The sequence below is a fragment of the Homo sapiens genome, chromosome 10 (genome assembly GCF_000001405.40).
Source record: "Homo sapiens chromosome 10, GRCh38.p14 Primary Assembly".
In the NCBI taxonomy this organism is placed as follows: domain Eukaryota; kingdom Metazoa; phylum Chordata; class Mammalia; order Primates; family Hominidae; genus Homo; species Homo sapiens.
In genome coordinates this window covers 39,960,789-40,032,877 of record NC_000010.11, presented here as the reverse complement: position 1 = coordinate 40,032,877, position 72,089 = coordinate 39,960,789, and the positions used below count along the sequence as shown (strand labels likewise).

The following is a 72,089-nucleotide window of genomic DNA, read 5'->3' as shown; positions in this document are numbered from 1 at the left end:
AAGTCCTCAAAGGGGTCCAAGTAATCACTTGCAGACTTTACAGACAGAGTCTTTCCAAACTGCTCTATGAAAAGAAAGGTGGAACTCTGTGAGCTGAACGCACACATAACAAAGCAGTTTCTGAGAATGATTCTGTGTAGTTTTTACACGAAGATATTTCCATTTCAAAGATTAGCCTCAAATCGCTTGAAATCTCCACTTGCAAATTCCACAGAAAGAGTTTTTCAAAACTGCTCTGTGTAAAGGAAGGTTCAACTCTGTGACTTGAATACACACAACACAAGGAAGTGACTGAGAATTCTTCTGTCTAGCATTATATGAAGAAATCCCGTTTCCAACGAAGGCCTCAAAGAAGTCCAAATAAGCACCTGCAGACTTTACAAACAGAGTGTTTCCAAACTGCTCTATGAAAAGAAAGGTTAAACTCTGTGAGTTGAACGCACACATCACAAAGTAGTTGTCGAGAATGATTCTGTGTAGTTTTTATACGAAGATATTTCCTTTTCTGCCATAGGCCTAGAAGCGCTTGTAATCTGCACTTGCAAATTCCAAAAACAGAGTGTTTCAAATCTGCTCTCTCTAAAGGAAGGTTCAAATCTGTGAGTTGAATACAAACAACACAAAGAAGTTACTGAGAATTCTTCTGTCTAGCATTATAAGAGGAAATCCCGTTTCCAACGAAGGGCTCCTAGAGGGACAATTTTCCAGCTGCAGACTTACAAAGAGTGTATTTCCAAACTGCTCGATTAAAGAAAGGTTAAACTCTGTGAGTTGAACACACACATCACAAAGTGTTTTCTGAGAATGATTTTGTCTAGTTTTAATACGAAGATATATCCTTTTCTATCACTGTCTTCGAAGCGTTTGAAATCTGCACTAGCAAATTCCACAGAAAGAGTGTTTCAACTCTGCTCTCTCTCAAGAAAGGTTCAACTCTGTGAGTGGAATACACACAACACAAAGAAGTTACTGAGAATTCTTCTGTCTAGCGTTATATGAAGAAATCCCGTTTCCAACGAAGGCCTCAAAGAGGTCCAAATATCCACTTGCAGACTTTACAAATAGAGTGTTTCCAAACTGCTCTATGAAAAGAAAGTTTAAACTCTGTGAGTTGAAGGCACACATCACAAACTAGTTTCTGCGAATGACTCTGTGTACTTTTAATACGAAGATGTTTCCATGTCTAAGATTGGCGTGAATTCGCTTGAAATCTCCACTTGCAAATTCCACAAAAAGAGTGTTTCAAAAGTGCTCTGAATAAAGGAAGGTTCCACTCTGTGAGTTGAATACACACAACACAAAGGATTTACTGAGAATTCTTCTGTCTAGCAGTAAATGAAAAAATCCCGCTTCCAACGAAGTCCTCAAAGGGGTCCAAGTAATCACTTGCAGACTTTACAGACAGAGTCTTTCCAAACTGCTCTATGAAAAGAAAGGTGGAACTCTGTGAGCTGAACGCACACATAACAAAGCAGTTTCTGAGAATGATTCTGTGTAGTTTATACACGAAGATATTTCCATTTCAAAGATTAGCCTCAAATCGCTTGAAATCTCCACTTGCAAATTCCACAGAAAGAGTTTTTCAAAACTGCTCTGTGTAAAGGAAGGTTCAACTCTGTGACTTGAATACACACAACACAAAGAAGTGACTGAGAATTCTTCTGTCTAGCATTATATGAAGAAATCCCGTTTCCAACGAAGGCCTCAAAGAAGTCCAAATAAGCACCTGCAGACTTTACAAACAGAGTGTTTCCAAACTGCTCTATGAAAAGAAAGGTTAAACTCTGTGAGTTGAACGCACACATCACAAAGTAGTTGTTGAGAATGATTCTGTGTAGTTTTTATACGAAGATATTTCCTTTTCTGCCATAGGCCTAGAAGCGCTTGCAATCTGCACTTGCAAATTCCAAAAACAGAGTGTTTCAAATCTGCTCTCTCCAAAGGAAGGTTCAAATCTGTGAGTTGAATACAAACAACACAAAGAAGTTACTGAGAATTCTTCTGTCTAGCATTATAAGAGGAAATCCCGTTTCCAACGAAGGGCTCCTAGAGGGACAATTATCCAGCTGCAGACTTACAAAGAGTGTATTTCCAAACTGCTCGATTAAAGAAAGGTTAAACTCTGTGAGTTGAACACACACATCACAAAGTGTTTTCTGAGAATGATTCTGTGTAGTTTTTATACGAAGATATTTCCTTTTCTGCCATAGGCCTAGAAGCGCTTAAAATCTGCACTTGCAAATTCCAAAAACAGAGTGTTTCAAATCTGCTCTCTCTAAAGAAATGTTCAACTCTGTGAGTTGAATACACACAACACAAAGAAGTAACTGAGAATTCTTCTGTCTAGCGTTATATGAAGAAATCCCGTTTCCAACGAAGGCCTCAAAGAGGTCCAAATATCCACTTGCAGACTTTACAAATAGAGTGTTTCCAAACTGCTCTATGAAAAGAAAGGTTAAACTCCGTGAGTTGAAGGCACACATCACAAACTAGTTTCTGCGAATGACTCTGTGTACTTTTAATACGAAGATGTTTCCATGTCTAAGATTGGCGTGAATTCGCTTGAAATCTCCACTTGCAAATTCCACCAAAAGAGTGTTTCAAAACTGCTCTGAATAAAGGAAGGTTCCACTCTGTGAGTTGAATACACACAACACAAAGGATTTACTGAGAATTCTTCTGTCTAGCAGTAAATGAAAAAATCCCGCTTCCAACGAAGTCCTCAAAGGGGTCCAAGTAATCACTTGCAGACTTTACAGACGGAGTCTTTCCAAACTGCTCTATGAAAAGAAAGGTGGAACTCTGTGAGCTGAACGCACACATAACAAAGCAGTTTCTGAGAATGATTCTGTGTAGTTTTTGCACGAAGCTATTTCCATTTCAAAGATTAGCCTCAAATCGCTTGAAATCTCCACTTGCAAATTCCACAGAAAGAGTTTCTCAAAACTGCTCTGTGTAAAGGAAGGTTCAACTCTGTGACTTGAATACACACAACACAAAGAAGTGACTGAGAATTACTCTGTCTAGCATTATATGAAGAAATCCCGTTTCCAACGAAGGCCTCAAAGAAGTCCAAATAAGCAACTGCAGACTTTACAAACAGGGTGTTTCCAAACTGCTCTATGAAAAGAAAGGTTAAACTCTGTGAGTTGAACGCACACATCACAAAGTAGTTGTTGAGAATGATTCTGTGTAGTTTTTATACGAAGATATTTCCTTTTCTGCCATAGGCCTAGAAGCGCTTGAAATCTGCACTTGCAAATTCCAAAAACAGAGTGTTTCAAATCTGCTCTCTCTAAAGGAAGGTTCAAATCTGTGAGTTGAATACAAACAACACAAAGAAGTTACTGAGAATTCTTCTGTCTAGCATTATAAGAGGAAATCCTGTTTCCAACGAAGGGCTCATAGAGGGACAATTATCCAGCTGCAGACTTACAAAGAGTGTATTTCCAAACTGCTCGATTAAAGAAAGGTTAAACTCTGTGAGTTGAACACACACATCACAAAGTGTTTTCTGAGAATGATTTTGTCTAGTTTTAATACGAAGATATATCCTTTTCTATCACTGTCTTCGAAGCGTTTGAAATCTGCACTAGCAAACTCCACAGAAAGAGTGTTTCAACTCTGCTCTCTCTCAAGAAAGGTTCAACTCTGTGAGTGGAATACACACAACACAAAGAAGTTACTGAGAATTCTTCTGTCTAGCGTTATATGAAGAAATCCCGTTTCCAACGAAGGCCTCAAAGAGGTCCAAATATCCACTTGCAGACTTTACAAATAGAGTGTTTCCAAACTGCTCTATGAAAAGAAAGGTTAAACTCCGTGAGTTGAAGGCACACATCACAAACTAGTTTCTGCGAATGACTCTGTGTACTTTTAATACGAAGATGTTTCCATGTCTAAGATTGGCGTGAATTCGCTTGAAATCTCCACTTGCAAATTCCACAAAAAGTGTGTTTCAAAAGTGCTCTGAATAAAGGAAGGTTCCACTCTGTGAGTTGAATACACACAACACAAAGGATTTACTGAGAATTCTTCTGTCTAGCAGTAAATGAAAAAATCCCGCTTCCAACGAAGTCCTCAAAGGTGTCCAAGTAATCACTTGCAGACTTTACAGACAGAGTCTTTCCAAACTGCTCTATGAAAAGAAAGGTGGAACTCTGTGAGCTGAACGCACACATAACAAAGCAGTTTCTGAGAATGATTCTGTGTAGTTTTTACACGAAGATATTTCCATTTCAAAGATTAGCCTCAAATCGCTTGAAATCTCCACTTGCAAATTCCACAGAAAGAGTTTTTCAAAACTGCTCTGTGTAAAGGAAGGTTCAACTCTGTGACTTGAATACACACAACACAAAGAAGTGACTGAGAATTCTTCTGTCTAGCATTACATGAAGAAATCCCGTTTCCAACGAAGGCCTCAAAGAAGTCCAAATAAGCACCTGCAGACTTTACAAACAGAGTGTTTCCAAACTGCTCTATGAAAAGAAAGGTTAAACTCTGTGAGTTGAACGCACACATCACAAAGTAGTTGTTGAGAATGATTCTGTGTAGTTTTTATACGAAGATATTTCCTTTTCTGCCATAGGCCTAGAAGCGCTTGTAATCTGCACTTGCAAATTCCAAAAACAGAGTGTTTCAAATCTGCTCTCTCTAAAGGAAGGTTCAAATCTGTGAGTTGAATACAAACAACACAAAGAAGTTACTGAGAATTCTTCTGTCTAGCATTATAAGAGGAAATCCTGTTTCCAACGAAGGGCTCATAGAGGGACAATTATCCAGCTGCAGACTTACAAAGAGTGTATTTCCAAACTGCTCGATTAAAGAAAGGTTAAACTCTGTGAGTTGAACACACACATCACAAAGTGTTTTCTGAGAATGATTTTGTCTAGTTTCAATACGAAGATATATCCTTTTCTATCACTGTCTTCGAAGCGTTTGAAATCTGCACTAGCAAATTCCACAGAAAGAGTGTTTCAACTCTGCTCTCTCTCAAGAAAGGTTCAACTCTGTGAGTTGAATACACACAACACAAAGAAGTTACTGAGAATTCTTCTGTCTAGCGTTATATGAAGAAATCCCGTTTCCAACGAAGGCCTCAAAGAGGTCCAAATATCCACTTGCAGACTTTACAGATAGAGTGTTTCCAAACTGCTCTATGAAAAGAAAGGTTAAACTCCGTGAGTTGAAGGCACACATCACAAACTAGTTTCTGCGAATGACTCTGTGTACTTTTAATACGAAGATGTTTCCATGTCTAAGATTGGCGTGAATTCGCTTGAAATCTCCACCTGCAAATTCCACAAAAAGAATGTTTCAAAACAGCTCTGAATAGAGGAAGGTTCCACTCTGTGAGTTGAATACACACAACACAAAGGATTTACTGAGAATTCTTCTGTCTAGCAGTAAATGAAAAAATCCCGCTTCCAACGAAGTCCTCAAAGGGGTCCAAGTAATCACTTGCAGACTTTACAGACAGAGTCTTTCCAAACTGCTCTATGAAAAGAAAGGTGGAACTCTGTGAGCTGAACGCACACATAACAAAGCAGTTTCTGAGAATGATTCTGTGTGGTTTTTACACGAAGCTATTTCCATTTCAAAGATTAGCCTCAAATCGCTTGAAATCTCCACTTGCAAATTCCACAGAAAGAGTTTTTCAAAACTGCTCTGTGTAAAGGAAGGTTCAACTCTGTGACTTGAATACACACAACACAAAGAAGTGACTGAGAATTCTTCTGTCTAGCATTACATGAAGAAATCCCGTTTCCAACGAAGGCCTCAAAGAAGTCCAAATAAGCACCTGCAGACTTTACAAACAGAGTGTTTCCAAACTGCTCTATGAAAAGAAAGGTTAAACTCTGTGAGTTGAACGCACACATCACAAAGTAGTTGTTGAGAATGATTCTGTGTAGTTTTTATACGAAGATATTTCCTTTTCTGCCATAGGCCTAGAATCGCTTGTAATCTGCACTTGCAAATTCCAAAAACAGAGTGTTTCAAATCTGCTCTCTCTAAAGGAAGGTTCAAATCTGTGAGTTGAATACAAACAACACAAAGAAGTTACTGTGAATTCTTCTGTCTAGCATTATAAGAGGAAATCCCGTTTCCAACGAAGGGCTCATAGAGGGACAATTATCCAGCTGCAGACTTACAAAGAGTGTATTTCCAAACTGCTCGATTAAAGAAAGGTTAAACTCTGTGAGTTGAACACACACATCACAAAGTGTTTTCTGAGAATGATTTTGTCTAGTTTTAATACGAAGATATATCCTTTTCTATCACTGTCTTCGAAGCGTTTGAAATCTGCACTAGCAAATTCCACAAACGGAGTGTTTCAACTCTGCTCTCTCTCAAGAAAGGTTCAACTCTGTGAGTGGAATACACACAACACAAAGAAGTTACTGAGAATTCTTCTGTCTAGCGTTATATGAAGAAATCCCGTTTCCAACGAAGGCCTCAAAGAGGTCCAAATATCCACTTGCAGACTTTACAAATAGAGTGTTTCCAAACTGCTCTATGAAAAGAAAGGTTAAACTCTGTGAGTTGAAGGCACACATCACAAACTAGTTTCTGCAAATGACTCTGTGTACTTTTAATACGAAGATGTTTCCATGTCTAAGTATTGGCGTGAATTCGCTTGAAATCTCCACTTGCAAATTCCACAAAAAGAGTGTTTCAAAACTGCTCTGAATAAAGGAAGGTTCCACTCTGTGAGTTGAGTACACACAACACAAAGGATTTACTGAGAATTCTTCTGTCTGGCAGTAAATGAAAAAATCCCGCTTCCAACGAAGTCCTCAAAGGGGTCCAAGTAATCACTTGCAGACTTTACAGACAGAGTCTTTCCAAACTGCTCTATGAAAAGAAAGGTGGAACTCTGTGAGCTGAACGCACACATAACAAAGCAGTTTCTGAGAATGATTCTGTGTAGTTTTTACACGAAGATATTTCCATTTCAAAGATTAGCCTCAAATCGCTTGAAATCTCCACTTGCAAATTCCACAGAAAGAGTTTTTCAAAACTGCTCTGTGTAAAGGAAGGTTCAACTCTGTGACTTGAATACACACAACACAAAGAAGTGACTGAGAATTCTTCTGTCTAGCATTATATGAAGAAATCCCGTTTCCAACGAAGGCCTCAAAGAAGTCCAAATAAGCACCTGCAGACTTTACAAACAGAGTGTTTCCAAACTGCTCTATGAAAAGAAAGGTTAAACTCTGTGAGCTGAACGCACACATCCCAAAGTAGTTGTTGAGAATGATTCTGTGTAGTTTTTATACGAAGATATTTCCTTTTCTGCCATAGGCCTAGAAGCGCTTGTAATCTGCACTTGCAAATTCCAAAAACAGAGTGTTTCAAATCTGCTCTCTCTAAAGATAAGGTTCAAATCTGTGAGTTGAATACAAACAACACAAAGAAGTTACTGAGAATTCTTCTGTCTAGCATTATATGAGGAAATCCCGTTTCCAACGAAGGGCTCATAGAGGGACAATTATCCAGCTGCAGACTTACAAAGAGTGTATTTCCAAACTGCTCGATTAAAGAAAGGTTAAACTCTGTGAGTTGAACACACACATCACAAAGTGTTTTCTGAGAATGATTCTGTGTAGTTTTTATACGAAGATATTTCTTTTCTGCCATAGGGCTAGAATCGCTTGAAATCTGCACTTGCAAATTCCAAAAACAGAGTGTTTCAACTCTGTTCTCTCTAAAGTAAGGTTCAACTCTGTGAGTTGAATACACACAACACAAAGAAGTTACTGAGAATTCTTCTGTCTAGCGTTGTATGAAGAAATCCCGTTTCCAACGAAGGCCTCAAAGAGGTCCAAATATCCACTTGCAGACTTTACAAATAGAGTGTTTCCAAACTGCTCTATGAAAAGAAAGGTTAAACTCTGTGAATTGAAGGCACACATCACAAACTAGTTTCTACGAATGACTCTGTGTACTTTTAATATGAAGATATTTCCATGTCTAAGATTGGCGTCAAATCGCTTGAAATCTCCACTTGCAAATTCCACAAAAAGTGTTTTTCAAAACTGCTCTGAATAAAGGAAGGTTCCACTCTGTGAGTTGAATACACACAACACAAAGGATTTACTGAGAATTCTTCTGTCTAGCAGTAAATGAGAAATCCCGCTTCCAACGAAGGCCTCAAAGGGGTCTAACTAATCACTTGCAGACTTTACAGACAGAGTCTTTCCAAACTGCTCTATGAAGAGAAAGGTGAAACTCTGTGAACTGAACGCACAGATGACAAAGCAGTTTCTGAGAATGATTCTGTGTAGTTTTTACACGAAGATATTTCCATTTCAAAGATTAGCCTCAAATCGCTTGAAATCTCCACTTGCAAACTCCACAGAAAGAATTTTTCAAAACTGCTCTGTCTAAAGGAAGGTTCAACTCTGTGACTTGAATACACACAACACAAAGAAGTGACTGAGAATTCCTTCTGTCTAGCATTATATGAAGAAATCCCGTTTCCAACGAAGGCCTCAAAGAAGTCCAAATATGCACTTGCAGACTTTACAACCAGAGTGTTTCCAAACTGCTCTATGAAAAGAAAGGTTAAATCCTGTGAGTTGAACGCACACATCACAAAGTAGTTTCTGAGAATGATTCTGTGTAGTTTTTATACGAAGATATTTCCTTTTCTGCCATAGGCCTAGAAGCGCTTGTAATCTGCACTTGCAAATTCCAAAAACAGAGTGTTTCAAATCTGCTCTCTCTAAAGGAAGGTTCAAATCTGTGAGTTGAATACAAACAACACAAAGAAGTTATGAGAATTCTCTGTCTAGCGTTATATGAAGAAATCCCGTTTCCAACGAAGGCCTCAAAGAGGTCCAAATATCCACTTGCAGACTTTACAAATAGAGTGTTTCCAAACTGCTCTATGAAAAGAAAGGTTAAACTCCGTGAGTTGAAGGCACACATCACAAACTAGTTTCTGCGAATGACTCTGTGTACTTTTAATACGAAGATGTTTCCATGTCTAAGATTGGCGTGAATTCGCTTGAAATCTCCACTTGCAAATTCCACAAAAAGAGTGTTTCAAAAGTGCTCTGAATAAAGGAAGGTTCCACTCTGTGAGTTGAATACACACAACACAAAGGATTTACTGAGAATTCTTCTGTCTAGCAGTAAATGAAAAAATCCCGCTTCCAACGAAGTCCTCAAAGGGGTCCAAGTAATCATTTGCAGACTTTACAGACGGAGTCCTTCCAAACTGCTCTATGAAAAGAAAGGTGGAACTCTGTGAGCTGAACGCACACATAACAAAGCAGTTTCTGAGAATGATTCTGTGTAGTTTTTGCACGAAGCTATTTCCATTTCAAAGGATTAGCCTCAAATCGCTTGAAATCTCCACTTGCAAATTCCACAGAAAGAGTTTCTCAAAACTGCTCTGTGTAAAGGAAGGTTCAACTCTGTGACTTGAATACACACAACACAAAGAAGTGACTGAGAATTCTTCTGTCTAGCATTATATGAAGAAATCCCGTTTCCAACGAAGGCCTCAAAGAAGTCCAAATAAGCACCTGCAGACTTTACAAACAGAGTGTTTCCAAACTGCTCTATGAAAAGAAAGGTTAAACTCTGTGAGTTGAACGCACACATCACAAAGTAGTTGTTGAGAATGATTCTGTGTAGTTTTTATACGAAGATATTTCCTTTTCTGCCATAGGCCTAGAAGCGCTTGTAATCTGCACTTGCAAATTCCAAAAACAGAGTGTTTCAAATCTGCTCTCTCTAAAGGAAGGTTCAAATCTGTGAGTTGAATACAAACAACACAAAGAAGTTACTGAGAATTCTTCTGTCTAGCATTATAAGAGGAAATCCCGTTTCCAAAGAAGGGCTCATAGAGGGACAATTATCCAGCTGCAGACTTACAAAGAGTGTATTTCCAAACTGCTCGATTAAAGAAAGGTTAAACTCTGTGAGTTGAACACACACATCACAAAGTGTTTTCTGAGAATGATTTTGTCTAGTTTTAATACGAAGATATATCCTTTTCTATCACTGTCTTCGAAGCGTTTGAAATCTGCACTAGCAAATTCCACAAACAGAGTGTTTCCACTCTGCTCTCTCTCAAGAAAGGTTCAACTCTGTGAGTGGAATACACACAACACAAAGAAGTTACTGAGAATTCTTCTGTCTAGCGTTATATGAAGAAATCCCATTTCCAACGAAGGCCTCAAAGAGGTCCAAATATCCACTTGCAGACTTTACAAATAGAGTGTTTCCAAACTGCTCTATGAAAAGAAAGGTTAAACTCCGTGAGTTGAAGGCACACATCACAAACTAGTTTCTGCGAATGACTCTGTGTACTTTTAATACGAAGATGTTTCCATGTCTAAGATTGGCGTGAATTCGCTTGAAATCTCCACTTGCAAATTCCACAAAAAGAGTGTTTCAAAACTGCTCTGAATAAAGGAAGGTTCCACTCTGTGAGTTGAATACACACAATACAAAGGATTTACTGAGAATTCTTCTGTCTAGCAGTAAATGAAAAAATCCCGCTTCCAACGAAGTCCTCAAAGGGGTCCAAGTAATCACTTGCAGACTTTACAGACAGAGTCTTTCCAAACTGCTCTATGAAAAGAAAGGTGGAACTCTGTGAGCTGAACGCACACATAACAAAGCAGTTTCTGAGAATGATTCTGTGTAGTTTTTACACGAAGCTATTTCCATTTCAAAGATTAGCCTCAAATCGCTTGAAATCTCCACTTGCAAATTCCACAGAAAGAGTTTTTCAAAACTGCTCTGTGTAAAGGAAGGTTCAACTCTGTGACTTGAATACACACAACACAAAGAAGTGACTGAGAATTCTTCTGTCTAGCATTACATGAAGAAATCCCGTTTCCAACGAAGGCCTCAAAGAAGTCCAAATAAGCACCTGCAGACTTTACAAACAGAGTGTTTCCAAACTGCTCTATGAAAAGAAAGGTTAAACTCTGTGAGTTGAACGCACACATCAAAAAGTAGTTGTTGAGAATGATTCTGTGTAGTTTTTATACGAAGATATTTCCTTTTCTGCCATAGGCCTAGAAGCGCTTGTAATCTGCACTTGCAAATTCCGAAAACAGAGTGTTTCAAATCTGCTCTCTCTAAAGGAAGGTTCAAATCTGTGAGTTGAATACAAACAACACAAAGAAGTTACTGAGAATTCTTCTGTCTAGCATTATAAGAGGAAATCCCGTTTCCAACGAAGGGCTCATAGAGGGACAATTATCCAGCTGCAGACTTACAAAGAGTGTATTTCCAAACTGCTCGATTAAAGAAAGGTTAAACTCTGTGAGTTGAACACACACATCACAAAGTGTTTTCTGAGAATGATTCTGTGTAGTTTTTATACGAAGATATTTCCTTTTCTGCCATAGGCCTAGAAGTGCTTGAAATCTGCACTTGCAAATTCCAAAAACAGAGTGTTTCAAATCTGCTCTCTCTAAAGGAAGGTTCAAATCTGTGTGTTGCATACAAACAACACAGAGAAGTTACTGAGAATTCTTCTGTCTAGCATTATAAGAGGAAATCCCGTTTCCAAAGAAGGGCTCAAAGAGGGCCAAATATCCACCTGCAGACTTACAAAGAGTGTATTTCCAAACTGCTCGATTAAAGAAAGGTTAAACTCTGTGAGTTGAACACACACATCACAAAGAGTTTTCTGAGAATGAATTTGTCTACTTTTAATACGAAGATATATCCTTTTCTATCACTGACTTCGAAGCGTTTGAAATCTACACTGGCAAATTCCACAAAAAGACTGTTTCACCTCTGCTCCCTCTAAAGAAAGGTTCAACTCTGTGAGTTGAATACACACAACACAAAGAAGTTACTGAGAATTCTTCTGTCTAGCGTTATATGAAGAAAACCCTTTTCCAACGAAGGCCTTAAAGAGGTCCAAATATCCACTTGCAGACTTTACAAATAGAGTGTTTCCGAACTGCTCTATGAAAAGAAAGGTTAAACTCTGTGAGTTGAAGGCACACATCACAAACTAGTTTCTACGAATGATTCTGTGTACTTTTAATATGAAGATATTTCCATGTCTAAGATTGGCGTCAAATCGCTTGAAATCTCCACTTGCAAATTCCACAAAAAGAGTGTTTCAAAACTGCTCTGAATAAAGGAAGGTTCCACTCTGTGAGTTGAATACACACAACACAAAGGATTTACTGAGAATTCTTCTGTCTAGCAGTAAATGAGAAATCCCGCTTCCAACGAAGGCCTCAAAGGGGTCTAACTAATCACTTGCAGACTTTACAGACAGAGTCTTTCCAAACTGCTCTATGAAGAGAAAGGTGAAACTCTGTGAACTGAACGCACAGATGACAAAGCAGTTTCTGAGAATGATTCTGTGTAGTTTTTACACGAAGATATTTCCATTTCAAAGATTAGCCTCAAATCGCTTGAAATCTCCACTTGCAAACTCCACAGAAAGAATTTTTCAAAACTGCTCTGTCTAAAGGAAGGTTCAACTCTGTGACTTGAATACACACAACACAAAGAAGTGACTGAGAATTCTTCTGTCTAGCATTATATGAAGAAATCCCGTTTCCAACGAAGGCCTCAATGAAGTCCAAAAAAGCACTTGCAGGCTTTACAAACAGAGTGTTTCCAAACTGCTCTATGAAAAGAAAGGTTAAACTCTGTGAGTTGAACGCACACATCACAAAGTAGTTGTTGAGAATGATTCTGTGTAGTTTTTATACGAAGATAATTCCTTTTCTGCCATAGGCCTAGAATCGCTTGAAATCTGCAGTTGCAAATTCCAAAAACAGAGTGTTTCAACTCTGCTCTCTCTAAAGAAAGGTTCAACTCTGTGAGTTGAATACACACAACACAAAGAAGTTACTGAGAATTCTTCTGTCTAGCGTTGTATGAAGAAATCCCGTTTCCAACGAAGGCCTCAAAGAGGTCCAAATATCCACTTGCAGACTTTACAAATAGAGTGTTTCCAAACTGCTCTATGAAAAGAAAGGTTAAACTCTGTGAGTTGAAGGCACACATCACAAACTAGTTTCTACGAATGACTCTGTGTACTTTTAATATGAAGATATTTCCATGTCTAAGATTGGCGTCAAATCGCTTGAAATCTCCACTTGCAAATTCCACAAAAAGTGTTTTTCAAAACTTCTCTGAATAAAGGAAGGTTCCACTCTGTGAGTTGAATACACACAACACAAAGGATTTACTGAGAATTCTTCTGTCTAGCAGTAAATGAGAAATCCCGCTTCCAACGAAGGCCTCAAAGGGGTCTAACTAATCACTTGCAGACTTTACAGACAGAGTCTTTCCAAACTGCTCTATGAAGAGAAAGGTGAAACTCTGTGAACTGAACGCACAGATGACAAAGCAGTTTCTGAGAATGATTCTGTGTAGTTTTTATACCGAAGATATTTCCTTTTCTGCCATAGGCCTAGAAGCGCTTGCAATCTGCACTTGCAAATTCCAAAAACAGAGTCTTTCAAATCTGCTCTCTCTAAAGGAAGGTTCAAATCTGTGAGTTGAATACAAACAACACAAAGAAGTTACTGAGAATTCTTCTGTCTAGCATTATAAGAGGAAATCCAGTTTCCAACGAAGGGCTCATAGAGGGACAATTATCCAGCTGCAGACTTACAAAGAGTGTATTTCCAAACTGCTCGATTAAAGAAAGGTTAAACTCTGTGAGTTGAACACACACATCACAAAGTGTTTTCTGAGAATGATTTTGTCTAGTTTTAATACGAAGATATATCCTTTTCTATCACTGTCTTCGAAGCGTTTGAAATCTGCACTAGCAAATTCCACAAACAGAGTGTTTCAACTCTGCTCTCTCTCAAGAAAGGTTCAACTCTGTGAGTTGAATACACACAACACAAAGAAGTTACTGAGAATTCTTCTGTCTAGCGTTATATGAAGAAATCCCGTTTCCAACGAAGGCCTCAAAGAGGTCCAAATATCCACTTGCAGACTTTACAAATAGAGTGTTTCCAAACTGCTCTATGAAAAGAAAGGTTAAACTCCGTGAGTTGAAGGCACACATCACAAACTAGTTTCTGCGAATGACTCTGTGTACTTTTAATACGAAGATGTTTCCATGTCTAAGATTGGCGTGAATTCGCTTGAAATCTCCACTTGCAAATTCCACAAAAAGAGTGTTTCAAAACTGCTCTGAATAAAGGAAGGTTCCACTCTGTGAGTTGAATACACACAACACAAAGGATTTACTGAGAATTCTTCTGTCTAGCAGTAAATGAAAAAATCCCGCTTCCAACGAAGTCCTCAAAGGGGTCCAAGTAATCACTTGCAGACTTTACAGACAGAGTCTTTCCAAACTGCTCTATGAAAAGAAAGGTGGAACTCTGTGAGCTGAACGCACACATAACAAAGCAGTTTCTGAGAATGATTCTGTGTAGTTTTTACACGAAGCTATTTCCATTTCAAAGATTAGCCTCAAATCGCTTGAAATCTCCACTTGCAAATTCCACAGAAAGAGTTTTTCAAAACTGCTCTGTGTAAAGGAAGGTTCAACTCTGTGACTTGAATACACACAACACAAAGAAGTGACTGAGAATTCTTCTGTCTAGCATTATATGAAGAAATCCCGTATCCAACGAAGGCCTCAAAGAAGTCCAAATAAGCACCTGCAGACTTTACAAACAGAGTGTTTCCAAACTGCTCTATGAAAAGAAAGGTTAAACTCTGTGAGTTGAACGCACACATCACAAACTAGTTTCTGCGAATGACTTCTGTGTACTTTTAATACGAAGATGTTTCCATGTCTAAGATTGGCGTGAATTCGCTTGAAATCTCCACTTGCAAATTCCACAAAAAGAGTGTTTCAAAACTGCTCTGAATAAAGGAAGGTTCCACTCTGTGAGTTGAATACACACAACACAAAGGATTTACTGAGAATTCTTCTGTCTAGCAGTAAATGAAAAAATCCCGCTTCCAACGAAGTCCTCAAAGGGGTCCAAGTAATCACTTGCAGACTTTACAGACAGAGTCTTTCCAAACTGCTCTATGAAAAGAAAGGTGGAACTCTGTGAGCTGAACGCACACATAACAAAGCAGTTTCTGAGAATGATTCTGTGTAGTTTTTACACGAAGATATTTCCATTTCAAAGATTAGCCTCAAATCGCTTGACATCTCCACTTGCAAATTCCACAGAAAGAGTTTTTCAAAACTGCTCTGTGTAAAGGAAGGTTCAACTCTGTGACTTGAATACACACAACACAAAGAAGTGACTGAGAATTCTTGTGTCTAGCATTATATGAAGAAATCCCGTTTCCAACGAAGGCCTCAAAGAAGTCCAAATAAGCACCTGCAGACTTTACAAACAGAGTGTTTCCAAACTGCTCTATGAAAAGAAAGGTTAAACTCTGTGAGCTGAACGCACACATCACAAAGTAGTTTTTGAGAATGATTCTGTGTAGTTTTTATACGAAGATATTTCCTTTTCTGCCATAGGCCTAGAAGCGCTTGCAATCTGCACTTGCAAATTCCAAAAACAGAGTGTTTCAAATCTGCTCTCTCCAAAGGAAGGTTCAAATCTGTGAGTTGAATACAAACAACACAAAGAAGTTACTGAGAATTCTTCTGTCTAGCATTATATGAGGAAATCCCGTTTCCAACGAAGGGCTCATAGAGGGACAATTATCCAGCTGCAGACTTACAAAGAGTGTATTTCCAAACTGCTCGATTAAAGAAAGGTTAAACTCTGTGAGTTGAACACACACATCACAAAGTGTTTTCTGAGAATGATTTTGTCTAGTTTTAATACGAAGATATATCCTTTTCTATCACTGTCTTCGAAGCGTTTGAAATCTGCACTAGCAAATTCCACAAACAGAGTGTTTCAACTCTGCTCTCTCTCAAGAAAGGTTCAACTCTGTGAGTGGAATACACACAACACTAAGAAGTTACTGAGAATTCTTCTGTCTAGCGTTATATGAAGATATCCCGTTTCCAACGAAGGCCTCAAAGAGGTCCAAATATCCACTTGCAGACTTTACAAATAGAGTGTTTCCAAACTGCTCTATGAAAAGAAAGGTTAAACTCCGTGAGTTGAAGGCACACATCACAAACTAGTTTCTGCGAATGACTCTGTGTACTTTTAATACGAAGATGTTTCCATGTCTAAGATTGGCGTGAATTCGCTTGAAATCTCCACTTGCAAATTCCACAAAAAGAGTGTTTCAAAACTGCTCTGAATAAAGGAAGGTTCCACTCTGTGAGTTGAGTACACACAACACAAAGGATTTACTGAGAATTCTTCTGTCTGGCAGTAAATGAAAAAATCCCGCTTCCAACGAAGTCCTCAAAGGGGTCCAAGTAATCACTTGCAGACTTTACAGACAGAGTCTTTCCAAACTGCTCTATGAAAACAAAGGTGGAACTCTGTGAGCTGAACGCACACATAACAAAGCAGTTTCTGACAATGATTCTGTGTAGTTTTTACACGAAGATATTTCCATTTCAAAGATTAGCCTCAAATCGCTTGAAATCTCCACTTGCAAATTCCACAGAAAGAGTTTTTCAAAACTGCTCTGTGTAAAGGAAGGTTCAACTCTGTGACTTGAATACACACAACACAAAGAAGTGACTGAGAATTCTTCTGTCTAGCATTATATGAAGAAATCCCGTTTCCAACGAAGGCCTCAAAGAAGTCCAAATAAGCACCTGCAGACTTTACAAACAGAGTGTTTCCAAACTGCTCTATGAAAAGAAAGGTTAAACTCTGTGAGTTGAACGCACACATCACACAGTAGTTGTTGAGAATGATTCTGTGTAGTTTTTATACGAAGATATTTCCTTTTCTGCCATAGGCCTAGAAGCGCTTGTAATCTGCACTTGCAAATTCCAAAACCAGAGTGTTTCAAATCTGCTCTCTCTAAAGGAAGGTTCAAATCTGTGAGTTGAATACAAACAACACAAAGAAGTTACTGAGAATTCTTCTGTCTAGCATTATATGAGGAAATCCCGTTTCCAACGAAGGGCTCATAGAGGGACAATTATCCAGCTGCAGACTTACAAAGAGTGTATTTCCAAACTGCTCGATTAAAGAAAGGTTAAACTCTGTGAGTTGAACACACACATCACAAAGTGTTTTCTGAGAATGATTTTGTCTAGTTTTAATACGAAGATATATCCTTTTCTATCACTGTCTTCGAAGCGTTTGAAATCGGCACTAGCAAATTCCACAAACAGAGTGTTTCAACTCTGCTCTCTCTCAAGAAAGGTTCAACTCTGTGAGTGGAATACACACAACACAAAGAAGTTACTGAGAATTCTTCTGTCTAGCGTTATATGAAGAAATCCCGTTTCCAACGAAGGCCTCAAAGACGTCCAAATATCCACTTGCAGACTTTACAAATAGAGTGTTTCCAAACTGCTCTATGAAAAGAAAGGTTAAACTCCGTGAGTTGAAGGCACACATCACAAACTAGTTTCTGCGAATGACTCTGTGTACTTTTAATACGAAGATGTTTCCATGTCTAAGATTGGCGTGAATTCGCTTGAAATCTCCACTTGCAAATTCCACAAAAAGAGTGTTTCAAAACTGCTCTGAATAAAGGAAGGTTCCACTCTGTGAGTTGAATACACACAACACAAAGGATTTACTGAGAATTCTTCTGTCTAGCAGTAAATGAAAAAATCCCGCTTCCAACGAAGTCCTCAAAGGGGTCCAAGTAATCACTTGCAGACTTTACAGACAGAGTCTTTCCAAACTGCTCTATGAAAAGAAAGGTGGAACTCTGTGAGCTGAACGCACACATAACAAAGCAGTTTCTGACAATGATTCTGTGTAGTTTTTACACGAAGATATTTCCATTTCAAAGATTAGCCTCAAATCGCTTGAAATCTCCACTTGCAAATTCCACAGAAAGAGTTTTTCAAAACTGCTCTGTGTAAAGGAAGGTTCAACTCTGTGACTTGAATACACACAACACAAAGAAGTGACTGAGAATTCTTCTGTCTAGCATTATATGAAGAAATCCCGTTTCCAACGAAGGCCTCAAAGAAGTCCAAATAAGCACCTGCAGACTTTACAAACAGAGTGTTTCCAAACTGCTCTATGAAAAGAAAGGTTAAACTCTGTGAGTTGAACGCACACATCACAAAGTAGTTGTTGAGAATGATTCTGTGTAGTTTTTATACGAAGATATTTCCTTTTCTGCCATAGGCCTAGAAGCGCTTGTAATCTGCACTTGCAAATTCCAAAAACAGAGTGTTTCAAATCTGCTCTCTCTAAAGGAAGGTTCAAATCTGTGAGTTGAATACAAACAACACAAAGAAGTTACTGAGAATTCTTCTGTCTAGCATTATAAGAGGAAATCCCGTTTCCAACGAAGGGCTCATAGAGGGACAATTATCCAGCTGCAGACTTACAAAGAGTGTATTTCCAAACTGCTCGATTAAAGAAAGGTTAAACTCTGTGAGTTGAACACACACATCACAAAGTGTTTTCTGAGAATGATTTTGTCTAGTTTTAATACGAAGATATATCCTTTTCTATCACTGTCTTCGAAGCGTTTGAAATCTGCACTAGCAAATTCCACAAACAGAGTGTTTCAACTCTGCTCTCTCTCAAGAAAGGTTCAACTCTGTGAGTTGAATACACACAACACAAAGAAGTTACTGAGAATTCTTCTGTCTAGCGTTATATGAAGAAATCCCGTTTCCAACGAAGGCCTCAAAGAGGTCCAAATATCCACTTGCAGACTTTACAAATAGAGTGTTTCCAAACTGCTCTATGAAAAGAAAGGTTAAACTCCGTGAGTTGAAGGCACACATCACAAACTAGTTTCTGCGAATGACTCTGTGTACTTTTAATACGAAGATGTTTCCATGTCTAAGATTGGCGTGAATTCGCTTGAAATCTCCACTTGCAAATTCCACAAAAAGAGTGTTTCAAAAGTGCTCTGAATAAAGGAAGGTTCCACTCTGTGAGTTGAATACACACAACACAAAGGATTTACTGAGAATTCTTCTGTCTAGCAGTAAATGAGAAATCCCGCTTCCAACGAAGGCCTCAAAGGGGTCTAACTAATCACTTGCAGACTTTACAGACAGAGTCTTTCCAAACTGCTCTATGAAGAGAAAAGTGAAACTCTGTGAACTGAACGCACTCATAACAAAGCAGTTTCTGAGAATGATTCTGTGCAGTTTTTACACGAAGATATTTCCATTTCAAAGATTAGCCTCAAATCGCTTGAAATCTCCACTTGCAAATTCCACAAAAAGAGTGTTTCAAAACTGCTCTGAATAAAGGAAGGTTCAACTCTGTGAGTTGAATACACCCAACACAAAGGATTTAATGAGAATTCTTCTGTCTAGCAGTAAATGAAAAAATCCCGCTTCCAACGAAGTCCTCAAAGGGGTCCAAGTTATCACTTGCAGACTTCACAGACAGAGTCTTTCCAAACTGCCCTATGAAAAGAAAGGTGGAACTCTGCGAGCTGAACGCACACATAACAAAGCAGTTTCTGAGAATGATTCTGTGTAGTTTTCACACGAAGATATTTCCATTTCAAAGATTAGCCTGAAATCCCTTGAAATCTCCACTTGCAAATTCCACAGAAAGAGTTCTTCAAAACTGCTCTGTGTAAAGGAAGGTTCAACTGTGTGACTTGAATACACACAACACAAAGAAGTGACTGAGAATTCTTCTGTCTAGCATTATATGAAGAAATCCCGTTTCCAACGAAGGCCTCAAAGAAGTCCAAATAAGCACCTGCAGACTTTACAAACAGAGTGTTTCCAAACTGCTCTATGAAAAGAAAGGTTAAACTCTGTGAGTTGAACGCACACATCACAAAGTAGTTGTTGAGAATGATTCTGTGTAGTTTTTATACGAAGATATTTCCTTTTCTGCCATAGGCCTAGAAGCGCTTGCAATCTGCACTTGAAAATTCCAAAAACAGAGTGTTTCAAATCTGCTCTCTCCAAAGGAAGGTTCACATCTGTGAGTTGAATACAAACAACACAAAGAAGTTACTGAGAATTCTTCTGTCTAGCATTATAAGAGGAAATCCCGTTTCCAACGAAGGGCTCATAGAGGGACAATTATCCAGCTGCAGACTTACAAAGAGTGTATTTCCAAACTGCTCGATTAAAGAAAGGTTAAACTCTGTGAGTTGAACACACACATCACAAAGTGTTTTCTGAGAATGATTCTGTGTAGTTTTTATACGACGATATTCCCTTTTCTGCCATAGGCCTAGAAGCGCTTGAAATGTGCACTTGCAAATTCCAAAAAAAGAGTGTTTGAAATCTGCTCTCTCTAAAGGAAGGTTCAAATCTGTGAGTTGAATACAACCAACACAAAGAAATTACTGAGAATTCTTCTGTCTAGCGTTACATGAAGAAATCCCGTTTCCAAAGAAGGCCTCAAAGAGGTCCAAATATCCACTTGCAGACTTTACAAATAGAGTGTTTCCAAACTGCTCTATGAAAAGAAAGGTTAAACTCTGTGAGTTGAAGGCACACATCACAAAGTAGTTTCTGCGAATGACTCTGTGTACTTTTAATACGAAGATGTTTCCATGTCTAAGATTGGCGTGAATTCGCTTGAAATCTCCACTTGCAAATTCCACAAAAAGAGTGTTTCAAAACTGCTCTGAATAAAGGAAGGTTCCACTCTGTGAGTTGAATACACACAACACAAAGGATTTACTGAGAATTCTTCTGTCTAGCAGTAAATGAAAAAATCCCGCTTCCAACGAAGTCCTCAAAGGGGTCCAAGTAATCACTTGCAGACTTTACAGACAGAGTCTTTCCAAACTGCTCTATGAAAAGAAAGGTGGAACTCTGTGAGCTGAACGCACACATAACAAAGCAGTTTCTGACAATGATTCTGTGTAGTTTTTACACGAAGATATTTCCATTTCAAAGATTAGCCTCAAATCGCTTGAAATCTCCACTTGCAAATTCCACAGAAAGAGTTTTTCAAAACTGCTCTGTGTAAAGGAAGGTTCAACTCTGTGACTTGAATACACACAACACAAAGAAGTGACTGAGAATTCTTCTGTCTAGCATTATATGAAGAAATCCCGTTTCCAACGAAGGCCTCAAAGAAGTCCAAATAAGCACCTGCAGACTTTACAAACAGAGTGTTTCCAAACTGCTCTATGAAAAGAAAGGTTAAACTCTGTGAGTTGAACGCACACATCACAAAGTAGTTGTTGAGAATGATTCTGTGTAGTTTTTATACGAAGATATTTAATTTTCTGCCATAGGCCTAGAAGTGCTAGCAATCTGCACTTGCAAATTCCAAAAACAGAGTGTTTCAAATCTGCTCTCTCCAAAGGAAGGTTCAAATCTGTGAGTTGAATACAAACAACACAAAGAAGTTACTGAGAATTCTTCTGTCTAGCATTATAAGAGGAAATCCCGTTTCCAACGAAGGGCTCATAGAGGGACAATTATCCAGCTGCAGACTTACAAAGAGTGTATTTCCAAACTGCTCGATTAAAGAAAGGTTAAACTCTGTGAGTTGAACACACACATCACAAAGTGTTTTCTGAGAATGATTCTGTGTAGTTTTTATACGAAGATATTTCCTTTTCTGCCATAGGCCTAGAATCGCTTGAAATCTGCACTTGCAAATTCCAAAAACAGAGTGTTTCAACTCTGCTCTCTCTAAAGAAAGGTTCAACTCTGTGAGTTGAATACACACAACACAAAGAAGTTACTGAGAAATCTTCTGTCTAGCGTTGTATGAACAAATCCCGTTTCCAACGAAGGCCTCAATGAAGTCCAAAAAAGCACTTGCAGGCTTTACAAACAGAGTGTTTCCAAACTGCTCTATGAAAAGAAAGGTTAAACTCTGTGAGTTGAACGCACACATCACAAAGTAGTTGTTGAGAATGATTCTGTGTACTTTTAATACGAAGATGTTTCCATGTCTAAGATTGGCGTGAATTCGCTTGAAATCTCCACTTGCAAATTCCACAAAAAGAGTGTTTCAAAACTGCTCTGAATAAAGGAAGGTTCCACTCTGTGAGTTGAATACACACAACACAAAGGATTTACTGAGAATTCTTCTGTCTAGCAGTAAATGAAAAAATCCCGCTTCCAACGAAGTCCTCAAAGAGGTCCAAGTAATCACTTGCAGACTTTACAGACAGAGTCTTTCCAAACTGCTCTATGAAAAGAAAGGTGGAACTCTGTGAGCTGAACGCACACATAACAAAGCAGTTTCTGAGAATGATTCTGTGTAGTTTTTACACGAAGATATTTCCATTTCAAAGATTAGCCTCAAATCGCTTGAAATCTCCAGTTGCAAATTCCACAGAAAGAGTTTTTCAAAACTGCTCTGTGTAAAGGAAGGTTCAACTCTGTGACTTGAATACACACAACACAAAGAAGTGACTGAGAATTCTTCTGTCTAGCATTATATGAAGAAATCCCGTTTCCAACGAAGGCCTCAAAGAAATCCAAATAAGCACCTGCAGACTTTACAAACAGAGTGTTTCCAAACTGCTCTATGAAAAGAAAGGTTAAACTCTGTGAGTTGAACGCACACATCACAAAGTAGTTGTTGAGAATGATTCTGTGTAGTTTTTATACGAAGATATTTCCTTTTCTGCCATAGGCCTAGAAGCGCTTGCAATCTGCACTTGCAAATTCCAAAAACAGAGTGTTTCAAATCTGCTCTCTCCAAAGGAAGGTTCAAATCTGTGAGTTGAATACAAACAACACAAAGAAGTTACTGAGAATTCTTCTGTCTAGCATTATAAGAGGAAATCCCGTTTCCAACGAAGGGCTCATAGAGGGACAATTATCCAGCTGCAGACTTACAAAGAGTGTATTTCCAAACTGCTCGATTAAAGAAAGGTTAAACTCTGTGAGTTGAACACACACATCACAAAGTGTTTTCTGAGAATGATTTTGTCTAGTTTTAATACGAAGATATATCCTTTTCTATCACTGTCTTCGAAGCGTTTGAAATCTGCACTAGCAAATTCCACAAAAAGAGTGTCTCAACTCTGCTCTCTCTAAAGAAGGGTTCAACTCTGTGAGTTGAATACACACAACACAAAGAAGTTACTGAGAATTCTTCTGCCTAGCGTTATATGAAGAAATCCCGTTTCCAACGAAGGCCTCAAAGAGGTCCAAATATCCACTTGCAGACTTTACAAATAGAGTGTTTCCGAACTGCTCTATGAAAAGAAAGGTCAAACTCTGTGAGTTGAAGGCACACATCACAAACTAGTTTCTACGAATGACTCTGTGTACTTTTAATACGAAGATGTTTCCATGTCTAAGATTGGCATGAATTCGCTTGAAATCTCCACTTGCAAATTCCACAAAAAGAGTGTTTCAAAACTGCTCTGAATAAAGGAAGGTTGAATACACACAACACAAAGGATTTACTGAGAATTCTTCTGTCTAGCAGTAAATGAAAAAATCCCGCTTCCAACGAAGTCCTCAAAGGGGTCCAAGTAATCACTTGCAGACTTTACAGACAGAGTCTTTCCAAACTGCTCTATGAAAAGAAAGGTGGAACTCTGTGAGCTGAACGCACACATAACAAAGCAGTTTCTGAGAATGATTCTGTGTAGTTTTTACACGAAGATATTTCCATTTCAAAGATTAGCCTCAAATAGCTTGAAATCTCCACTTGCAAATTCCACAGAAAGAGTTTTTCAAAACTGCTCTGTGTAAAGGAAGGTTCAACTCTGTGACTTGAATACACACAACACAAAGAAGTGACTGAGAATTCTTCTGTCTAGCATTATACGAAGAAATCCCGTTTCCAACGAAGGCCTCAAAGAAGTCCAAATAAGCACCTGCAGACTTTACAAACAGAGTGTTTCCAAACTGCTCTATGAAAAGAAAGGTAAAACTCTGTGAGTTGAACGCACACATCACAAAGTAGTTGTTGAGAATGATTCTGTGTAGTTTTTATACGAAGATATTTCCTTTTCTGCCATAGGCCTAGAAGCGCTTGCAATCTGCACTTGCAAATTCCAAAAACAGAGTGTTTCAAATCTGCTCTCTCCAAAGGAAGGTTCAAATCTGTGAGTTGAATACAAACAACACAAAGAAGTTACTGAGAATTCTTCTGTCTAGCATTATAAGAGGAAATCCCGTTTCCAACGAAGGGCTCATAGAGGGACAATTATCCAGCTGCAGACTTACAAAGAGTGTATTTCCAAACTGCTCGATTAAAGAAAGGTTAAACTCTGTGAGTTGAACACACACATCACAAAGTGTTTTCTGAGAATGATTTTGTCTAGTTTTAATACGAAGATATATCCTTTTCTATCATTGTCTTCGAAGCGTTTGAAATCTGCACTAGCAAATTCCACAAAAAGAGTGTTTCAAATCTGCTCTCTCTAGAGAAAGGTTCAACTCTGTGAGTTGAATACACACAACACAAAGAAGTTACTGAGAATTCTTCTGTCTAGCGTTATACGAAGAAATCCCGTTTCCAAAGAAGGCGTCAAAGAGGTCCAAATATCCACTTGCAGACTTTACAAATAGAGTGTTTCCAAACTGCTCTATGAAAAGAAAGATTAAACTCTGTGAATTGAACTCACACATCACAAACTAGTTTCTGCGAATGACTCTGTGTACTTTTAATACGAAGATGTTTCCATGTCTAAGATTGGCGTGAATTCGCTTGAAATCTCCACTTGCAAATTCCACAAAAAGAGTGTTTCAAAACTGCTCTAAATAAAGGAAGGTTCCACTCTGTGAGTTGAATACACACAACACAAAGGATTTACTGAGAATTCTTCTGTCTAGCAGTAAATGAAAAAATCCCGCTTCCAACGAAGTCCTCAAAGGGGTCCAAGTAATCACTTGCAGACTTTACAGACAGAGTCTTTCCAAACTGCTCTATGAAAAGAAAGGTGGAACTCTGTGAGCTGAACGCACACATAACAAAGCAGTTTCTGAGAATGATTCTGTGTAGTTTTTACACGAAGATATTTCCATTTCAAAGATTAGCCTCAAATCGCTTGAAATCTCCACTTGCAAATTCCACAGAAAGAGTTTTTCAAAACTGCTCTGTGTAAAGGAAGGTTCAACTCTGTGACTTGAATACACACAACACAAAGAAGTGACTGAGAATTCTTCTGTCTAGCATTATACGAAGAAATCCCGTTTCCAACGAAGGCCTCAAAGAAGTCCAAATAAGCACCTGCAGACTTTACAAACAGAGTGTTTCCAAACTGCTCTATGAAAAGAAAGGTAAAACTCTGTGAGTTGAACGCACACATTCACAAAGTAGTTGTTGAGAATGATTCTGTGTAGTTTTTATACGAAGATATTTCCTTTTCTGCCATAGGCCTAGAAGCGCTTGCAATCTGCACTTGCAAATTCCAAAAACAGAGTGTTTCAAATCTGCTCTCTCCAAAGGAAGGTTCAAATCTGTGAGTTGAATACAAACAACACAAAGAAGTTACTGAGAATTCTTCTGTCTAGCATTATAAGAGGAAATCCCGTTTCCAACGAAGGGCTCATAGAGGGACAATTATCCAGCTGCAGACTTACAAAGAGTGTATTTCCAAACTGCTCGATTAAAGAAAGGTTAAACTCTGTGAGTTGAACACACACATCACAAAGTGTTTTCTGAGAATGATTCTGTGCAGTTTTTATACGAAGATATTTCCTTTTCTGCCATAGGCCTAGAAGCACTTGAAATCTGTACTTGCAAATTCCAAAAACAGAGTGTTTCAAATCTGCTCTCTCTAAAGGAAGGTTCAAATCTGTGTGTTGAATACAAACAACACAAAGAAGTTACTGAGAATTCTTCTGTCTAGCGTTATATGAAGAAATCCCGTTTCCAACGAAGGCCTCAAAGAGGTCCAAATATCCACTTGCAGACTTTACAAATAGAGTGTTTCCAAACTGCTCTATGAAAAGAAAGGTTAAACTCTGTGAGTTGAAGGCACACATCACAAACTAGTTTCTGCGAATGACTCTGTGTACTTTTAATACGAAGATGTTTCCATGTCTAAGATTGGCCTGAATTCGCTTGAAATCTCCACTTCCTAATTCCACAAAAAGAGTGTTTCAAAACTGCTCTGAATAAAGGAAGGTTCCACTCTGTGAGTTGAATACACACAACACAAAGGATTTACTGAGAATTCTTCTGTCTAGCAGTAAATGAAAAAATCCCGCTTCCAACGAAGTCCTCAAAGGGGTCCAAGTAATCACTTGCAGACTTTACAGACAGAGTCTTTCCAAACTGCTCTATGAAAAGAAAGGTGGAACTCTGTGAGCTGAACGCACACATAACAAAGCAGTTTCTGACAATGATTCTGTGTAGATTTTACACGAAGATATTTCCATTTCAAAGATTAGCCTCAAATCGCTTGAAATCTCCACTTGCAAATTCCACAGGAAGAGTTTTTCAAAACTGCTCTGTGTAAAGGAAGGTTCAACTCTGTGACTTGAATACACACAACACAAAGAAGTGACTGAGAATTCTTCTGTCTAGCATTATATGAAGAAATCCCGTTTCCAACGAAGGCCTCAAAGAAGTCCAAATAAGCACCTGCAGACTTTACAAACAGAGTGTTTCCAAACTGCTCTATGAAAAGAAAGGTTAAACTCTGTGAGTTGAACGCACACATCACAAAGTAGTTGTTGAGAATGATTCTGTGTAGTTTTTATACGAAGATATTTCCTTTTCTGCCATAGGCCTAGAAGCGCTTGCAATCTGCACTTGCAAATTCCAAAAACAGAGTGTTTCAAATCTGCTCTCTCTAAAGGAAGGTTCAAATCTGTGAGTTCAATACAAACAACACAAAGAAGTTACTGAGAATTCTTCTGTCTAGCATTATATGAGGAAATCCCGTTTCCAACGAAGGGCTCATAGAGGGACAATTATCCACCTGCAGACTTACAAAGAGTGTATTTCCAAACTGCTCGATTAAAGAAAGGTTAAACTCTGTGAGTTGAACACACACATCACAAAGTGTTTTCTGAGAATGATTCTGTGTAGTTTTTATACGAAGATATTTCCTTTTCTGCCATAGGCCTAGAAGCGCTTGAAATCTGCACTTGCAAATTCCAAAAACAGAGTGTTTCAAATCTGCTCTCTCTAAAGGAAGGTTCAAATCTGTGTGGTGAATACAAACAACACAAAGAAGTTACTGAGAATTCTTCTGTCTAGCATTATATGAGGAAATCCCGTTTCCAACGAAGGGCTCAAAGAGGGCCAAATATCCACCTGCAGACTTACAAAGAGTGTATTTCCAAACTGCTCGATTAAAGAAAGGTTAAACTCTGTGAGTTGAACACACACATCACAAAGAGTTTTCTGAGAATGATTTTGTCTACTTTTAATACGAAGATATATCCTTTTCTATCACTGTCTTCGAAGCGTTTGAAATCTACACTAGCAAATTCCACAAAAAGAGTGTTTCACCTCTGCTCCCTCTAAAGAAAGGTTCAACTCTGTGAGTTGAATACACACAACACAAAGAAGTTACTGAGAATTCTTCTGTCTAGCGTTATATGAAGAAATCCCGTTTCCAACGAAGGCCTCAAAGAGGTCCAAATATCCACTTGCAGACTTTACAAATAGAGTGTTTCCCAACTGCTCTATGAAAAGAAAGGTTAAACTCTGTGAGTTGAAGGCACACATCACAAACTAGTTTCTACGAATGACTCTGTGTACTTTTAATATGAAGATATTTCCATGTCTAAGATTGGCGTCAAATCGCTTGAAATCTCCACTTGCAAATTCCACAAAAAGAGTGTTTCAAAACTGCTCTGAATAAAGGAAGGTTCCACTCTGTGAGTTGAATACACACAACACAAAGGATTTACTGAGAATTCTTCTGTCTAGCAGTAAATGAGAAATCCCGCTTCCAACGAAGGCCTCAAAGGGGTCTAACTAATCACTTGCAGACTTTACAGACAGAGTCTTTCCAAACTGCTCTATGAAGAGAAAGGTGAAACTCTGTGAACTGAACGCACAGATGACAAAGCAGTTTCTGAGAATGATTCTGTGTAGTTTTTACACGAAGATATTTCCATTTCAAAGATTAGCCTCAAATCGCTTGAAATCTCCACTTGCAAACTCCACAGAAAGAATTTTTCAAAACTGCTCTGTCTAAAGGAAGGTTCAACTCTGTGACTTGAATACACACAACACAAAGAAGTGACTGAGAATTCTTCTGTCTAGCATTACATGAAGAAATCCCGTTTCCAACGAAGGCCTCAATGAAGTCCAAAAAAGCACTTGCAGGCTTTACAAACAGAGTGTTTCCAAACTGCTCTATGAAAAGAAAGGTTAAACTCTGTGAGTTGAACGCACACATCACAAAGTAGTTGTTGAGAATGATTCTGTGTAGTTTTTATACGAAGATATTTCCTTTTCTGCCATAGGCCTGGAAGCGCTTGCAATCTGCACTTGCAAATTCCAAAAACAGAGTGTTTCAAATCTGCTCTCTCCAAAGGAAGGTTCAAATCTGTGAGTTGAATACAAACAACACAAAGAAGTTACTGAGAATTCTTCTGTCTAGCATTATAAGAGGAAATCCCGTTTCCAACGAAGGGCTCATAGAGGGACAATTATCCAGCTGCAGACTTACAAAGAGTGTATTTCCAAACTGCTCGATTAAAGAAAGGTTAAACTCTGTGAGTTGAACACACACATCACAAAGTGTTTTCTGAGAATGATTTTGTCTAGTTTTAATACGAAGATATATCCTTTTCTATCATTGTCTTCCAAGCGTTTGAAATCTGCACTAGCAAATTCCAGAAAAAGAGTGTTTCAAATCTGCTCTCTCTCAAGAAAGGTTCAACTCTGTGAGTGGAATACACACAACACAAAGAAGTTACTGAGAATTCTTCTGTCTAGCGTTATATGAAGAAATCCCGTTTCCAACGAAGGCCTCAAAGAGGTCCAAATATCCACTTGCAGACTTTACAAATAGAGTGTTTCCAAACTGCTCTATGAAAAGAAAGGTTAAACTCTGTGAGGTTGAAGGCACACATCACAAACTAGTTTCTGCGAATGACTCTGTGTACTTTTAATACGAAGATGTTTCCATGTCTAAGATTGTCGTGAATTCGCTTGAAATCTCCACTTGCAAATTCCACAAAAAGAGTGTTTCAAAACTGCTCTGAATAAAGGAAGGTTCCACTCTGTGAGTTGAATACACACAACACAAAGGATTTACTGAGAATTCTTCTGTCTAGCAGTAAATGAAAAAATCCCGCTTCCAACGAAGTCCTCAAAGGGGTCCAAGTAATCACTTGCAGACTTTACAGACAGAGTCTTTCCAAACTGCTCTATGAAAAGAAAGGTGGAACTCTGTGAGCTGAACGCACACATAACAAAGCAGTTTCTGAGAATGATTCTGTGTAGTTTTTACACGAAGATATTTCCATTTCAAAGATTAGCCTCAAATCGCTTGAAATCTCCACTTGCAAATTCCACAGAAAGAGTTTTTCAAAACTGCTCTGTGTAAAGGAAGGTTCAACTCTGTGACTTGAATACACACAACACAAAGAAGTGACTGAGAATTCTTCTGTCTAGCATTATATGAAGAAATCCCGTTTCCAACGAAGGCCTCAAAGAAGTCCAAATAAGCACCTGCAGACTTTACAAACAGAGTGTTTCCAAACTGCTCTATGAAAAGAAAGGTTAAACTCTGTGAGTTGAACGCACACATCACAAAGTAGTTGTTGAGAATGATTCTGTGTAGTTTTTATACGAAGATATTTCCTTTTCTGCCATAGGCCTAGAAGCGCTTGCAATCTGCACTTGCAAATTCCAAAAACAGAGTGTTTCAAATCTGCTCCCTCTAAAGGAAGTTTCAAATCTGTGAGTTGAATACAAACAACACAAAGAAGTTACTGAGAATACTTCTGTCTAGCATTATATGAGGAAATCCCGTTTCCAACGAAGGGCTCATAGAGGGACAATTATCCACCTGCAGACTTACAAAGAGTGCATTTCCAAACTGCTCGATTAAAGAAAGGTTAAACTCTGTGAGTTGAACACACACATCACAAAGTGTTTTCTGAGAATGATTTTGTCTAGTTTTAATACGAAGATATGTCCTTTTCTATCACTGTCTTCGAAGCGTTTGAAATCTGCACTAGCAAATTCCACAAAAAGAGTGTTTCAACTCTGCTCTCTCTGAAGAAAGGTTCAACTCTGTGAGTTGAATACACACAACACAAAGAAGTTACTGAGAATTCTTCTGTCTAGCGTTATATGAAGAAATCCCGTTTCTAACGAAGGCCTCAAAGAGGTCCAAATATCCACTTGCAGACTTTACAAATAGAGTGTTTCCGAACTGCTCTATGAAAAGAAAGGTTAAACTCTGTGAGTTGAAGGCACACATCACAAACCAGTTTCTACGAATGACTCTGTGTACTTTTAATATGAAGATATTTCCATGTCTAAGATTGGCGTCAAATCTCTTGAAATCTCCACTTGCAAATTCCACAAAAAGAGTGTTTCAAAACTGCTCTGAATAAAGGAAGGTTCCACTCTGTGAGTTGAATACACGCAACACAAAGGATTTACTGAGAATTCTTCTGTCTAGCAGTAAATGAGAAATCCCGCTTCCAACGAAGGCCTCAAAGGGGTCTAACTAATCACTTGCAGACTTTAACAGACAGAGTCTTTCCAAACTGCTCTATGAAGAGAAAGGTGAAACTCTGTGAACTGAACGCACAGATGACAAAGCAGTTTCTGAGAATGATTCTGTGTAGTTTTTACACGAAGATATTTCCATTTCAAAGATTAGCCTCAAATCGCTTGAAATCTCCACTTGCAAACTCCACAGAAAGAATTTTTCAAAACTGCTCTGTCTAAAGGAAGGTTCAACTCTGTGACTTGAATACACACAACACAAAGAAGTGACTGAGAATTCTTCTGTCTAGCATTATATGAAGAAATCCCGTTTCCAACGAAGGCCTCAATGAAGTCCAAAAAAGCACTTGCAGGCTTTACAAACAGAGTGTTTCCAAACTGCTCTATGAAAAGAAAGGTTAAACTCTGTGAGTTGAACGCACACATCACAAAGTAGTTGTTGAGAATGATTCTGTGTAGTTTTTATACGAAGATATTTCCTTTTCTGCCATAGGCCTAGAAGCGCTTGAAATCTGCAGTTGCAAATTCCAAAAACAGAGTGTTTCAACTCTGCTCTCTCTAAAGGAAGATTCAACTCTGTGAGTTGAATACACACAACACAAAGAAGTTACTGAGAATTCTTCTGTCTAGCATTATATGAGGAAATCCCGTTTCCAACGAAGGGCTCAAAGAGGGCCAAATATCCACCTGCAGACTTACAAAGAGTGTATTTCCAAACTGCTCGATTAAAGAAAGGTTAAAATCTGTGAGTTGAACACACACATCACAAAGAGTTTTCTGAGAATGATTTTGTCTACTTTTAATACGAAGATATATCCTTTTCTATCACTGTCTTCGAAGCGTTTGAAATCTACACTAGCAAATTCCACAAAAAGAGTGTTTCACCTCTGCTCCCTCTAAAGAAAGGTTCAACTCTGTGAGTTGAATACACACAACACAAAGAAGTTACTGAGAATTCTTCTGTCTAGCGTTATATGAAGAAATCCCGTTTCCAACGAAGGCCTCAAAGAGGTCCAAATATCCACTTGCAGACTTTACAAATAGAGTGTTTCCCAACTGCTCTATGAAAAGAAAGGTTAAACTCTGTGAGTTGAAGGCACACATCACAAACTAGTTTCTACGAATGACTCTGTGTACTTTTAATATGAAGATATTTCCATGTCTAAGATTGGCGTCAAATCGCTTGAAATCTCCACTTGCAAATTCCACAAAAACAGTGTTTCAAAACTGCTCTGAATAAAGGAAGGTTCCACTCTGTGAGTTGAATACACACAACACAAAGGATTTACTGAGAATTCTTCTGTCTAGCAGTAAATGAGAAATCCCGATTCCAACGAAGGCCTCAAAGGGGTCTAACTAGTCACTTGCAGACTTTACAGACAGAGTCTTTCCAAACTGCTCTATGAAGAGAAAGGTGAAACTCTGTGAACTGAACGCACAGATGACAAAGCAGTTTCTGAGAATGATTCTGTGTAGTTTTTACACGAAGATATTTCCATTTCAAAGATTAGCCTCAAATCGCTTGAAATCTCCACTTGCAAATTCCACAGAAAGAATTTTTCAAAACTGCTCTGTCTAAAGGAAGGTTCAACTCTGTGACTTGAATACACACAACACAAAGAAGTGACTGAGAATTCTTCTGTCTAGCATTATATGAAGAACTCCCGTTTCCAACGAAGGCCTCAAAGAAGTCCAAATAAGCACTTGCAGACTTTAAAAACAGAGTGTTTCCAAACTGCTCTATGAAAAGAAAGGTAAAACTCTGTGAGTTGAACGCGCACATCACAAAGTAGTTGTTGAGAATGATTCTGTGTAGTTTTTATACGAAGATATTTCCTTTTCTGCCATAGGCCTAGAAGCGCTTAAAATCTGCACTTGCAAATTCCAAAAACAGAGTGTTTCAAATCTGCTCTCTCTAAAGAAAGGTTCAACTCTGTGAGTTGAATACACACAACACAAAGAAGTAACTGAGAATTCTTCTGTCTAGCGTTGTATGAAGAAATCCCGTTTCCAACGAAGGCCTCAATGAAGTCCAAAAAAGCACTTGCAGGCTTTACAAACAGAGTGTTTCCAAACTGCTCTATGAAAAGAAAGGTTAAACTCTGTGAGTTGAACGCACACATCACAAAGTAGTTGTTGAGAATGATTCTGTGTAGTTTTTATACGAAGATATTTCCTTTTCTGCCATAGGCCTAGAATGGCTTGAAATCTGCACTTGCAAATTCCAAAAACAGAGTGTTTCAACTCTGCTCTCTCTAAAGAAAGGTTCAACACTGTGAGTTGAATACACACAACACAAAGAAGTTACTGAGAATTCTTCTGTCTAGCGTTGTATGAAGAAATCCCGTTTCCAACGAAGGCCTCAAAGAGGTCCAAATATCCACTTGCAGACTTTACAAACAGAGTGTTTCCAAACTGCTCTATGAAAAGAAAGGTTAAACTCTGTGAGTTGAAGGCACACATCACAAACTAGTTTTTACGAATGACTCTGTGTACTTTTAATATGAAGATATTTCCATGTCTAAGATTGGCGTCAAATCGCTTGAAATCTCCACTTGCAAATTCCACAAAAAGTGTTTTTCAAAACTGCTCTGAATAAAGGAAGGTTCCACTCTGTGAGTTGAATACACACAACACAAAGGATTTACTGAGAATTCTTCTGTCTAGCAGTAAATGAGAAATCCCGCTTCCAACGAAGGCCTCAAAGGGGTCTAACTAATCACTTGCAGACTTACAGACAGAGTCTTTCCAAACTGCTCTATGAAGAGAAAGGTGAAACTCTGTGAACTGAACGCACAGATAACAAAGCAGTTTCTGAGAATGATTCTGTGTAGTTTTTACACGAAGATATTTCCATTTCAAAGATTAGCCTCAAATCGCTTGAAATCTCCACTTGCAAATTCCACAGAAAGAATTTTTCAAAACTGCTCTGCTAAAAGAAGGTTCAACTCTGTGACTTGAATACACACAACACAAAGAACTGACTGAGAATTCTTCTGCTAGCATTATATGAAGAAATCCCGTTTCCAACGAAGGCCTCAATGAAGTCCAAAAAAGCACTTGCAGGCTTTACAAACAGAGTGTTTCCAAACTGCTCTAAGAAAAGAAAGGTTAAACTCTGTGAGTTGAAAGCACACATCACAAAGTAGTTGTTGATAATGATTCTGTGTAGTTTTTATACGAACATATTTCCTTTTCTGCCATAGGCCTAGAAGCGCTTGAAATCTGCACTTGCAAATTCCAAAAACAGAGTGTTTCAAATCTGCTCTCTCTAAAGGAAGGTTCAAATCTGTGAGTTGAATACAAACAACACAAAGAAGTTACTGAGAATTCTTCTGTCTAGCATTATATGAGGAAATCCCGTTTCCAATGAAGGGCTCAAAGAGGGCCAATTATCCACCTGCAGACTTACAAAGAGTGTATTTCCAAACTGCTCGATTAAAGAAAGGTTAAACTCTGTGAGTTGAACACACACATCACAAAGTGTTTTCTGAGAATGATTTTGTCTAGTTTTAATACGAAGATATATCCTTTGCTATCACTGTCTTCGAAGCGTTTGAAATCTGCACTAGCAAATTCCACAAAAAGAGTGTTTCAACTCTGCTCTCTCTAAAGAAAGGTTCAACTCTGTGAGTTGAATACACACAACACAAAGAAGTTACTGAGAATTCTTCTGTCTAGCGTTATATGAAGAAATCCCTTTTCCAACGAAGGCCTCAAAGAGGTCCAAATATCCACTTGCAGACTTTACAAATAGAATGTTTCCGAACTGCTCTATGAAAAGAAAGGTTAAACTCTGTGAGTTGAAGGCACACAACACAAACTTGTTTCTACGAATGATTCTGTGTACTTTTAATATGAAGATATTTCCATGTCTAAGATTGGCGTCAAATCGCTTGAAATCTCCACTTGCAAATTCCACAAAAAGAGTGTTTCAAAACTGCTCTGAATAAAGGAAGGTTCCACTCTGTGAGTTGAATACACACAACACAAAGGATTTACTGAGAATTCTTCTGTCTAGCATTATATGAAGAAATCCCGTTTCCAACGAAGGCCTCAATGAAGTCGAAAAAGGCACTGGCAGGCTTTACAAGCAGAGTGTTTCCAAACTGCTCTATGAAAAGAAAGGTTAAACTTTGTGAGTGGAGCGCACACATCACAAAGTAGTTGTTGAGAATGATTCTGTGTAGTTTTTATACGAAGATAATTCCTTTTCTGCCATAGGCCTAGAATCGCTTGAAATCTCCCCTTGCAAATTCCAAAAACAGAGTGTTTCAGCTCTGCTCTCTCTAAAGAAAGGTTCAACTCTGTGAGTTGAATACACACAACACAAAGAAGTTAGTGAGAATTCTTCTGTCTAGCGTTGTATGAAGAAATCCCGTTTCCAACGAAGGCCTCAATGAAGTCCAAAAAAGCACTTGCAGGCTTTACAAACAGAGTGTTTCCAAACTGCTCTATGAAAAGAAAGGTTAAACTCTGTGAGTTGAAGGCACACATCACAAACTAGTTTCTACGAATGACTCTGTGTACTTTTAATATGAAGATATTTCCATGTCTAAGATTGCCGTCAAATCGGTTGAAATCTCCATTTGCAAATTCCACAAAAAGTGTTTTTCAAAACTGCTCTGAATAAAGGAAGGTTCCACTCTGTGAGTTGAATACACACAACACAAAGGATTTACTGAGAATTCTTCTGTCTAGCAGTAAATGAGAAATCCCGCTTCCAACGAAGGCCTCAAAGGGGTCTAACTAATCACTTGCAGACTTTACAGACAGAGTCTTTCCAAACTGCTCTATGAAGAGAAAGGTGAAACTCTGTGAACTGAACGCACAGATGACAAAGCAGTTTCTGAGAATGATTCTGTGTAGTTTTTACACGAAGATATTTCCATTTCAAAGATTAGCCTCAAATCGCTTGAAATCTCCACTTGCAAACTCCACAGAAAGAATTTTTCAAAACTGCTCTGTCTAAAGGAAGGTTCAACTCTGTGACTTGAATACACACAACACAAAGAAGTGACTGAGAATTCTTCTGTCTAGCATTATATGAAGAAATCCCGTTTCCAACGAAGGCCTCAATGAAGTCCAAAAAAGCACTTGCAGGCTTTACAAACAGAGTGTTTCCAAACTGCTCTATGAAAAGAAAGGTTAAACTCTGTGAGTTGAACGCACACATCACAAAGTAGTTGTTGAGAATGATTTTTGTCTAGTTTTAATACGAAGATATATCCTTTTCTATCACTGTCTTCGAAGCGTTTGAAATCTGCACTAGCAAATTCCACACACAGAGTGTTTCAACTCTGATCTCTCTCAAGAAAGGTTCAACTCTGTGAGTTGAATACACACAACACAAAGAAGTTACTGAGAATTCTTCTGTCTAGCGTTATATGAAGAAATCCCGTTTCCAACGAAGGCCTCAAAGAGGTCCAAATATCCACTTGCAGACTTTACAAATAGAGTGTTTCCAAACTGCTCTATGAAAAGAAAGGTTAAACTCCGTGAGTTGAAGGCACACATCACAAACTAGTTTCTGCGAATGACTCTGTGTACTTTTAATACGAAGATGTTTCCATGTCTAAGATTGGCGTGAATTCGCTTGAAATCTCCACTTGCAAATTCCACAAAAAGAGTGTTTCAAAACTGCTCTGAATAAAGGAAGGTTCCACTCTGTGAGTTGAATACACACAACACAAAGGATTTACTGAGAATTCTTATGTCTAGCAGTAAATGAAAAAATCCCGCTTCCAACGAAGTCCTCAAAGGTGTCCAAGTAATCACTTGCAGACTTTACAGACAGAGTCTTTCCAAACTGCTCTATGAAAAGAAAGGTGGAACTCTGTGAGCTGAACGCACACATAACAAAGCAGTTTCTGAGAATGATTCTGTGTAGTTTTTACACGAAGCTATTTCCATTTCAAAGATTAGCCTCAAATCGCTTGAAATCTCCACTTGCAAATTCCACAGAAAGAGTTTTTCAAAACTGCTCTGTGTAAAGGAAGGTTCAACTCTGTGACTTGAATACACACAACACAAAGAAGTGACTGAGAATTCTTCTGTCTAGCATTACATGAAGAAATCCCGTTTCCAACGAAGGCCTCAAAGAAGTCCAAATAAGCACCTGCAGACTTTACAAACAGAGTGTTTCCAAACTGCTCTATGAAAAGAAAGGTTAAACTCTGTGAGTTGAACGCACACATCACAAAGTAGTTGTTGAGAATGATTCTGTGTAGTTTTTATACAAAGATATTTCCTTTTCTGCCATAGGCCTAGAAGCGCTTGCAATCTGCACTTGCAAATTCCAAAAACAGAGTCTTTCAAATCTGCTCTCTCTAAAGGAAGGTTCAAATCTGTGAGTTGAATACAAACAACACAAAGAAGTTACTGAGAATTCTTCTGTCTAGCATTATAAGAGGAAATCCCGTTTCCAACGAAGGGCTCATAGAGGGACAATTATCCAGCTGCAGACTTACAAAGAGTGTATTTCCAAACTGCTCGATTAAAGAAAGGTTAAACTCTGTGAGTTGAACACACACATCACAAAGTGTTTTCTGAGAATGATTTTGTCTAGTTTTAATACGAAGATATATCCTTTTCTATCACTGTCTTCGAAGCGTTTGAAATCTGCACTAGCAAATTCCACAGAAAGAGTGTTTCAACTCTGCTCTCTCTCAAGAAAGGTTCAACTCTGTGAGTTGAAAACACACAACACAAAGAAGTTACTGAGAATTCTTCTGTCGAGCGTTATATGAAGAAATCCCGTTTCCAACGAAGGCCTCAAAGAGGTCCAAATATCCACTTGCAGACTTTACAAATAGAGTGTTTCCAAACTGCTCTATGAAAAGAAAGGTTAAACTCCGTGAGTTGAAGGCACACATCACAAACTAGTTTCTGCGAATGACTCTGTGTACTTTTAATACGAAGATGTTTCCATGTCTAAGATTGGCGTGAATTCGCTTGAAATCTCCACTTGCAAATTCCACAAAAAGAGTGTTTCAAAAGTGCTCTGAATAAAGGAAGGTTCCACTCTGTGAGTTGAATACACACAACACAAAGGATTTACTGAGAATTCTTCTGTCTAGCAGTAAATGAAAAAATCCCGCTTCCAACGAAGTCCTCAAAGGGGTCCAAGTAATCACTTGCAGACTTTACAGACAGAGTCTTTCCAAACTGCTCTATGAGAAGAAAGGTGGAACTCTGTGAGCTGAACGCACACATAACAAAGCAGTTTCTGAGAATGATTCTGTGTAGTTTTTACACGAAGATATTTCCATTTCAAAGATTAGCCTCAAATCGCTTGAAATCTCCACTTGCAAATTCCACAGAAAGAGTTTTTCAAAACTGCTCTGTGTAAAGGAAGGTTCAACTCTGTGACTTGAATACACACAACACAAGGAAGTGACTGAGAATTCTTCTGTCTAGCATTATATGAAGAAATCCCGTTTCCAACGAAGGCCTCAAAGAAGTCCAAATAAGCACCTGCAGACTTTACAAACAGAGTGTTTCCAAACTGCTCTATGAAAAGAAAGGTTAAACTCTGTGAGTTGAACGCACACATCACAAAGTAGTTGTTGAGAATGATTCTGTGTAGTTTTTATACGAAGATATTTCCTTTTCTGCCATAGGCCTAGAAGCGCTTGTAATCTGCACTTGCAAATTCCAAAAACAGAGTGTTTCAAATCTGCTCTCTCTAAAGGAAGGTTCAAATCTGTGAGTTGAATACAAACAACACAAAGAAGTTACTGAGAATTCTTCTGTCTAGCATTATAAGAGGAAATCCCGTTTCCAACGAAGGGCTCCTAGAGGGACAATTATCCAGCTGCAGACTTACAAAGAGTGTATTTCCAAACTGCTCGATTAAAGAAAGGTTAAACTCTGTGAGTTGAACACACACATCACAAAGTGTTTTCTGAGAATGATTCTGTGTAGTTTTTATACGAAGATATTTCCTTTTCTGCCATAGGCCTAAAAGCGCTTGAAATCTGCACTTGCAAATTCCAAAAACAGAGTGTTTCAAATCTGCTCTCTCTAAAGGAAGGTTCAAATCTGTGTGTTGAATACAAACAACACAGAGAAGTTACTGAGAATTCTTCTGTCTAGCATTATAAGAGGAAATCCCGTTTCCAAAGAAGGGCTCAAAGAGGGCCAAATATCCACCTGCAGACTTACAAAGAGTGTATTTCCAAACTGCTCGATTAAAGAAAGGTTAAACTCTGTGAGTTGAACACACACATCACAAAGAGTTTTCTGAGAATGATTTTGTCGACTTTTACTACGAAGATATATCCTTTTCTATCACTGACTTCGAAGCGTTTGAAATCTACACTAGCAAATTCCACAAAAAGACTGTTTCACCTCTGCTCCCTATAAAGAAAGGTTCAACTCTGTGAGTTGAATACACACAACACAAAGAAGTTACTGAGAATTCTTCTGTCTAGCGTTATATGAAGAAATCCCGTTTCCAACGAAGGCCTCAAAGAGGTCCAAATATCCACTTGCAGACTTTACAAATAGAGTGTTTCCCAACTGCTCTATGAAAAGAAAGGTTAAACTCTGTGAGTTGAAGGCACACATCACAAACTAGTTTCTACGAATGACTCTGTGTACTTTTAATATGAAGATATTTCCATGTCTAAGATTGGCGTCAAATCGCTTGAAATCTCCACTTGCAAATTCCACAAAAAGAGTGTTTCAAAACTGCTCTGAATAAAGGAAGGTTCCACTCTGTGAGTTGAATACACACAACACAAAGGATTTACTGAGAATTCTTCTGTCTAGCAGTAAATGAGAAATCCCGCTTCCAACGAAGGCCTCAAAGGGGTCTAACTAATCACTTGCAGACTTTACAGACAGAGTCTTTCCAAACTGCTCTATGAAGAGAAAGGTGAAACTCTGTGAACTGAACGCACAGATGACAAAGCAGTTTCTGAGAACGATTCTGTGTAGTTTTTACACGAAGATATTTCCATTTCAAAGATTAGCCTCAAATCGCTTGAAATCTCCACTTGCAAACTCCACAGAAAGAATTTTTCAAAACTGCTCTGTCTAAAGGAAGGTTCAACTCTGTGACTTGAATACACACAACACAAAGAAGTGACTGAGAATTCTTCTGTCTAGCATTATATGAAGAAATCCCGTTTCCAACGAAGGCCTCAATGAAGTCCAAAAAAGCACTTGCAGGCTTTACAAACAGAGTGTTTCCAAACTGCTCTATGAAAAGAAAGGTTAAACTCTGTGAGTTGAACGCACACATCACAAAGTAGTTGTTGAGAATGATTCTGTGTAGTTTTTATACGAAGATATTTCCTTTTCTGCCATAGGCCTAGAAGCGCTTGAAATCTGCACTTGCAAATTCCAAAAACAGAGTGTTTCAAATCTGCTCTCTCTAAAGGAAGGTTCAAATCTGTGTGTTGAATACAAACAACACAAAGAAGTTACTGAGAATTCTTCTGTCTAGCATTATATGAGGAAATCCCGTTTCCAACGAAGGGCTCAAAGAGGGCCAAATATCCACCTGCAGACTTACAAAGAGTGTATTTCCAAACTGCTCGATTAAAGAAAGGTTAAACTCTGTGAGTTGAACACACACATCACAAAGAGTTTTCTGAGAATGATTTTGTCTACTTTTAATACGAAGATATATCCTTTTCTATCACTGTCTTCGAAGCGTTTGAAATCTACACTAGCAAATTCCACAAAAAGAGTTTTTCACCTCTGCTCCCTCTAAAGAAAGGTTCAACTCTGTGAGTTGAATACACACAACACAAAGAAGTTACTGAGAATTCTTCTGTCTAGCGTTATATGAAGAAATCCCGTTTCCAACGAAGGCCTCAAAGAGGTCCAAATATCCACTTGCAGACTTTACAAATAGAGTGTTTCCCAACTGCTCTATGAAAAGAAAGGTTAAACTCTGTGAGTTGAAGGCACACATCACAAACTAGTTTCTACGAATGACTCTGTGTACTTTTAATATGAAGATATTTCCATGTCTAAGATTGGCGTCAAATCGCTTGAAATCTCCACTTGCAAATTCCACAAAAAGAGTGTTTCAAAACTGCTCTGAATAAAGGAAGGTTCCACTCTGTGAGTTGAATACACACAACACAAAGGATTTACTGAGAATTCTTCTGTCTAGCAGTAAATGAGAAATCCCGCTTCCAACGAAGGCCTCAAAGGGGTCTAACTAATCACTTGCAGACTTTACAGACAGAGTCTTTCCAAACTGCTCTATGAAGAGAAAGGTGAAACTCTGTGAACTGAACGCACAGATGACAAAGCAGTTTCTGAGAATGATTCTGTGTAGTTTTTACACGAAGATATTTCCATTTCAAAGATTAGCCTCAAATCGCTTGAAATCTCCACTTGCAAATTACACAGAAAGAATTTTTCAAAACTGCTCTGTCTAAAGGAAGGTTCAACTCTGTGACTTGAATACACACAACACAAAGAAGTGACTGAGAATTCTTCTGTCTAGCATTATATGAAGAAATCCCGTTTCCAACGAAGGCCTCAATGAAGTCCAAAAAAGCACTTGCAGGCTTTACAAACAGAGTGTTTCCAAACTGCTCTATGAAAAGAAAGGTTAAACTCTGTGAGTTGAACGCACACATCACAAAGTAGTTGTTGAGAATGACTCTGTGTAGTTTTTATACGAAGATATTTCCTTTTCTGCCATAGGCCAAGTATCGCTTGAAATCTGCAGTTGCAAATTCCACAAAAAGAGTGTCTCACCTCTGCTCCCTCTAAAGAAAGGTTCAACTCTGTGAGTTGAATACACACAACACAAAGAAGTTACTGAGAATTCTTCTGTCTAGCGTTATATGAAGAAATCCCGTTTCCAACGAAGGCCTCAAAGAGGTCCAAATATCCACTTGCAGACTTTACAAATAGAGTGTTTCCCAACTGCTCTATGAAAAGAAAGGTTAAACTCTGTGAGTTGAAGGCACACATCACACACTAGTTTCTACGAATGACTCTGTGTACTTTTAATATGAAGATATTTCCATGTCTAAGATTGGCGTCAAATCGCTTGAAATCTCCACTTGCAAAATCCACAAAAAGAGTGTTTCAAAACTGCTCTGAATAAAGGAAGGTTCCACTCTGTGAGTTGAATACACACAACACAAAGGATTTACTGAGAATTCTTCTGTCTAGCAGTAAATGAGAAATCCCGCTTCCAACGAAGGCCTCAAAGGGGTCTAACTAATCACTTGCAGACTTTACAGACAGAGTCTTTCCAAACTGCTCTATGAAGAGAAAGGTGAAACTCTGTGAACTGAACGCACAGATGACAAAGCAGTTTCTGAGAATGATTCTGTGTAGTTTTTACACGAAGATATTTCCATTTCAAAGATTAGCCTCAAATCGCTTGAAATCTCCACTTGCAAATTACACAGAAAGAATTTTTCAAAACTGCTCTGTCTAAAGGAAGGTTCAACTCTGTGACTTGAATACACACAACACAAAGAAGTGACTGAGAATTCTTCTGTCTAGCATTATATGAAGAAATCCCGTTTCCAACGAAGGCCTCAATGAAGTCCAAAAAAGCACTTGCAGGCTTTACAAACAGAGTGTTTCCAAACTGCTCTATGAAAAGAAAGGTTAAACTCTGTGAGTTGAACGCACACATCACAAAGTAGTTGTTGAGAATGATTCTGTGTAGTTTTTATACGAAGATATTTCCTTTTCTGCCATAGGCCTAGAATCGCTTGAAATCTGCAGTTGCAAATTCCAAAAACAGAGTGTTTCAACTCTGCTCTCTCTAAAGAAAGGTTCAACTCTGTGAGTTGAATACACACAACACAAAGAAGTTACTGAGAATTCTTCTGTCTAGCGTTGTATGAAGAAATCCCGTTTCCAACGAAGGCCTCAAAGAGGTCCAAATATCCACTTGCAGACTTTACAAATAGAGTGTTTCCAAACTGGTCTATGAAAAGAAAGGTTAAACTCTGTGAGTTGAAGGCACACATCACAAACTAGTTTCTACGAATGACTCTGTGTACTTTTAATATGAAGATATTTCCATGTCTAAGATTGGCGTCAAATCGCTTGAAATCTCCACTTGCAAATTCCACAAAAAGTGTTTTTCAAAACTGCTCTGAATAAAGGAAGGTTCCACTCTGTGAGTTGAATACACACAACACAAAGGATTTACTGAGAATTCTTCTGTCTAGCAGTAAATGAGAAATCCCGCTTCCAACGAAGGCCTCAAAGGGGTCTAACTAATCACTTGCAGACTTTACAGACAGAGTCTTTCCAAACTGCTCTATGAAGAGAAAGGTGAAACTCTGTGAACTGAACGCACAGATGACAAAGCAGTTTCTGAGAATGATTCTGTGTAGTTTTTACACGAAGATATTTCCATTTCAAAGATTAGCCTCAAATCGCTTGAAATCTCCACTTGCAAACTCCACAGAAAGAATTTTTCAAAACTGCTCTGTCTAAAGGAAGGTTCAACTCTGTGACTTGAATACACACAACACAAAGAAGTGACTGAGAATTCTTCTGTCTAGCATTATATGAAGAAATCCCGTTTCCAACGAAGGCCTCAATGAAGTCCAAGAAAGCACTTGCAGGCTTTACAAACAGAGTGTTTCCAAACTGCTCTATGAAAAGAAAGGTTAAACTCTGTGAGTTGAACGCACACATCACAAAGTAGTTGTTGAGAATGATTCTGTGTAGTTTTTATACGAAGATATTTCCTTTTCTGCCATAGGCCTAGAATCGCTTGATATCTGCACTTGCAAATTCCAAAAAAAGAGTGTTTCAACTCTGCTCTCTCTAAAGAAAGGTTCAACTCTGTGAGTTGAATACACACAACACAAAGAAGTTACTGAGAATTCTTCTGTCTAGCATTATATGAGGAAATCCCGTTTCCAACGAAGGCCTCAAAGAGGTCCAAATATCCACTTGCAGACTTTACAAATAGAGTGTTTCCAAACTGCTCTATGAAAAGAAAGGTTAAACTCTGTGAGTTGAAGGCACACATCACAAACTAGTTTCTACGAATGACTCTGTGTAGTTTTTACACGAAGATATTTCCATTTCAAAGATTAGCCTCAAATCGCTTGAAATCTCCACTTGCAAATTCCACAGAAAGAGTTTTTCAAAACTGCTCTGTGTAAAGGAAGGTTCAACTCTGTGACTTGAATACACACAACACAAAGAAGTGACTGAGAATTCTTCTGTCTAGCATTATATGAAGAAATCCCGTTTCCAACGAAGGCCTCAAAGAAGTCCAAATAAGCACCTGCAGACTTTACAAACAGAGTGTTTCCAAACTGCTCTATGAAAAGAAAGGTTAAACTCTGTGAGTTGAACGCACACATCACAAAGTAGTTGTTGAGAATGATTCTGTGTAGTTTTTATACGAAGATATTTCCTTTTCTGCCATAGGCCTAGAAGCGCTTGCAATCTGCACTTGCAAATTCCAAAAACAGAGTGTTTCAAATCTGCTCTCTCCAAAGGAAGGTTCAAATCTGTGAGTTGAATACAAACAACACAAAGAAGTTACTGAGAATTCTTCTGTCTAGCATTATAAGAGGAAATCCCGTTTCCAACGAAGGGCTCATAGAGGGACAATTATCCAGCTGCAGACTTACAAAGAGTGTATTTCCAAACTGCTCGATTAAAGAAAGGTTAAACTCTGTGAGTTGAACACACACATCACAAAGTGTTTTCTGAGAATGATTTTGTCTAGTTTAAATACGAAGATATATCCTTTTCTATCACTGTCTTCGAAGCGTTTGAAATCGGCACTAGCAAATTCCACAAACAGAGTGTTTCAACTCTGCTCTCTCTCAAGAAAGGTTCAACTCTGTGAGTGGAATACACACAACACAAAGAAGTTACTGAGAATTCTTCTGTCTAGCGTTATATGAAGAAATCCCGTTTCCAACGAAGGCCTCAAAGAGGTCCAAATATCCACTTACAGACTTTACAAATAGAGTGTTTCCAAACTGCTCTATGAAAAGAAAGGTTAAACTCTGTGAGTTGAAGGCACACATCACAAACTAGTTTCTGCGAATGACTCTGTGTACTTTTAATACGAAGATGTTTCCATGTCTAAGATTGGCGTGAATTCGCTTGAAATCTCCACTTGCAAATTCCACAAAAAGAGTGTTTCAAAACTGCTCTGAATAAAGGAAGGTTCCACTCTGTGAGTTGAATACACACAACACAAAGGATTTACTGAGAATTCTTCTGTCTAGCAGTAAATGAAAAAATCCCGCTTCCAACGAAGTCCTCAAAGGGGTCCAAGTAATCACTTGCAGACTTTACAGACAGAGTCTTTCCAAACTGCTCTATGAAAAGAAAGGTGGAACTCTGTGAGCTTGAACGCACACATAACAAAGCAGTTTCTGAGAATGATTCTTTGTAGTTTCTACACGAAGATATTTCCATTTCAAAGATTAGCCTCAAATCGCTTGAAATCTCCACTTGCAAACCCCACAGAAAGAATTTTTCAAAACTGCTCTGTCTAAAGGAAGGTTCAACTCTGTGACTTGAATACACACAACACAAAGAAGTGACTGAGAATTCTTCTGTCTAGCATTATATGAAGAAATCCCGTTTCCAACGAAGGCCTCAATGAAGTCCAAAAAAGCAATTGCAGGCTTTACAAACAGAGTGTTTCCAAACTGCTCTATGAAAAGGAAGGTTAAACTTTGTGAGTTGAACGCACACATCACAAAGTAGTTGTTGAGAATGATTCTGTGCAGTTTTTATACGAAGATATTTCCTGTTCTGCTATAGGCCTAGAATCGCTTGATATCTGCACTTGCAAATTCCAAAAACAGAGTGTTTCAACTCTGCTCTCTCTAAAGAAAGGTTCAAATCTGTGAGTTGAATACACACAACACAAAGAAGTTACTGAGAATTCTTCTGTCTAGCGTTGTATGAAGAAATCCCGTTTCCAACGAAGGCCTCAAAGAGGTCCAAATATCCACTTGCAGACTTTACAAATAGAGTGTTTCCAAACTGCTCTATGAAAAGAAAGGTTAAACTCTGTGAGTTGAAGGCACACATCACAAACTAGTTTCTACGAATGACTCTGTGTACTTTTAATATGAAGATATTTCCATGTCTAAGATTGGCGTCAAATCGCTTGAAATCTCCACTTGCAAATTCCACAAAAAGTGTTTTTCAAAACTGCTCTGAATAAAGGAAGGTTCCACTCTGTGAGTTGAATACACACAACACAAAGGATTTACTGAGAATTCTTCTGTCTAGCAGTAAATGAGAAATCCCGCTTCCAACGAAGGCCTCAAAGGGGTCTAACTAATCACTTGCAGACTTTACAGACAGAGTCTTTCCAAACTGCTCTATGAAGAGAAAGGTGAAACTCTGTGAACTGAACGCACAGATGACAAAGCAGTTTCTGAGAATGATTCTGTGTAGTTTTTACACGAAGATATTTCCATTTCAAAGATTAGCCTCAAATCGCTTGAAATCTCCACTTGCAAAGTCCACAGAAAGAATTTTTCAAAACTGCTCTGTCTAAAGGAAGGTTCAACTCTGTGACTTGAATACACACAACACAAAGAAGTGACTGAGAATTCTTCTGTCTAGCGTTATATGAAGAAATCCCGTTTCCAACGAAGGCCTCAATGAAGTCCAAAAAAGCACTTGCAGGCTTTACAAACAGAGTGTTTCCAAACTGCTCTATGAAAAGAAAGGTTAAACTACTGTGAGTTGAACGCACACATCACAAAGTAGTTGTTCAGAATGATTCTGTGTAGTTTTTATACGAAGATATTTCCTTTTCTGCCATAGGCCTAGAAGCGCTTGAAATCTGCACTTGCAAATTCCAAAAACACAGTGTTTCAAATCTGCTCTCTCTAAAGGAAGGTTCAAATCTGTGAGTTGAATACAAACAACACAAAGAAGTTACTGAGAATTCTTCTGTCTAACATTATATGAGGAAATCCCGTTTCCAACGAAGGGCTCAAAGAGGGCCAATTATCCACCTGCAGACTTACAAAGAGTGTATTTCCAAACTGCTCGATTAAAGAAAGGTTAAACACTGTGCGTTGAACACACACATCACAAAGTGTTTTCTGAGAATGATTTTGTCTACTTTTAATACGAAGTATATATCCTTTTCTATCACTGTCTTCGAAGCGTTTGAAATCTACACTAGCAAATTCCACAAAAAGAGTGTTTCACCTCTGCTCCCTCTAAAGAAAGGTTCAACTCTGTGAGTTGAATACACACAACACAAAGAAGTTACTGAGAATTCTTCTGTCTAGCGTTATATGAAGAAATCCCGTTTCCAACGAAGGCCTCAAAGAGGTCCAAATATCCACTTGCAGACTTTACAAATAGAGTGTTTCCCAACTGCTCTATGAAAAGAAAGGTTAAACTCTGTGAGTTGAAGGCACACATCACAAACTAGTTTCTACGAATGACTCTGTGTACTTTTAATATGAAGATATTTCCATGTCTAAGATTGGCGTCAAATCGCTTGAAATCTCCACTTGCAAATTCCACAAAAAGAGTGTTTCAAAACTGCTCTGAATAAAGGAAGGTTCCACTCTGTGAGTTGAATACACACAACACAAAGGATTTACTGAGAATTCTTCTGTCTAGCAGTAAATGAGAAATCCCGCTTCCAACGAAGGCCTCAAAGGGGTCTAACTAATCACTTGCAGACTTTACAGACAGAGTCTTTCCAAACTGCTCTATGAAGAGAAAGGTGAAACTCTGTGAACTGAACGCACAGATGACAAAGCAGTTTCTGAGAATGATTCTGTGTAGTTTTTACACGAAGATATTTCCATTTCAAAGATTAGCCTCAAATCGCTTGAAATCTCCACTTGCAAATTCCACAGAAAGAATTTTTCAAAACTGCTCTGTCTAAAGGAAGGTTCAACTCTGTGACTTGAATACACACAACACAAAGAAGTGACTGAGAATTCTACTGTCTAGCATTATATGAAGGAAATCCCGTTTCCAACGAAGGCCTCAAAGCAAGTCCAAATAAGCACCTGCAGATTTTACAAACAGAGTGTTTCCAAACTGCTCTATGAAACGAAAGGTTAAACTCTGTGAGTTGAACGCACACATCACAAAGTAGTTGTTGAGAATGATTCTGTGTAGTTTTTATACGAAGATATTTCCTTTTCTGCCATAGGCCTAGAAGCGCTTGAAATCTGCACTTGCAAATTCCAAAAACAGAGTGTTTCAAATCTGCTCTCTCTAAAGGAAGGTTCAAATCTGTGTGTTGAATACAAACAACACAAAGAAGTTACTGAGAATTTTTCTGTCTAGCATTATATGAGGAAATCCCGTTTCCAACGAAGGGCTCAAAGAGGGCCAAATATCCACCTGCAGACTTACAAAGAGTGTATTTCCAAACTGCTCGATTAAAGAAAGGTTAAACTCTGTGAGTTGAACACACACATCACAAAGAGTTTTCTGAGAATGATTTTGTCTACTTTTAATACGAAGATATATCCTTTTCTATCACTGTCTTCGAAGCGTTTGAAATCTACACTAGCAAATTCCACAAAAAGAGTGTTTCACCTCTGCTCCCTCTAAAGAAAGGTTCAACTCTGTGAGTTGAATACACGCAACACAAAGAAGTTACTGAGAATTCTTCTGTCTAGCGTTATATGAAGAAATCCCGTTTCCAACGAAGGCCTCAAAGAGGTCCAAATATCCACTTGCAGACTTTACAAATAGAGTGTTTCCCAACTGCTCTATGAAAAGAAAGGTTAAACTCTGTGAGTTGAAGGCACACATCACAAACTAGTTTCTACGAATGACTCTGTGTACTTTTAATATGAAGACATTTCCATGTCTAAGATTGGCGTCAAATCGCTTGAAATCTCCACTTGCAAATTCCACAAAAAGAGTGTTTCAAAACTGCTCTGAATAAAGGAAGGTTCCACTCTGTGAGTTGAATACACACAACACAAAGGATTTACTGAGAATTCTTCTGTCTAGCAGTAAATGAGAAATCCCACTTCCAACGAAGGCCTCAAAGGGGTCTAACTAATCACTTGCAGACTTTACAGACAGAGTCTTTCCAAACTGCTCTATGAAGAGAAAGGTGAAACTCTGTGAACTGAACGCACAGATGACAAAGCAGTTTCTGAGAATGATTCTGTGTAGTTTTTACACGAAGATATTTCCATTTCAAAGATTAGCCTCAAATCGCTTGAAATCTCCACTTGCAAACTACACAGAAAGAATTTTTCAAAACTGCTCTGTCTAAAGGAAGGTTCAACTCTGTGACTTGAATACACACAACACAAAGAAGTGACTGAGAATTCTTCTGTCTAGCATTATATGAAGAAATCCCGTTTCCAACGAAGGCCTCAAAGAAGTCCAAATAAGCACCTGCAGACTTTACAAACAGAGTGTTTCCAAACTGCTCTATGAAACGAAAGGTTAAACTCTGTGAGTTGAACGCGCACTTCACAAAGTAGTTGTTGAGAATGATTCTGTGTAGTTTTTATACGAAGATATTTCCTTTTCTGCCATAGGCCTAGAATCGCTTGAAATCTGCACTTGCAAATTCCAAAAACAGAGTGTTTCAACTCTGCTCTCTCTAAAGAAAGGTTCAACTCTGTGAGTTGAATACACACAACACAAAGAAGTTACTGAGAATTCTTCTGTCTAGTGTTGTATGAAGAAATCCCGTTTCCAACGAAGGCCTCAAAGAGGTCCAAATATCCACTTGCAGACTTTACAAATAGAGTGTTTCCAAACTGCTCTATGAAAAGAAAGGTTAAACTCTGTGAGTTGAAGGCACACATCACAAACTAGTTTCTACGAATGACTCTGTGTACTTTTAATATGAAGATATTTCCATGTCTAAGATTGGCGTCAAATCGCTTGAAATCTCCACTTGCAAATTCCACAAAAAGTGTTTTTCAAAACTGCTCTGAATAAAGGAAGGTTCCACTCTGTGAGTTGAATACACACAACACAAAGGATTTACTGAGAATTCTTCTGTCTAGCAGTAAATGAGAAATCCCGCTTCCAACGAAGGCCTCAAAGGGGTCTAACTAATCACTTGCAGACTTTACAGACAGAGTCTTTCCAAACTGCTCTATGAAGAGAAAGGTGAAACTCTGTGAACTGAACGCACAGATGACAAAGCAGTTTCTGAGAATGATTCTGTGTAGTTTTTACACGAAGCTATTTCCATTTCAAAGATTAGCCTCAAATCGCTTGAAATCTCCACTTGCAAATTCCACAGAAATAGTTTTTCAAAACTGCTCTGTGTAAAGGAAGGTTCAGCTCTGTGACTTGAATACACACAACACAAAGAAGTGACTGAGAATTCTTCTGTCTAGCATTATATGAAGAAATCCCGTTTCGAACGAAGGCCTCAAAGAAGTCCAAATAAGCACCTGCAGACTTTACAAACAGAGTGTTTCCAAACTGCTCTATGAAAAGAAAGGTTAAACTCTGTGAGCTGAACGCACACATCACAAAGTAGTTGTTGAGAATGATTCTGTGTAGTTTTTATACGAAGATATTTCCTTTTCTGCCATAGGCCTAGAAGCGCTTGCAATCTGCACTTGCAAATTCCAAAAACAGAGTGTTTCAAATCTGCTCTCTCCAAAGGAAGGTTCAAATCTGTGAGTTGAATACAAACAACACAAAGAAGTTACTGAGAATTCTTCTGTCTAGCATTATAAGAGGAAATCCCGTTTCCAACGAAGGGCTCATAGAGGGACAATTATCCAGCTGCAGACTTACAAAGAGTGTATTTCCAAACTGCTCGATTAAAGAAAGGTTAAACTACTGTGAGTTGAACACACACATCACAAAGTGTTTTCTGAGAATGATTTTGTCTAGTTTTAATACGAAGATATATCCTTTTCTATCACTGTCTTCGAAGCGTTTGAAATCTGCACTAGCAAATTCCACAAACAGAGTGTTTCCACTCTGCTCTCTCTCAAGAAAGGTTCAACTCTGTGAGTGGAATACACACAACACAAAGAAGTTACTGAGAATTCTTCTGTCTAGCGTTATATGAAGAAATCCCGTTTCCAACGAAGACCTCAAAGAGGTCCAAATATCCACTTGCAGACTTTACAAATAGAGTGTTTCCAAACTGCTCTATGAAAAGAAAGGTTAAACTCCGTGAGTTGAAGGCACACATCTCAAACTAGTTTCTGCGAATGACTCTGTGTACTTTTAATACGAAGATGTTTCCATGTCTAAGATTGGCGTGAATTCGCTTGAAATCTCCACTTGCAAATTCCACAAAAAGAGTGTTTCAAAACTGCTCTGAATAAAGGAAGGTTCCACTCTGTGAGTTGAATACACACAACACAAAGGATTTACTGAGAATTCTTCTGTCTAGCAGTAAATGAAAAAATCCCGCTTCCAACGAAGTCCTCAAAGGGGTCCAAGTAATCACTTGCAGACTTTACAGACAGAGTCTTTCCAAACTGCTCTATGAAAAGAAAGGTGGAACTCTGTGAGCTGAACGCACACATAACAAAGCAGTTTCTGAGAATGATTCTGTGTAGTTTTTACACGAAGATATTTCCATTTCAAAGTATTAGCCTCAAATCGCTTGAAATCTCCACTTGCAAATTCCACTGAAAGAGTTTTTCAAAACTGCTCTGTGTAAAGGAAGGTTCAACTCTGTGACTTGAATACACACAACACAAAGAAGTGACTGAGAATTCTTCTGTCTAGCATTATATGAAGAAATCGCGTTTCCAACGAAGGCCTCAATGAAGTCAAAAAAAGCACTTGCAGGCTTTACAAACAGAGTGTTTCCAAACTGCTCTATGAAAAGAAAGGTTAAACTCTGTGAGTTGAACGCACACATCACAAAGTAGTTGTTGAGAATGATTCTGTGTAGTTTTTATACGAAGATATTTCCTTTTCTGCCATAGGCCCAGAAGCGCTTGAAATCTGCACTTGCAAATTCCAAAAACAGAGTGTTTCAAAACTGCTCTCTCTAAAGGAAGGTTCAAATGCTGTGAGTTGAATACAAACAACACAAAGAAGTTACTGAGAATTCTTCTAGTCTAGCGTTATATGAAGAAATCCCGTTTCCAACGAAGGCCTCAAAGAGGTCCAAATATCCACTTGCAGACTTTACAAATAGAGTGTTTCCAAACTGCTCTATGAAAAGAAAGGTTAAACTCCGTGAGTTGAAGGCACACATCACAAACTAGTTTCTGCGAATGACTCTGTGTACTTTTAATACGAAGATGTTTCCATGTCTAAGATTGGCGTGAATTCGCTTGAAATCTCCACTTGCAAATTCCACAAAAAGAGTGTTTCAAAAGTGCTCTGAATAAAGGAAGGTTCCACTCTGTGAGTTGAATACACACAACACAAAGGATTTACTGAGAATTCTTCTGTCTAGCAGTAAATGAAAAAATCCCGCTTCCAACGAAGTCCTCAAAGGGGTCCAAGTAATCACTTGCAGACTTTACAGACAGAGTCTTTCCAAACTGCTCTATGAAAAGAAAGGTGGAACTCTGTGAGCTGAACGCACACATAACAAAGCAGTTTCTGAGAATGATTCTGTGTAGTTTTTACACGAAGATATTTCCATTTCAAAGATTAGCCTCAAATCGCTTGAAATCTCCACTTGCAAATTCCACAGAAAGAGTTTTTCAAAACTGCTCTGTGTAAAGGAAGGTTCAACTCTGTGACTTGAATACACACAACACAAAGAAGTGACTGAGAATTCTTCTGTCTAGCATTATATGAAGAAATCCCGTTTCCAACGAAGGCCTCAAAGAAGTCCAAATAAGCACCTGCAGACTTTACAAACAGAGTGTTTCCAAACTGCTCTATGAAAAGAAAGGTTAAACTCTGTGAGTTGAACGCACACATCACAAAGTAGTTGTTGAGAATGATTCTGTGTAGTTTTTATACGAAGATATTTCCTTTTCTGCCATAGGCCTAGAAGCGCTTGAAATCTGCACTTGCAAATTCCAAAAACAGAGTGTTTCAAATCTGCTCTCTCTAAAGGAAGGTTCAAATCTGTGAGTTGAATACAAACAACACAAAGAAGTTACTGAGAATTCTTCTGTCTAGCATTATAAGAGGAAATCCCGTTTCCAACGAAGGGCTCATAGAGGGACAATTATCCAGCTGCAGACTTACAAAGAGTGTATTTCCAAACTGCTCGATTAAAGAAAGGTTAAACTCTGTGAGTTGAACACACACATCACAAAGTGTTTTCTGAGAATGATTTTGTCTAGTTTTAATACGAAGATATATCCTTTGCTATCACTGTCTTCAAAGCGTTTGAAATCTGCACTAGCAAATTCCACAAAAAGAGTGTTTCAACTCTGCTCTCTCTAAAGAAAGGTTCAACTCTGTGAGTTGAATACACACAACACAAAGAAGTTAGTGAGAATTCTTCTGTCTAGCGTTATATGAAGATATCCCGTTTCCAACGAAGGCCTCAAAGAGGTCCAAATATCCACATGCAGACTTTAGAAATAGAGTGTTTCCAAACTGCTCTATGAAAAGAAAGGTTAAACTCCGTGAGTTGAAGGCACACATCACAAACTAGTTTCTGCGAATGACTCTGTGTACTTTTAATACGAAGATGTTTCCATGTCTAAGATTGGCGTGAATTCGCTTGAAATCTCCACTTGCAAATTCCACAAAAAGAGTGTTTCAAAACTGCTCTGAATAAAGGAAGGTTCCACTCTGTGAGTTGAGTACACACAACACAAAGGATTTACTGAGAATTCTTCTGTCTAGCAGTAAATGAAAAAATCCCGCTTCCAACGAAGTCCTCAAAGGGGTCCAAGTAATCACTTGCAGACTTTACAGACAGAGTCTTTCCAAACTGCTCTATGAAAAGAAAGGTGGAACTACTGTGAGCTGAACGCACACATAACAAAGCAGTTTCTGAGAATGATTCTGTGTATTTTTTACACGAAGATATTTCCATTTCAAAGATTAGCCTCAAATCGCTTGAAATCTCCACTTGCAAACTCCACAGAAAGAATTTTTCAAAACTGCTCTGTCTAAAGAAAGGTTCAACTCTGTGACTTGAATACACACAACACAAAGAAGTGACTGAGAATTCTTCTGTCTAGGATTATATGAAGAAATCCCGTTTCCAACGAAGGCCTCAATGAAGTCCAAAAAAGCACTTGCAGGCTTTACAAACAGAGTGTTTCCAAACTGCTCTATGAAAAGAAAGGTTAAACTTTGTGAGTTGAACACACACATCACAAAGTAGTTGTTGAGAATGATTCTGTGTAGTTTTTATACGAAGATATTTCCTTTTCTGCCATAGGCCTAGATGCGCTTGCAATCTGCACTTGCAAATTCCAAAAACAGAGTGTTTCAAATCTGCTCTCTCTAAAGGAAGGTTCAAATCTGTGAGTTGAATACAAACAATACAAGGAACTTACTGAGAATTCTTCTGTCTAGCATTATATGAGGAAATCCCGTTTCCAACGAAGGGCTCATAGAGGGACAATTATCCAGCTGCAGACTTACAAAGAGTGTATTTCCAAACTGCTCGATTAAAGAAAGGTTAAACTCTGTGAGTTGAACACACACATCACAAAGTGTTTTCTGAGAATGATTTTGTCTAGTTTTAATACGAAGATATATCCTTTTCTATCACTGTCTTCGAAGCGTTTGAAATCTGCACTAGCAAATTCCACAAACAGAGTGTTTCAACTCTGCTCTCTCTCAAGAAAGGTTCAACTCTGTGAGTTGAATACACACAACACAAAGAAGTTACTGAGAATTCTTCTGTCTAGCGTTATATGAAGAAATCCCGTTTCCAACGAAGGCCTCAAAGAGGTCCAAATATCCACTTGCAGACTTTACAAATAGAGTGTTTCCAAACTGCTCTATGAAAAGAAAGGTTAAACTCTGTGAGTTGAAGGCACACATCACAAACTAGTTTCTGCGAATGACTCTGTGTACTTTTAATACGAAGATGTTTCCATGTCTAAGATTGGCGTGAATTCGCTTGAAATCTCCACTTGCAAATTCCACAAAAAGAGTGTTTCAAAACTGCTCTGAATAAAGGAAGGTTCCACTCTGTGAGTTGAATACACACAACACAAAGGATTTACTGAGAATTCTTCTGTCTAGCAGTAAATGAAAAAATCCCGCTTCCAACGAAGTCCTCAAAGGGGTCCAAGTAATCACTTGCAGACTTTACAGACAGAGTCTTTCCAAACTGCTCTATGAAAAGAAAGGTGGAACTCTGTGAGCTGAACGCACACATAACAAAGCAGTTTCTGAGAATGATTCTGTGTAGTTTTTACACGAAGATATTTCCATTTCAAAGATTAGCCTCAAATCGCTTGAAATCTCCACTTGCAAATTCCACAGAAAGAGTTTTTCAAAACTGCTCTGTGTAAAGGAAGGTTCAACTCTGTGACTTGAATACACACAACACAAAGAAGTGACTGAGAATTCTTCTGTCTAGCATTATATGAAGAAATCCCGTTTCCAACGAAGGCCTCAAAGAAGTCCAAATAAGCACCTGCAGACTTTACAAACAGAGTGTTTCCAAACTGCTCTATGAAAAGAAAGGTTAAACTCTGTGAGCTGAACGCACACATCACAAAGTAGTTGTTGAGAATGATTCTGTGTAGTTTTTATACGAAGATATTTCCTTTTCTGCCATAGGCCTAGAAGCGCTTGCAATCTGCACTTGCAAATTCCAAAAACAGAGTGTTTCAAATCTGCTCTCTCCAAAGGAAGGTTCAAATCGGTGAGTTGAATACAAACAACACAAAGAAGTTACTGGGAATTCTTCTGTCTTGCATTATATGAAGAAATCCCGTTTCCAACGAAGGCCTCAATGAAGTCCAAAAAAGCACTTGCAGGCTTTACAAACAGAGTGTTTCCAAACTTCTCTATGAAAAGAAAGGTTAAACTTTGTGAGTTGAACGCACACATCACAAAGTAGTTGTTGAGAATGATTTCTGTGTAGTTTTTATACGAAGATATTTCCTTTTCTGCCATAGGCCTAGAAGCGCCTGAAATCTGCACTTGCAAATTCCAAAAACAGAGTGTTTCAAATCTGCTCTCTCTAAAGGAAGGTTCAAATCTGTGAGTTGAATACAAACAACACAAAGAAGTTACTTGAGAATTCTTCTGTCTAGCGTTATATGAAGAAATCCCGTTTCCAACGAAGGCCTCAAAGAGGTCCAAATATCCACTTGCAGACTTTACAAATAGAGTGTTTCCAAACTGCTCTATGAAAAGAAAGGTTAAACTCTGTGAGTTGAAGGCACACATCACAAACTAGTTTCTGCGAATGACTCTGTGTACTTTTAATACGAAGATGTTTCCATGTCTAAGATTGGCGTGAATTCGCTTGAAATCTCCACTTGCAAATTCCACAAAAAGAGTGTTTCAAAACTGCTCTGAATAAAGGAAGGTTCCACTCTGTGAGTTGAATACACACAACACAAAGGATTTACTGAGAATTCTTCTGTCTAGCAGTAAATGAAAAAATCCCGCTTCCAACGAAGTCCTCAAAGGGGTCCAAGTAATCACTTGCAGACTTTACAGACAGAGTCTTTCCAAACTGCTCTATGAAAAGAAAGGTGGAACTCTGTGAGCTGAACGCACACATAACAAAGCAGTTTCTGAGAATGATTCTGTGTAGTTTTTACACGAAGCTATTTCCATTTCAAAGATTAGCCTCAAATCGCTTGAAATCTCCACTTGCAAATTCCACAGAAAGAGTTTTTCAAAACTGCTCTGTGAAAAGGAAGGTTCAACTCTGTGACTTGAATACACACAACACAAAGAAGTGACTGAGAATTCTTCTGTCTAGCATTACATGAAGAAATCCCGTTTCCAACGAAGGCCTCAAAGAAGTCCAAATAAGCACCTGCAGACTTTACAAACAGAGTGTTTCCAAACTGCTCTATGAAAAGAAAGGTTAAACTCTGTGAGTTGAACGCACACATCACAAAGTAGTTGTTGAGAATGATTCTGTGTAGTTTTTATACGAAGATATTTCCTTTTCTGCCATAGGCCTAGAAGCGCTTGTAATCTGCACTTGCAAATTCCAAAAACAGAGTGTTTCAAATCTGCTCTCTCTAAAGGAAGGTTCAAATCTGTGAGTTGAATACAAACAACACAAAGAAGTTACTGAGAATTCTTCTGTCTAGCATTATAAGAGGAAATCCCGTTTCCAACGAAGGGCTCCTAGAGGGACAATTATCCACCTGCAGACTTACAAAGAGTGTATTTCCAAACTGCTCGATTAAAGAAAGGTTAAACTCTGTGAGTTGAACACACACATCACAAAGTGTTTTCTGAGAATGATTTTGTCTAGTTTTAATACGAAGATATATCCTTTTCTATCACTGTCTTCGAAGCGTTTGAAATCTGCACTAGCAAATTCCACAGAAAGAGTGTTTCAACTCTGCTCTCTCTCAAGAAAGGTTCAACTCTGTGAGTGGAATACACACAACACAAAGAAGTTACTGAGAATTCTTCTGTCTAGCGTTATATGAAGAAATCCCGTTTCCAACGAAGGCCTCAAAGAGGTCCAAATATCCACTTGCAGACTTTACAAATAGAGTGTTTCCAAACTGCTCTATGAAAAGAAAGGTTAAACTCTGTGAGTTGAAGGCACACATCACAAACAAGTTTCTGCGAATGACTCTGTGTACTTTTAATACGAAGATGTTTCCATGTCTAAGATTGGCGTGAATTCGCTTGAAATCTCCACTTGCAAATTCCACAAAAAGAGTGTTTCAAAACTGCTCTGAATAAAGGAAGGTTCCACTCTGTGAGTTGAATACACACAACACAAAGGATTTACTGAGAATTCTTCTGTCTAGCAGTAAATGAAAAAATCCCGCTTCCAACGAAGTCCTCAAAGGGGTCCAAGTAATCACTTGCAGACTTTACAGACAGAGTCTTTCCAAACTGCTCTATGAAAAGAAAGGTGGAACTCTGTGAGCTGAACGCACACATAACAAAGCAGTTTCTGAGAATGATTCTGTGTAGTTTTTACACGAAGATATTTCCATTTCAAAGATTAGCCTCAAATCGCTTGAAATCTCCACTTGCAAATTCCACAGAAAGAGTTTTTCAAAACTGCTCTGTGTAAAGGAAGGTTCAACTCTGTGACTTGAATACACACAACACAAAGAAGTGACTGAGAATTCTTCTGTCTAGCGTTGTATGAAGAAATCCCGTTTCCAACGAAGGCCTCAATGAAGTCCAAAAAAGCACTTGCAGGCTTTACAAACAGAGTGTTTCCCAACTGCTCTATGAAAAGAAAGGTTAAACTCTGTGAGTTGAACGCACACATCACAAAGTAGTTGTTGAGAATGATTCTGTGTAGTTTTTATACGAAGATATTTCCTTTTCTGCCATAGGCCTAGAAGTGCTTGAAATCTGCACTTGCAAATTCCAAAAACAGAGTGTTTCAAATCTGCTCTCTCTAAAGCAAGGTTCAAATCTGTGTGTTGAATACAAACAACACAGAGAAGTTACTGAGAATTCTTCTGTCTAGCATTATAAGAGGAAATCCCGTTTCCAACGAAGGGCTCATAGAGGGACAATTATCCAGCTGCAGACTTACAAAGAGTGTATTTCCAAACTGCTCGATTAAAGAAAGGTTAAACTCTGTGAGTTGAACACACACATCACAAAGTGTTTTCTGAGAATGATTTTGTCTAGTTTTAATACGAATATATATCCTTTTCTATCACCGACTTCGAAGCGTTTCAAATTTGCACTACCAAATTCCACAAAAAGAGTGTTTCACCTCTGCTCCCTCTAAAGAAAGGTTCAACTCTGTGAGTTGAATACACACAACACAAAGAAGTTACTTAGAATTCTTCTGTCTAGCGTTATATGAAGAAATCCTGTTTCCAACGAAGGCCTCAAAGAGGTCCAAATATCCACTTGCAGACTTTACAAATAGAGTGTTTCCGAACTGCTCTATGAAAAGAAAGGTTAAACTCCGTGAGTTGAAGGCACACATCACAAACTAGTTTCTACGAATGACTCTGTGTACTTTTAATACGAAGATGTTTCCATGTCTAAGATTGGCGTGAATTCGCTTGAAATCTCCACTTGCAAATTCCACAAAAAGAGTGTTTCAAAACTGCTCTGAATAAAGGAAGGTTCCACTCTGTGAGTTGAATACACACAACACAAAGGATTTACTGAGAATTCTTCTGTCTAGCAGTAAATGAAAAAATCCCGCTTCCAACGAAGTCCTCAAAGGGGTCCAAGTATTCACTTGCAGACTTTACAGACAGAGTCTTTCCAAACTGCTCTATGAAAAGAAAGGTGGAACTCTGTGAGCTGAACGCACACATAACAAAGCAGTTTCTGAGAATGATTCTGTGTAGTTTTTACACGAAGAATATTTCCATTTCAAAGATTAGCCTCAAATCGCTTGAAATCTCCACTTGCAAATTCCACAGAAAGAGTTTTTCAAAACTGCTCTGTGTAAAGGAAGGTTCAACTCTGTGACTTGAATACACACAACACAAAGAAGTGACTGAGAATTCTTCTGTCTAGCATTATATGAAGAAATCCCGTTTCCAACGAAGGCCTCAAAGAAGTCCAAATAAGCACCTGCAGACTTTACAAACAGAGTGTTTCCAAACTGCTCTATGAAAAGAAAGGTTAAACTCTGTGAGCTGAACGCACACATCACAAAGTAGTTGTTGAGAATGATTCTGTGTAGTTTTTATACGAAGATATTTCCTTTTCTGCCATAGGCCTAGAAGCGCTTGCAATCTGCACTTGCAAATTCCAAAAACAGAGTGTTTCAAATCTGCTCTCTCCAAAGGAAGGTTCAAATCTGTGAGTTGAATACAAACAACACAAAGAAGTTACTGAGAATTCTTCTGTCTAGCATTATATGAGGAAATCCCGTTTCCAACGAAGGGCTCATAGAGGGACAATTATCCAGCTGCAGACTTACAAAGAGTGTATTTCCAAACTGCTCGATTAAAGAAAGGTTAAACTCTGTGAGTTGAACACACACATCACAAAGTGTTTTCTGAGAATGATTTTGTCTAGTTTTAATACGAAGATATATCCTTTTCTATCACTGTCTTCGAAGCGTTTGAAATCTGCACTAGCAAATTCCACAGAAAGAGTGTTTCAACTCTGCTCTCTCTCAAGAAAGGTTCAACTCTGTGAGTGGAATACACACAACACAAAGAAGTTACTGAGAATTCTTCTGTCTAGCGTTACATGAAGAAATCCCGTTTCCAACGAAGGCCTCAAAGAGGTCCAAATATCCACTTGCAGACTTTACAAATAGAGTGTTTCCAAAATGCTCTATGAAAAGAAAGGTTAAACTCTGTGAGTTGAAGGCACACATCACAAACTAGTTTCTGCGAATGACTCTGTGTACTTTTAATACGAAGATGTTTCCATGTCTAAGATTGGCGTGAATTCGCTTGAAATCTCCACTTGCAAATTCCACAAAAAGAGTGTTTCAAAACTGCTCTGAATAAAGGAAGGTTCCACTCTGTGAGTTGAATACACACAACACAAAGGATTTACTGAGAATTCTTCTGTCTAGCAGTAAATGAAAAAATCCCGCTTCCAACGAAGTCCTCAAAGGGGTCCAAGTAATCACTTGCAGACTTTACAGACGGAGTCTTTCCAAACTGCTCTATGAAAAGAAAGGTGGAACTCTGTGAGCTGAACGCACACATAACAAAGCAGTTTCTGAGAATGATTCTGTGTAGTTTTTGCACGAAGCTATTTCCATTTCAAAGATTAGCCTCAAATCGCTTGAAATCTCCACTTGCAAATTCCACAGAAAGAGTTTCTCAAAACTGCTCTGTGTAAAGGAAGGTTCAACTCTGTGACTTGAATACACACAACACAAAGAAGTGACTGAGAATTCTTCTGTCTGGCATTATATGAAGAAATCCCGTTTCCACCGAAGGCCTCAAAGAAGTCCAAATAAGCACCTGCAGACTTCACAAACAGGGTGTTTCCAAACTGCTCTATGAAAAGAAAGGTTAAACTCTGTGAGTTGAACGCACACATCACAAAGTAGTTGTTGAGAATGATTCTGTGTAGTTTTTACACGAAGATATTTCCTTTTCTGCCATAGGCCTAGAAGCGCTTGTAATCTGCACTTACAATTTCCAAAAGCAGAGTGTTTCAAATCTGCTCTCTCTAAAGGAAAGTTCAAATCTGTGAGTTGAATACAAACAACACAAAGAAGTTACTGAGAATTCTTCTGTCTAGCATTATATGAGGAAATCCCGTTTCCAACGAAGGGCTCATAGAGGGACAATTATCCACCTGCAGACTTACAAAGAGTGTATTTCCAAACTGCTCGATTACAGAAAGGTTAAACTCTGTGAGTTGAACACACACATCACAAAGTGTTTTCTGAGAATGATTTTGTCTAGTTTTAATACGAAGATATATCCTTTTCTATCACTGTCTTCGAAGCGTTTGAAATCTGCACTAGCAAATTCCACAGAAAGAGTGTTTCAACTCTGCTCTCTCTCAAGAAAGGTTCAACTCTGTGAGTGGAATACACACAACACAAAGAAGTTACAGAGAATTCTTCTGTCTAGCGTTATATGAAGAAATCCCGTTTCCAACGAAGGCCTCAAAGAGGTCCAAATATCCACTTGCAGACTTTACAAATAGAGTGTTTCCAAACTGCTCTATGAAAAGAAAGCTTAAACTCTGTGAGTTGAAGGCACACATCACAAACTAGTTTCTGCGAACGACTCTGTGTACTTTTAATACGAAGATGTTTCCATGTCTAAGATTGGCGTGAATTCGCTTGAAATCTCCACTTGCAAATTCCACAAAAAGAGTTTTTCAAAACTGCTCTGTGTAAAGGAAGGTTCAACTCTGTGACTTGAATACACACAACACAAAGAAGTGACTGAGAATTCTTCTGTCTAGCATTATATGAAGAAATCCCGTTTCCAACGAAGGCCTCAAAGAAGTCCAAAGAAGCACCTGCAGACTTTACAAACAGAGTGTTTCCAAACTGCTCTATGAAAAGAAAGGTTAAACTCTGTGAGTTGAACGCACACATCACAAAGTAGTTGTTGAGAATGATTCTGTGTAGTTTTTATACGAAGATATTTCCTTTTCTGCCATAGGCCTAGAAGCGCTTGCAATCTGCACTTGCAAATTCCAAAAACAGAGTGTTTCAAATCTGCTCTCTCCAAAGGAAGGTTCAAATCTGTGAGTTGAATACAAACAACACAAAGAAGTTACTGAGAATTCTTCTGTTTAGCATTATAAGAGGAAATCCCGTTTCCAACGAAGGGCTCATAGAGGGACAATTATCCAGCTGCAGACTTACAAAGAGTGTATTTCCAAACTGCTCGATTAAAGAAAGGTTAAACTCTGTGAGTTGAACACACACATCACAAAGTGTTTTCTGAGAATGATTTTGTCTAGTTTTAATACGAAGATATATCCTTTTCTATCACTGTCTTCGAAGCGTTTGAAATCTGCACTGGCAAATTCCACAAACAGAGTGTTTCAACTCTGCTCTCTCTCAAGAAAGGTTCAACTCTGTGAGTGGAATACACACAACACAAAGAAGTTACTGAGAATTCTTCTGTCTAGCGTTACATGAAGAAATCCCGTTTCCAACGAAGGCCTCAAAGAGGTCCAAATATCCACTTGCAGACTTTACAAATAGAGTGTTTCCAAAATGCTCTATGAAAAGAAAGGTTAAACTCTGTGAGTTGAAGGCACACATCACAAACTAGTTTCTGCGAATGACTCTGTGTACTTTTAATACGAAGATGTTTCCATGTCTAAGATTGGCGTGAATTCGCTTGAAATCTCCGCTTGCAAATTCCACAAAAAGAGTGTTTCAAAACTGCTCTGAATAAAGGAAGGTTCCACTCTGTGAGTTGAATACACACAACACAAAGGATTTACTGAGAATTCTTCTGTCTAGCAGTAAATGAAAAAATCCCGCTTCCAACGAAGTCCTCAAAGGGGTCCAAGTAATCACTTGCAGACTTTACAGAGTCTTTCCAAACTGCTCTATGAAAACAAAGGTGGAACTCTGTGAGCTGAACGCACACATAACAAAGCAGTTTCTGAGAATGATTCTGTGTAGTTTTGACACGAAGATATTTCCATTTCAAAGATTAGCCTCAAATCGCTTGAAATCTCCAATTGCAAATTCCACAGAAAGAATTTTTCAAAACTGCTCTGTCTAAAAGAAGGTTCAACTCTGTGACTTGAATACACACAACACAAAGAAGTTACTGAGAATCCTTCTGTCTAGCATTATATGAAGAAATCCCGTTTCCAACGAAGGCCTCAATGAAGTCCAAAAAAGCACTTGCAGGCTTTACAAATAGAGTGTTTCCAAACTGCTCTATGAAAAGAAAGGTTAAACTCTGTGAGTTGAACGCACACATCACAAAGTAGTTGTTGAGAATGATTCTGTGTAGTTTTTATAGGAAGATATTTCCTTTTCTGCCATAGGCCTAGAAGCGCTTGAAATCTGCACTTGCAAATTCCAAAAACAGAGTGTTTCAAATCTGCTCTCTCTAAAGGAAGGTTCAAATCTGTGTGTTGAATACAAACAACACAAAGAAGTTACTGAGAATTCTTCTGTCTAGCATTATATGAGGAAATCCCGTTTCCAACGAAGGGCTCAAAGAGGGCCAAATATCCACCTGCAGACTTACAAAGAGTGTATTTCCAAACTGCTCGATTAAAGAAAGGTTAAACTGCTGTGAGTTGAACACACACATCACAAAGAGTTTTCTGAGAATGATTTTGTCTACTTTTAATACGAAGATACATCCTTTTCTATCACTGTCTTCGAAGCGTTTGAAATCTACACTAGCAAATTCCACAAAAAGAGTGTTTCACCTCTGCTCCCTCTAAAGAAAGGTTCAACTCTGTGAGTTGAATACACACAACACAAAGAAGTTACTGAGAATTCTTCTGTCTAGCGTTATATGAAGAAATCCCGTTTCCAGCGAAGGCCTCAAAGAGGTCCAAATATCCACTTGCAGACTTTACAAATAGAGTGTTTCCCAACTGCTCTATGAAAAGAAAGGTTAAACTCTGTGAGTTGAAGGCACACATCACAAACTAGTTTCTACGAATGACTCTGTGTACTTTTAATATGAAGATATTTCCATGTCTAAGATTGGCGTCAAATCGCTTGAAATCTCCACTTGCAAATTCCACAAAAAGAGTGTTTCAAAACTGCTCTGAATAAAGGAAGGTTCCACTCTGTGAGTTGAATACACACAACACAAAGGATTTACTGAGAATTCTTCTGTCTAGCAGTAAATGAGAAATCCCGCTTCCAACGAAGGCCTTAAAGGGGTCTAACTAATCACTTGCAGACTTTACAGACAGAGTCTTTCCAAACTGCTCTATGAAGAGAAAGGTGAAACCCTGTGAACTGAACGCACAGATGACAAAGCAGTTTCTGAGAATGATTCTGTGTAGTTTTTACACGAAGATATTTCCATTTCAAAGATTAGCCTCAAATCGCTTGAAATCTCCACTTGCAAATTACACAGAAAGAATTTTTCAAAACTGCTCTGTCTAAAGGAAGGTTCAACTCTGTGACTTGAATACACACAACACAAAGAAGTGACTGAGAATTCTTCTGTCTAGCATTATATGAAGAAATCCCGTTTCCAACGAAGGCCTCAATGAAGTCCAAAAAGGCACTTGCAGGCTTTACAAACAGAGTGTTTCCAAACTGCTCTATGAAAAGAAAGGTTAAACTCTGTGAGTTGAACGCACACATCACAAAGTAGTTGTTGAGAATGATTCTGTGTAGTTTTTATACGAAGATATTTCCTTTTCTGCCATAGGCCTAGAATCGCTTGAAATCTGCAGTTGCAAATTCCAAAAACAGAGTGTTTCAACTCTGCTCTCTCTAAAGAAAGGTTCAACTCTGTGAGTTGAATACACACAACACAAAGAAGTTACTGAGAATTCTTCTGTCTAGCGTTGTATGAAGAAATCCCGTTTCCAACGAAGGCCTCAAAGAGGTCCAAATATCCACTTGCAGACTTTACAAATAGAGTGTTTCCAAACTGCTCTATGAAAAGAAAGGTTAAACTCTGTGAGTTGAAGGCACACATCACAAACTAGTTTCTACGAATGACTCTGTGTACTTTTAATATGAAGATATTTCCATGTCTAAGATTGGCGTCAAATCGCTTGAAATCTCCACTTGCAAATTCCACAAAAAGTGTTTTTCAAAACTGCTCTGAATAAAGGAAGGTTCCACTCTGTGAGTTGAATACACACAACACAAAGGATTTACTGAGAATTCTTCTGTCTAGCAGTAAATGAAAAAATCCCGCTTCCAACAAAGTCCTCAAAGGGGTCCAAGTAATCACTTGCAGACTTTACAGACAGAGTCTTTCCAAACTGCTCTATGAAAAGAAAGTTGGAACTCTGTGAGCTGAACGCACACATAACAAAGCAGTTTCTGAGAATGATTCTGTGTAGTTTTTACACGAAGATATTTCCATTTCAAAGATTAGCCTCAAATCTCTTAAAATCTCCAATTGCAAATTCCACAGAAAGAATTTTTCAAAACTGCTCTGTCTAAAAGAAGGTTCAACTCTGTGACTTGAATACACACAACACAAAGAAGTAACTGAGAATTCTTCTGTCTAGCGTTGTATGAAGAAATCCCGTTTCCAACGAAGGCCTCAATGAAGTCCAAAAAAGCACTTGCAGGCTTTACAAACAGAGTGTTTCCAAACTGCTCTACGAAAAGAAAGGTTAAACTCTGTGAGTTGAACGCACACATCACAAAGTAGTTGTTGAGAATGATTCTGTGTAGTTTTTATACGAAGATATTTCCTTTTCTGCCATAGGCCTAGAAGCGCTTGTAATCTGCACTTGCAAATTCCAAAAACAGAGTGTTTCAAATCTGCTCTCTCTAAAGGAAGGTTCAAATCTGTGAGTTGAATACAAACAACACAAAGAAGTTACTGTGAATTCTTCTGTCTAGCATTATAAGAGGAAATCCCGTTTCCAACGAAGGGCTCATAGAGGGACAATTATCCAGCTGCAGACTTACAAAGAGTGTATTTCCAAACTGCTCGATTAAAGAAAGGTTAAACTCTGTGAGTTGAACACACACATCACAAAGTGTTTTCTGAGAATGATTTTGTCTAGTTTTAATACGAAGATATATCCTTTTCTATCACTGTCTTCGAAGCGTTTGAAATCTGCACTAGCAAATTCCACAGAAAGAGTGTTTCAACTCTGCTCTCTCTCAAGAAAGGTTCAACTCTGTGAGTTGAATACACACAACACAAAGAAGTTACTGAGAATTCTTCTGTCTAGCATTATATGAGGAAATCCCGTTTCCAACGAAGGGCTCAAAGAGGGCCAATTATCCACCTGCAGACTTACAAAGAGTGTATTTCCAAACTGCTCAATTAAAGAAAGGTTAAACTCTGTGAGTTGAACACACACATCACAAAGTCTTTTCTGAGAATGATTTTGTCTAGTTTTAATACAAAGATATATCCTTTTCTATCACTGTCTTCGAAGCGTTTGAAATCTGCACTAGCAAGTTCCACAAGAAGAGTGTTTCAACTCTGCTCTCTCTAAAGAAAGGTTCAACTCGGTGAGTTGAATACACACAACACAAAGAAGTTACTGAGAATTCTTCTGTCTAGCAGTAAATGAAAAAATCCCGCTTCCAACGAAGTCCTCAAAGGGGTCCAAGTAATCACTTGCAGACTTTACAGACAGAGTCTTTCCAAACTGCTCTATGAAAAGAAAGGTGGAACTCTGTGAGCTGAACGCACACATAACAAAGCAGTTTCTGAGAATGATTCTGGTGGTTTTTACACGAAGCTATTTCCATTTCAAAGATTAGCCTCAAATCGCTTGAAATCTCCACTTGCAAATTCCACAGAAAGAGTTTTTCAAAACTGCTCTGTGTAAAGGAAGGTTCAACTCTGTGACTTGAATACACACAACACAAAGAAGTGACTGAGAATTCTTCTGTCTAGCATTACATGAAGAAATCCCGTTTCCAACGAAGGCCTCAAAGAAGTCCAAATAAGCACCTGCAGACTTTACAAACAGAGTGTTTCCAAACTGCTCTACGAAAAGAAAGGTTAAACTCTGTGAGTTGAACGCACACATCACAAAGTAGTTGTTGAGAATGATTCTGTGTAGTTTTTATACGAAGATATTTCCTTTTCTGCCATAGGCCTAGAAGCGCTTGTAATCTGCACTTGCAAATTCCAAAAACAGAGTGTTTCAAATCTGCTCTCTCTAAAGGAAGGTTCAAATCTGTGAGTTGAATACAAACAACACAAAGAAGTTACTGAGAATTCTTCTGTCTAGCATTATAAGAGGAAATCCCGTTTCCAACGAAGGGCTCATAGAGGGACAATTATCCAGCTGCAGACTTACAAAGAGTGTATTTCCAAACTGCTCGATTAAAGAAAGGTTAAACTCTGTGAGTTGAACACACACATCACAAAGTGTTTTCTGAGAATGATTTTGTCTAGTTTTAATACGAAGATATATCCTTTTCTATCACTGTCTTCGAAGCGTTTGAAATCTGCACTAGCAAATTCCACAAACAGAGTGTTTCAACTCTGCTCTCTCTCAAGAAAGGTTCAACTCTGTGAGTTGAATACACACAACACAAAGAAGTTACTGAGAATTCTTCTGTCTAGCGTTGTATGAAGAAATCCCTTTTCGAACGAAGGCCTCAAAGAGGTCCAAATATCCACCTGCAGACTTTACAAATAGAGTGTTTCCAAACTGCTCTATGAAAAGAAAGGTCAAACTCTGTGAGTTGAAGGCACACATCACAAACTAGTTTCTACGAATGACTCTGTGTACTTTTAATATGAAGATATTTCCATGTCTCAGATTGGCGTCAAATCGCTTGAAATCTGCACTTGCAAATTCCACTAAAAGTGTTTTTCAAAAGTGCTCTGAATAAAGGAAGGTTCCACTCTGTGAGTTGAATACACACAACACAAAGGATTTACTGAGAATTCTTCTGTCTAGCAGTAAATGAGAAATCCCGCTTCCAAAGAAGGCCTCAATGGGGTCTAACTAATCACTTGTAGACTTTACAGACAGAGTCTTTCCAAACTGCTCTATGAAGAGAAAGGTGAAACTCTGTGAACTGAACGCACAGATGACAAAGCAGTTTCTGAGAATGCTTCTGTGTAGTTTTTACACGAAGATATTTCCATTTCAAAGATTAGCCTCAAATCGCTTGAAATCTCCACTTGCAAACTCCACAGAAAGAATTTTTCAAAACTGCTCTGTCTAAAGGAAGGTTCAACTCTGTGACTTGAATACACACAACACAGAGAAGTGACTGAGAATTCTTCTGTCTAACATTATATGAAGAAATCCCGTTTCCAACGAAGGCCTCAAAGAAGTCCAAATAAGCACCTGCAGACTTTACAAACAGAGTGTTTCCAAACTGCTCTATGAAAAGAAAGGTTAAACTCTGTGAGTTGAACGCAGACATCACAAAGTAGTTGTTGAGAATGATTCTGTGTAGTTTTTATACGAAGATATTTCCTTTTCTGCCATAGGCCTATAAGCGCTTGAAATCTGCACTTGCAAATTCCAAAAACAGAGTGTTTCAAATCTGCTCTCTCTAAAGGAAGGTTCAAATCTGTGAGTTGAATACAAACAACACAAAGAAGTTACTGAGAATTCTTCTGTCTAGCATTATATGAGGAAATCCCGTTTCCAACGAAGGGCTCAAAGAGGGCCAATTATCCACCTGCAGACTTACAAAGATTGTGTTTCCAAACTGCTCGATTAAAGAACGTTTAAATTCTGTGAGTTGAACACACACATCACAAAGTGTTTTCTGAGAATGATTTTGTCTAGTTTTAATACGAAGATATATCCTTTTCTATCACTGTCTTTGAAGCGTTTGAAATCTGCACTAGCAAATTCCACAAAGAGAGTGTTTCAACTCTGCTCTCTCTCAAGAAAGGTTCAACTCTGTGAGTGGAATACACACAACACAAAGAAGTTACTGAGAATTCTTCTGTCTAGCGTTATATGAAGAAATCCCGTTTCCAACGAAGGCCTCAAAGAGGTCCAAATATCCACTTGCAGACTTTACAAATAGAGTGTTTCCAAACTGCTCTATGAAAAGAAAGGTTAAACTCTGTGAGTTGAAGGCACACATCACAAACTAGTTTCTGCGAATGACTCTGTGTACTTTTAATATGAAGATATTTCCATGTCTAAGATTGGCATCAAATCGCTTGAAATCTCCACTTGCAAATTCCACAAGAAGAGTGTTTCAAAACTGCTCTGAATAAAGGAAGGTTCCACTCTGTGAGTTGAATACACACAACACAAAGGATTTACTGAGAATTCTTCTGTCTGGCAGTAAATGAAAAAATCCCGCTTCCAACGAAGTCCTCAAAGGGGTCCAAGTAATCACTTGCAGACTTTACAGACAGAGTCTTTCCAAACTGCTCTATGAAAAGAAAGGTGGAACTCTGTGAGCTGAACGCACACATAACAAAGCAGTTTCTGAGAATGATTCTGTGTAGTTTTTACATGAAGATATTTCCATTTCAAAGATTAGCCTCAAATCACTTGAAATCTCCACTTGCAAATTCCACAGAAAGAATTTTTCAAAACTGCTCTGTCTAAAGGAAGGTTCAACTCTGTGACTTGAATACACACAACACAAAGAAGTGACTGAGAATTCTTCTGTCTAGCATTATATGAAGAAATCCCGTTTCCAACTAAGGCCTCAATGAAGTCCAAAAAAGCACTTGCAGGCTTTACAAACAGAGTGTTTCCAAACTGCTCTATGAAAAGAAAGGTTAAACTCTGTGAGTTGAACGCACACATCACAAAGTAGTTGTTGAGAATGATTCTGTGTAGTTTTTATACGAAGATATTTCCTTTTCTGCCATAGGCCTAGAAGCGCTTGTAATCTGCACTTGCAAATTCCAAAAACAGAGTGTTTCAAATCTGCTCTCTCTAAAGGAAGGTTCAAATCTGTGAGTTGAATACAAACAACACAAAGAAGTTACTGAGAATTCTTCTGTCTAGCATTATAAGAGGAAATCCCGTTTCCAACGAAGGGCTCATAGAGGGACAATTATCCAGCTGCAGACTTACAAAGAGTGTATTTCCAAACTGCTCGATTAAAGAAAGGTTAAACTCTGTGAGTTGAACACACACATCACAAAGTGTTTTCTGAGAATGATTTTGTCTAGTTTTAATACGAAGATATATCCTTTTCTATCACTGTCTTCGAAGCGTTTGAAATCTGCACTAGCAAATTCCACAAACAGAGTGTTTCCACTCTGCTCTCTCTCAAGAAAGGTTCAACTCTGTGAGTGGAATACACACAACACAAAGAAGTTACTGAGAATTCTTCTGTCTAGCGTTGTATGAAGAAATCCCGTTTCCAACGAAGGCCTCAAAGAGGTCCAAATATCCACTTGCAGACTTTAGAAATAGAGTGTTTCCAAACTGCTCTATGAAAAGAAAGGTTAAACTCTGTGAGTTGAAGGCACACATCACAAACTAGTTTCTACGAATGACTCTGTGTACTTTTAATACGAAGATGTTTCCATGTCTAAGATTGGCGTGAATTCGCTTGAAATCTCCACTTGCAAATTCCACCAAAAGAGTGTTTCAAAACTGCTCTGAATAAAGGAAGGTTCCACTCTGTGAGTTGAATACACACAACACAAAGGATTTACTGAGAATTCTTCTGTCTAGCAGTAAATGAAAAAATCCCGCTTCCAACGAAGTCCTCAAAGGGGTCCAAGTAATCACTTGCAGACTTTACAGACGGAGTCTTTCCAAACTGCTCTATGAAAAGAAAGGTGGAACTCTGTGAGCTGAACGCACACATAACAAAGCAGTTTCTGAGAATGATTCTGTGTAGTTTTTGCACGAAGCTATTTCCATTTCAAAGATTAGCCTCAAATCGCTTGAAATCTCCACTTGCAAATTCCACAGAAAGAGTTTCTCAAAACTGCTCTGTGTAAAGGAAGGTTCAACTCTGTGACTTGAATACACACAACACAAAGAAGTGACTGAGAATTCTTCTGTCTAGCATTATATGAGGAAATCCCGTTTAAAACGAGGGCTCAAAGAGGGCCCATTATCCACCTGCAGACTTACAAAGAGTGTATTTCCAAACTGCTCGATTAAAGAAAGGTTAAACTCTGTGAGTTGAACACACACATCACAAAGTGTTTTCTGAGAATGATTTTGTCTAGTTTTAATACGAAGATATGTCCTTTTCTATCACTGTCTTCGAAGCGTTTGAAATCTGCACTAGCAAATTCCACAAAAAGAGTGTTTCAACTCTGCTCTCTCTAAAGAAAGGTTCAACTCTGTGAGTTGAATACACACAACACAAAGAAGTTACTGAGAATTCTTCTGTCTAGCATTATAAGAGGAAATCCCGTTTCCAACGAAGGGCTCATAGAGGGACAATTATCCAGCTGCAGACTTACAAAGAGTGTATTTCCAAACTGCTCGATTAAAGAAAGGTTAAACTCTGTGAGTTGAACACACACATCACAAAGTGTTTTCTGAGAATGATTTTGTCTAGTTTTAATACGAAGATATATCCTTTTCTATCACTGTCTTCGAAGCGTTTGAAATCTGCACTAGCAAATTCCACAGAAAGAGTGTTTCAACTCTGCTCTCTCTCAAGAAAGGTTCAACTCTGTGAGTTGAAAACACACAACACAAAGAAGTTACTGAGAATTCTTCTGTCTAGAGTTGTATGAAGAAATCCCGTTTCCAACGAAGGCCTCAAAGAGGTCCAAATATCCACTTGCAGACTTTACAAATAGAGTGTTTCCAAACTGCTCTATGAAAAGAAAGGTTAAACTCTGTGAGTTGAAGGCACACATCACAAACTAGTTTCTACGAATGACTCTGTGTACTTTTAATATGAAGATATTTCCATGTCTAAGATTGGCGTCAAATCGCTTGAAATCTCCACTTGCAAATTCCACAAAAAGTGTTTTTCAAAACTGCTCTGAATAAAGGAAGGTTCCACTCTGTGAGTTGAATACACACAACACAAAGGATTTACTGAGAATTCTTCTGTCTAGCAGTAAATGGGAAATCCCGCTTCCAACGAAGGCCTCAAAGGGGTCTAACTAATCACTTGCGGACTTTACAGACAGAGTCTTTCCAATCTGCTCTATGAAGAGAAAGGTTAAACTCTGTGAACTGAACGCACAGATAACAAAGCAGTTTCTGAGAATGATTCTGTGTAGTTTTTACACGAAGATATTTCCATTTCAAAGATTAGCCTCAAATCGCTTGAAATCTCCACTTGCAAATTACACAGAAAGAATTTTTCAAAACTGCTCTGTCTAAAGGAAGGTTCAACTGCTGTGACTTGAATACACACAACACAAAGAAGTGACTGAGAATTCTTCTGTCTAGCATTATATGAAGAAATCCCGTTTCCTACGAAGGCCTCAATGAAGGCCAAAAAAGCACTTGCAGGCTTTACAAACAGAGTGTTTCCAAACTGCTCTATGAAAAGAAAGGTTAAACTCAGTGAGTTCAACGCACACATCACAAAGTAGTTGTTGA

The 72,089-nt window shown here is 38.4% G+C and overlaps 1 annotated feature.

The window, feature by feature from the left end:
• Positions 1–72,089: part of a centromere (Linear centromere model derived predominantly from reads generated in PMID: 17803354. This region does not represent an actual centromere sequence, as long-range ordering of repeats and unmapped WGS contigs is not provided by the model. For details of model production, see http://arxiv.org/abs/1307.0035.) that runs on past both edges of the window.